We start from the raw sequence: 72,089 nt of genomic DNA, 5'->3' as shown, positions 1-72,089 counted from the left end.
AGATCGAATGAAGCAGCATGACAAGAACCCAGTTGTCATCTATTAAGCCAGACATTAAAATATTTTTGTAAATGTAAAATTATGTCTCTCTTCTGACTTTGTTCTGATTTGGAAATATATTTATTTTCATAAAATGATATTTATGTTAATAAGTAATGCATTTTTATTGCTATTTTAAGGTAAGTTTTTTAACATAGTAATTTTAATTTTTAATATGGTAAATGGTAATGCCTATATCCCCACAAACCAAAGCTCTTTTGGGACCTAAATAACTTATAAGATTATTAAAGGGTCTTGACACCAACATTTTGAGAACTATTGATATACAAGACAGATTGGAGATTATCTCAGAAGGTCTGAAATGGCTTCATGTAGAACATGGAAATTTAGTTGAAACTTAGAAAAAAAGCCAAGGAAAATAAGAGGAAGAAATGAGGAGGGAGAGTATTTAAGGGAAGGCAAACAGGCAGGGAAAATACCCAGAACAGGGTAATGGAGTGTCTTGTGGGAGGAACAGCAATATCCAGTGACACTGGATAACAGAGTATGTAAAGTTACAAAAAAAACTGAAAAAATTAGGCAAGGGGCAACATAAGTTTGGCTTTGAAAGGCAAAGAGAAGTATTTATTAATTGCCGACTATGTGTCAGAAACTGTATTGAATTCTTGGGACAGAAAGGAAAGTAAAAGATAATCGTTGATGTCAAGGATCTCAGAGTTTAATGGGGGATACTGGTAGAGCCACTTAAGTCTATTGAATAGTCAGGTGTAGTGATCAGACTTGCTTTAGCAAGAAAAACTTGGTAGCTAAATAGAGCATGGACTAGAGGGGAAAGATGAGGCAAAGAGGTCAACTAGTAGACTATTATAATAGTCCAGGCATGAGATAAGAAGGACTAGCAGATAAGGAGGCATGTATGAGAGATATGAAGAATCAATAGAACTTGATAACTGATTAGACATGGAGAATGAGAGAAAGTAAGAACTTAAGGGTGATACCTAGAGTATAAACCTAGGTCACTGGGAAGTTGGTGGTATCCATAACAGTAATAGGGAAACTAAGAAGATGGGAGGATTTGAGATGAAAGATAATAAATTTTGAGTTTAAAATATGTTTAAGTTATAGTTATCCAGTTTCATATGTCCAGTAGGCAGTTGAAGATGTGAGTCTGTAATTCAGGGGAGAGTTTAAGGCAAGATTAAGAGACACAAAAAGATTAATAGACACAAAAATAATCATCATAGAGATGATAATTAAATTAAATATGTTTGGAGTCTGGTGTCCTGGATTTGAAGCCTATCTCTGCCACTTAATATTGTTCATGACCCCTCTAGACTTGTGTTTGAGAAACAAAATATGAAAAATCAGCAAGTTGGACGGGATTGGGGATTCTAAATATTTTACATGTCATGGGTACCTTTGGTGGTTTGTTGAATCCTATAGACACATTCTCTGAATCATGTGTTGAAATGCATTTTAAAAATACATGGAATTGCAAAGGAAAGTAATCATATTGAAGTACAGTTACTAAAAAAAAGTTTATGTACTTCAGGTTGAGAATGTCTGGATGAGATAGTATCTCATGCCTCCACATCAAAAGCTATGACAGCATGTTACATTCACCACATTTTATTTAAACATGGAGGAGGGGTTGCTGAGCCAGTCATTTCATCAATGTGACAATCAAAATAATGACTGACATGTAGATAGCATTTAAAAATTTGTAAGGGATATGTCCTTTTATGCTCAAAACAACCCTTGGAGTTCGATGGGACATATTAGCCCAATTTTGTAGATGAGTCTAAAAGTGATTACCCCGTTTGCCCACAGTCATGCAACCTTTCAATATAAAGGACAAGATTTGGACCCAGGTCTTCCTCATGCTAATCCTAGTATTTTATCCCCTTCACTAGGCCACACATGTTCTAACAGAAGAACATGAAACCTGCTTTTTCTGACCCCAAGTCCAATCTTCTTCTCTCCATTGAACCACACTTACATACTATACACACTATATTTGAATGAGCTAGAACCATTGCTTTTGGTGTTATTTTCAAAGTCCCACTTTTGAGGTTGCACAAAATTGTTCATTCCATTTTCTACTTGGAAATATCGTCAAGCTGTGAACAAACAGGAACTCATGCTGAAACTCCTAATGCTGGCAGGAAAACATCGTGTCCCTGAATTGTATTGCATAAAACCAACTCACGTGATTTAAGCCATAATAATGTGAAGAAAAGTTACAAGACCTATCAGTAGCAGTGGTTACTAAACCACTAACAGTGGTTATTAAAGATGAAACCTTTATCAGCTTAGCAGTATGATTCTCTCCAGCCAGCTTATGTGAATTTCAATAAAATGTGCTTGTTTCTACTGTAATGTGTTCTGTGGCTCTCTTTTCCCAGGCAAGTCTCCAGGTTGGCAAGCTCAAACAAATTTTAAAATAGCCCTTTCCATTTATCATGCACACTTACAGTCAGATTGACATCTTCAGAGCCAAGACTACTCAGTAACTTGTGGGTTTTGGCAGAAGGGCTCATTTCATATCAGCTGTTGGAGTTATTTCCCCCACCTCCCACCTATACACAGCTTTCAATTTGCTTTATCCTGACTCCAACTGTTCAGGCACACTGTTCAGGAAGCACTATGAAAGGATGCCAACTGTGGACAGCTCTTCCAAAGGGCAGATCCAAAGGTAGTCACATCTTCTAACATTTGACATCTTACATTAATAAGGATAGAAAGTGCTTTTTGTCTTTAATCTTTCCAGTCTATACTTGGAAGAATAGATAGACTGCAAATGTTTATTTATTTAATATTGATACAACCCTTTTCACTATTTCATATTTTAATTCTTATCAGTGAGTTCATTCTCTACATACTAAAATTATCTTGAGACCAGATCCCATTTCCCTTTATGCTCTTTGTTGCTTCCCCAAAGTCTGATGTCTCCAAGAAATCACAGAGAGGAAGGAAATAGGGCATACAAATTTAAATTGAAATTGAAAGTATGAAGATAAAGAACTCTATAGCATTCTCCTTAAAAAGACAAAAATGCATAATCTACCAAATATTATTTCATCTGGCCTACCTAGAAGAAGTGGGATAGAGTGAATAGATTTCTGGAAGTTGAATCAGGAAGACCTCAGTTCAAATCCCACTTCATTCACTTAATAACTATGTCACCCATGGTATAACACTTAACTCTTCTGAGACTTGGTTTCCTCCTGTGATAAAATAATGGAATTTGCCAGATGCCCAGGGGCCCTACCTGATCGATTTAGTATTGTTTGAATTGGGTGACAATGAGAAACTAAGTACCTCCTTAAGGATGATTGAATGAAGGCCACACCTGACTGGCCTTGAGTAATGTGTTGGTGTACTACTGATGTCAGCAAGAGACCACTCTCAACCAACCAGCTTGAGGGACCTCCCCTTTGGGGGAGGGAGAGAGGAATGAGGAAGTGGATGCTCACTCATAGAAGAACTCTCTTTCTGGTGAGAAGGAACCAGGGTGGTGGCAGATGGAGAATGGGGTTGGGGTGGGGGGTCTCTTCGTCATTCGGACACTGGCTTGGTGGTGAGAGATTTCACATGGGCTGCTAGGAAAGGAAATTGCTTTCTTTCTCTCTGGTTATACTGAATTAGATCTGAGCCAGGATTTCCATGCTATAAGGAATCTGTTCTGAATCTCTCTCTCTTCACTAAAATAATATATATTTTAAAAAATCTTTAAAAGCCTAAACTCTTGCTGGATTTATCAGTGATTTTAGCCAGCTTCCCCCCAAGACTGGGGGGGGGGATGCAGATTAGAACCCAAAATTTAGATTTTAAACAATACACTCCTCTGTAAAAAGGTCACTTCCCCAACTCTAAATCTATGATTCTGTGATCATGTGTTACGAGTCTTACTGGTGATGTGAAATTGGACAAGTCATTTTACCTTTGTGAGCCTCTCTACTCTCACCTGCCAAATTAAATGAAATTGACTTGATATCTGTACTACCTAGTTCACAATGTAGTTGTCAACCCTTCATCACTAAAAGAGTGGTTTATTATTAACACCACACAACCACTGATATTTACAAACCACTTTATGATTTCATAAGATAGCATAGAAATATCAATGGTTATATGGTATATACTCAACTACAGGGATAGAAAGGAAATCTCATCCAGATATTAAACATCTTGTGAACAATCACCACTTTACAGATGAGTAAACAGAATGAAAAAGGGTAAAGAATATTGAATAAGCATTTATATTGGGCCTAAGAAGGGGGCAGCTAGGAGGCACAGTGGATAGAGCATGGGCCGTGGACTCAGGAGGACCTGAGTTCAAATCTGACCTCAGAAACTTGACACTTACTAGCTGTGTGAACCCGGGCAAGTCACTTAATTCCAATTGCCTCACCAAAAAAAAAAAAAAAAAAGTAAAATAAGTATTTTGGGCCTACGATATCCAAGGAACCATGCTAAGTACTTTTAAAAATATTAACTCTTTTAATCTTTATAATAACCCTGCAAGATTGATGTTCTCATTTCTATTTTATGGCTGAAGAAAGTGAGGCAGAGATTAAAGTGATTAGCTAGGGTCACACAACTTATAAATGTCTGAGGCTGGATTTGAATTCAAGTCTTCCTGACACCATGTCCAATATTTTGTCTGTAGCACAGATCTTCTCAAAGACCAATGCACACCTCAATATCTTTCCAGTACAAATACAATCAAGTGTAATAGAACTATAAGAAACCTTGGAAAACATTTAATCCCACAACATCATTTTCTAGAAAAATAAAAACTGTTGCCCTAGAGCCAGATAGAGCCTGTCCTGGAATCTTGCATTTGAATCCTCATTGCCTACACAGTGCCTACTTAGTGGATGAGCACGCGCACACACACACACACACACACACACACACATATACACACACAAACACACACGTGCATGCACATTCATCACCTCAATAAATAGTTGGGGACGGGGAAGGTTGTCTAAAGAGACACAGGTAGGTAATTGGCTATAAAGTGATTTTCTCTAAGTCAAATGCAAATTTAATATTACTTTGATTACAATTTTCTAAGTATGCTCTCAGGAAAATAAAAAGTTACTTGAATAGAAGTTTTTCTATAGACTATATGTCATATCATCACCCGTATTTGAAAGTCCAGGTAATGACTAGGGTGGAGCTACTTTTCACAGGGACCAAATTCTGTGGATACACCATTTCCAAAGCAAGTGTTTTGTATTCTCATATGACCTTGAGAGTTCTTTATTATTATTGAATTATTTCTTTGAGAATTAAATATTCAATATTCACAGAATTGTAAATGCAATTTTCATTATGATATTGAGGTAAATACTGTTTTGTGAGAATATATTTATAGCTTTGGAATGAAAAGTAGTAGTAAATTGACATTTAACTTATAAAAATGTTTGACCAATGTACTATGTCTCCCTGGAGAAGTCACCTCAACTCTACAGGTCTACAGTGGTTAAACAGATTTGGTCATTTAAGGTATTAAGTGGTATCTTTTAGGGCTGTTATTACAATCACATAAGAGGATGATAATTGCTTACCTTTCTGTAACACTTTGCCAAAAGCTTCCCTTATAGTAACCCTGTGAGTAATTGTAGCATTATAAATATTGTTTTAACTAATGAAGAAACTGAAATTCTGAGAGATAAAGGACTTTATTATGGTCACAATTAGAAAGTGACAGTGAACACTCTAAAATAAGTCATTGGCTTTTAAATCCCTCACATCACACTACATCATACATTTGAAAATGTTTTCAATTCTTTGAAAGCTAGGAATTGCTGCTACTGGGGGAGACTGTTGGTGGATCGGTTGAACTCAAAACATTCTATGCTTCAATAGACTTACAGATGATAGGGCATCTTCTGTAAGCATAGCAGCAATGTAGTGAGCCCCAGAGAGTAGACAGGACCATCAAGCTCTCTTAGGAACAGCAAACCAGTTCTGTTCAGAAACAAAGCAGGTCAAAAATTCTGTGCCATCAGCAGTGGAATCAGGCCTATGGACTTCCTCTGCATTCCCAACCTGAGTAAGATGAGTACATCTCATCAAAAACATTAAAATAAAATAATACCTAGAAAATAGTAAATTGCAGCTACTATTCATTGACAACACTAAGCATCAATAGCTAAATATTTTAAAAGAAACTTAACAAGTCAAAGATCAAAGACAATCAGAATGAGAATGTAGATAAAGGGCTGTCCTCAAAGACATGAAGACCTAGGTTCAAATTGCAAGTCTAACACATCCTGCCTTTGTGTTGTGGGACTTATCCCCAAAACCCCCAGACTCTAAGCTAGATTCTAGGTCACAAAGAATGTGTTGACCTGCAGTTGTAGGAGTTTCCTGTTTGGGGATTTCTCTATATCAATAAAATCACAAGTCCCATCCCTAATATTATATTTAAAAACCTGGCCTCCCATTGGCAAACCATCAATTCCCTACTGTTTTAGACATTTGCCTGAGGCTCAGGATGGTAAGTGACTTTCCCTTGGTCACACAGTCTTCAGAAACAAGATCTGAACACAAGTATTTCTCTCTACTAGGTCAGCTTGCCTGTTTTAAGTAGTACATATTAAAAATGATTCAGGTCCTCTGTATGAAGAAGTTGATATTACATGATGTCTCCCTAAATCAAATCTCATTTCATTGGAATTGGATAATGTGAGCTATTTAGGCATTGATTTAAAAAAAATTGGCATTTCTTTTCTCACCAAAGGCTTGGCAAATAATACCTAGGCAGAAAATGCTATAATTTATTGCCAATCAGAAGCTTTGCAAGAGTGTTTGGCTTTTATTTGGCAGGGAGCCAGTTTCTGGAGAACACATTCTTGAGAGTATTAGTTTCTGGTAGGGACTTTAATCTGCACTCCTCAGGAAGTTCAAAATTAGGTCTCTAGGGCTACGTTGAATTTGATGACTTTGCCAAGTTCTCCCTTTGCCAAGATTTTCCACTAGAGGAAATGTGGACAAAGTAAACAGTAATTTGTTTTATTCTATGAAGCATTACCCTCCAATCTCTTGTATGCAGTTACTTTGTAAAACTCAATTACAGTGATGCCTTATTTATCCACGATTGTTGAGAAAGGTGTTCCAAATAAACACACTTTAAACATGGCAGCAGCTTGTCCTTTTAGCTGTCAAAACTATGGGCAAGTACAATGGATTTGTTTGTTTGTTTGTTTGTTTGGTTGGTTGGTTATTTGTGAGGAAATTGGGGTTAAGTGACTTGCCCAGAGTCACATAGCTAGTAAGTGTTAAGTGTCTGAGGCAGGATTTGAACTCAGGTTCTCCTGACTCCAGGGCCAGTGTTCTATCTACTGCACCACCTAGCTGCCCAACTGATTTATTTTTTAAATGTTTTTGGATTTAGCACTTTTCGAAGTATATTATATATTCACCTACCTAATTAAATAGGCTTTATACTGCCTATAAGTGCACCTGTAGTTGGTGGCTCAAGGTCATCATTATGAGCAATTATGATAAGAGTTTCTAAATGGTGTAAGATCATTTAACCTTACTCTCAATGGCACTACATAGTTGTGCTTTTTGAATTCATGTTCTCATTTTAAAATACATTTAATTAACTTGATGTTCTTCTAATTAAAAAAAAACAATATTGATTAAAATACATTTAAAAGTAGTTGTACAATGTGACCAAAATAATTAAGTGTTCTCTACTTCTCCCCTAACATTCTATTCATCAATTCTCATTTGTACTTTTGTAAAAAAGCAGGATATCATAACTAGAGGGATGACCTCAGAGACAGAATGATATGGCTTTAAGGTCAGGCACTAAAGCAACCTGCCTTGATGACTCTGGGCAAATCTCATCTCCTCAGTGCCCCAGACAAACTTCTGAGAACATAAAGTGCAATTCAATTCTGGTCTTCATTGGTAGAAGGAGGTTTTTCAATCACATTTCTCTACACCAATGGACTCACAAGCCAAGCCCATAAACAAATAAAATTTCACTCAAATAATTATAGCCAAGTCAGATCATTAAATACTTTCTATCTATCATAAATATATGAAGGTTGGGGAGGGATGGGAGAGGAAGAGAAAGGGAGAGAAAGTGAGGGGGGAAGACAGAGACGAAGAGAAAATGAGAGAGAGAGAGAAGGGGGAGAGAGGAAGGAAGGAAGAGAAGATAATGGAGAAGGAAGGAAGAAAGAGAAATGGAGTAAGAGTTTCTTTTCTAATTTCTTTTTTTATTATTTAATATATTTTCAAGTTATTTCAGAATTACAGAAGTTCAAAATTAGAAGGGGCCTTGGAAGTCATCTTGTCTAGCCACTATCTGAATGAGATTCCCCTATAAAAACACTGATAAGTAGGGAATTTTTACTTGAAAACCTCCACTCGGGGGATCCTACTATTCCTGAAATAATTCATTATACTTTCTCATTATTAGTAAGGTTTTATTTTTCCTGAAAACACATCTAAATTTTCCCATCTGTCTGTGTCACCCACAACCACCAACACTATCATCATCTTTATCATCACCACCACCAATATCACTAGCACTACTATCTTCTTCATCACCATCATCTTCACTATCTTCAGCAGCAGCATACTTCTCTATACACACACATACACTCGCCCTACCCCACTGCCACATAGAAACATATACACTACTGATACCATGATTAAGTCTTTTGTTCCTAGGAAGTATATTTCAATCTACTCCAAATTGCCAAAATAAAATATCCTACTCTTATCTTTTCTTTGCCTTAATAAAATATAATCTCATCCCCAGAAATTAGTACAATGCTAGGTATAGTAAGCAATTAACAAATTCTTGATTAATTCATTCAGTCCTTGATTCAATCATTTGGGCACTGTGCTTTCAGTAGCTCCTTGTTTTCCTCCCATTCAACATCTGGAAATCCTTTCTTTTTCTATTAAAAAAAAAAACGTACTTACGAACAACAAGTACACTGGACATTTTCATATAACAGTAGAAAAAAAAAGAAGATGGTACATGAAACTTCAAATCTCTATACATAGCTTGCTTACCTTCCTTCCACACCCCATGTCCCTCAGCATATACATTCATATTGAAGCTTTTAAAATTGTTCTGCTTATCTGTGCTTCTTTCTCGATATCTGTCTATTCTCGTCTTGAAATTAAAAAAAAACTCAATTCCTTTATTTCTTTTTCTTCCTCCTTCAATTCTTCCCTTCTTTTTCTTTTTTCTTTTATTTTTTCCCTTCCTTCCTACCTATCTATATGAAATTTAATGTTTTTTTTAGCTAATGACCTATTTGTCTTCTTCTATGGTTAGGTTAATTCACAATTCTACCAACAATGCATTTGTTGTCCTTTCCCCCCCAAGTGTTCTCTTTAATTATTATCATTTTCCTATTTTCATCTTGTAAATCTGTGAATTATGATTTGGATCTGCAAGGTTGCTTTAATTTGGATTGCTCTATTAGTGATTTTGTACACATTTTCATTTGTTTTTTGACAGCTTGGTATTTCATCCTTTGGAAACTATCTGCGTATGTCCTTTTGTCATATTTCAATTGGTTAATGACTCATAAGCTTGAATGATTTCTTTGCATATCTTATAAATAATACCTTTATCACAGAAAGGTACTACAAATACTTTCTCCAAGTTAATTGATTACCTTATAATTTTGTTTTTGTTTTTGGCAGGGAAATGAGGGTTAAGTGACTTGCCCAAGGTCACTCAGCTAGTAAGTGTCAAGTATCTGAGGCTGGATTTGAACTCAGGTCCTCCTGAATCCAGGTCCAGTGCTTCATACATTGTGCCACGTAGCTTCCCCCTTACCTTATAATTTTAATAGTCTTGGGTTTGTGGAACAAATTATATGACCAAAATTGTGCATTATCTTCTCAGATCCTTTATATCTTTTATTTGGTCATGAAATATTTCTATATTCATAGATATGAAAAGTAATGTCTACCTTGCTCTCACAATATGTTTACTATATCACTGTTTATTTGTAAGTTGTATATATGCTTAAATTTATCTTAGAAAGTTTTATGGTATTTATATCTATAACTAATTTTTTGCTGGACTGCTTTCCCTAGAAATTTTGCTTAATAGTGATTCTTTAGAAGAGCATCTAGGGTCTTTAGATTTATTCAACACTATCCTACTATGTTCATTTGCTTATATAAATGAATTCTATATGAAAATATAGTAGGCAAAATAAATTTTTGTTGACTTATCTTGACAATATACGGATCACTGGCCAGATTCACTTCCAGGAAACAGTGAGATGCCCAATTTCTCCAGAGCAAAGAAAAATATAAAGGTTCAGGGAATTGTGTGAAATATGTTCCAAAAATAAAGGGTAAATTTAGGGCATTAAATACTAAACTGAATAATTTGTGTGTGTTTTTGGATCTTGTAAGAGCAAAAAATATGTATTATAATATATGATAATAAATATTTCACAAGCCTATTGTGAGATTTAAATGAAGTTGTAGATCACCTTTGTAAGCTTCAAACCCATAAAAATACAAGACATTATTATTTCTAAATAATGTGACTGAAATAGATTATTTCTATGGTCCCTTCTAGTTTCAGGACTCCAGTATCCGTATCCTTGTACAAATTTTCATCATGTGTATTGACATCGTTTTTTATTTACACATGTTCTCCAAACCTACCAATCTGGTGTTCTACCAAATCAAGGATCTTATAAGTAAAAGTTTTGTTAATTTGATAAACCAATTCAAGTAAAGATGCTGGTCTTCAATGTTTTTTATTTGTTTTGTGTTTGTTTATTTTATTGTTTATTATTTTGTTTTGTTTTTCTTTGTGAGGCAATTTTGGTTATGTGACTTACAGGGTCATACAGCTAGTAAATGTCAAGTGTATGAGGCCAGATTTGAAGCAGAAGAAGGAGAGGGAGATGGAGATCTCATTCTATTTACTCATTAAATATAATTGCTCTTTGAATATCCTCTTCCAACTTTCTTTGTGAAGCCTTTCCTGATCCCTCCCCTCAGTTGATGATGCCTATATCTTCCACCAAAAAGACATTACCTTCCATTTATTTTGTTTAAGCCAAACAATTTATATTTGAATTGTATATACTCAAGATTCTATTGGTAGATGCATGTTGTCTCCTCCAAAAGGAAAAAAAAAAAGCACCTTGAGGGCAAAGGGTTTTTTTTTTTTTATTTTATTTTTTGCTGTCATAGGATAAGAGACATTGGAGGTCAATGGGTTCAACTACTTAAATTTTACAGATGAGGAAACTGAGGGTTAGAAAAATTAAAAGACTTACCCACTGTCACCCAGTTATTAAGTGTTTAAGCTAAAATTTGAGATCAGGTCTTACTGACTTCAAGCTGAGAGCTCCAGTCAATGAGGCACAGTGCCTAAAACATAGTGGTGGATTAATAAATGCCTGTTGATAGACTAATTGACTGATTTCTTGGTTGGAAAAATCCTACCTCATGACCAATTATCCCTTAAAAAATTTACCGTATGTTACAAATGACATAACAGATGAGTCATTAGCATTCCACCTTTAAAAAAAAAAGGTTTCTACACTGTTGCATATACAAATCAAAATTTCCTTTCTGGCCAGGCAAAAACCGGGCATAAAAGATAAGCCACAAAAAGAGGAGACCCACCTTCATATTCTGGTGTCAAAAAAGAGCCTACAAATGAAAGGAGCAAGGGAAATAAGACCAACTTCTCACCTAAAAACTGGGCCACAGAATTGAGCAAGATCTTTCTTGTGCAATGACTCAATAAAAAATGTTCTTTCTCAAAATCACTACTATCTTAAAAATATAGAGCATATAACAGCCATGACTATGATGGGAAATAAAAATAAACATTGGAGGGTAAACTGTTGACTTCAATTTGAACATGAATTCTCTGATCAGCACATATATGAAACTAAAATAATACTTTTAAAGGTAGTTTGGTGTGTGGGGTTTGGGAAAGGGCTGGAAATCAATAGTAGATTTCGACTAACTGAAGATTTATGTGTACATCTCTACCTTAGTTTTGCCAACTGTGAGGCACTGCCAAATATCCTAATTCCAATCATGAATAAGAGTCAGGCTTTAAAAAACTCCTTTAGAAAGTTCCGTTATGATAAAAGTTTTGTGCTTGAAGCATGATACTTGAAGAACATAAAAGTCCCTTCCAGCTCTCAGATTTTGAATGTGATCTCAAAGTCCTGGATATACTTTCGTCTTTTCTTTGCTTTTGCTGTGGGTATTGTTTGTTTTTGGACCTTTGAAGTAGTTCCATCTGTCTCAGGCTTCGAGGAAAATAACTCTGTTTTGCTATTATAGGCAGATAAACTTTATCACTTTATTAACAGAAAAATGCAACTTATCTCCATCTCATCCAACATTGTATATTTTAGGGTTAGTAAAGACTTGAGGGGGGAAGAGATAATTGAAATCCAAGATCACAAAAGGAGCAAAGAGAAATGTAGCAATTCATATATACTTGGGGATAGGGAGAGTTGAGTCCGTGGACTTTAAAGCTGAAATTCAAAGACTGGAAGAGTAATGGCACCTTTGGGCAATCCATGATGAATACTGCAAGAATGCCATGCCATGGGGCCACCTAGGTGGCGCAGTGGATAAAGCATTGGTCCTGCATTCAGAAGGACCTGAGTTCAAATCCAACCTCAGACACTTGACACTTACTAGCTGTGTGACCCTGGGCAAATCACTTAACCCTGATTGTCCCACAAAAAAGAACAAAAAGAATGTCATGCTCTTCTCAGAATCATGTTGTTAAATGCTTCAAAAAATATAGAGTTGACTCAAAGAAAATCAGAGTTTAATCAAGAATTTCTATGCAGCAGCATTGTCAGGGCATCTGTCGGAGGCATTGTTTCTCATTATTTCTGGACAGTCCCTCATTCCTGAGTTAGGGGCTGTTTGGGCATTCCCACTCCCATATCTGAACCTGAATCTGAGGTTTCTAAGGAGTGTTTGGACAAGGAGTAGAAGGGAGCCTGTTTCTCTCAGCTTGTAGCCCACTACATTTCCAGATTCCTTTTGCATGTTGTCTTTCCCCATTAAAATGTAAGCTTCAGGGCAGCTAGATGGTGCAGTGGATAGAGCACTGGCCCTGGAGTCCAGTACCTGAGTTCAAATCCAGCCTCAGACACTTAACACTTACTAGCTGTGTGACCCTGCGCAAGTCACTTAACCCCAATTGCCTCACTTAAAAAAAAAAAGAATGTAAGCTTCTTGAGGACAGGAAACATACATATGCATGTGTATATCTATAATATGAATATGCAAATTTTATATGTGTGTGTGTATATATATATATATATTTAATACCTAAGCACAAGTTTTATTTTTTTAACCTGTTCACATTTCTCCCAATAGAATGCAAGTTTCTTGAGGTCAGGGTATGTTTTTTTTTCCTTTTTAATCTGAGTACCAAGATCCATACAAAGCACTTATTTTTTTTTTTTGGATTGTATTCTTGCTGCCAACAAAGGAAGACAAATGAGTGTGAGAGGAAAGGCAAATTAGGGGGAAAAAGAGTAGAGGAAGCATTCTATAATGGAAATAACTATATTGCATCTGGAGTCAGGATCAAAGAAAAAGAATTAAAATCCAGGCTCTGCCACTCATTATCTGGGTGGCATTAAGGAATCCACCTAATTTTCCTGGGCTTCAGTTTCTTTATCAATAAAAATTGAAAGCTTAAATAGAATGACCTGCAAGGTCCCATCCAACCCTAAATCTATCTTCATAGGAGAAGGCTGGAAGAAAAAGGAAAAAGACAGTTGAAAAGTTGTCAAAGAGGAAACAACAAATGGGCACTGTTAAGGAGTTAGTGTTCAGGGGCAATTAATAGAAAAATGAAGAAGTAGAGATAGATTGTGTATTTGAAAAATAATATAGAAAGCTCATCTGATAAGAAACACAAAGGTATGTCAATTAAGAATCACAGCTGCTGCCTCTGGAAGGACTAAGGACATAAGAAATTGAATCAGTTATCAGGTTCAATTTCCCTTAACAAAAGCAGGACAGGGCATAGTCTATAACTGAGACAGGACAATGATGAATAGAAAGAGAAGAGGGTCACATTTCCTTTGTCATTATAATTTGTTCCCAGTGGATGAAACTTTTAGAAATCTACCTCTTTATCCCATCCCCACCTACTCTCACACATGCCCTTGAGTAAATTTATTGTTTTATTTTCATGGTCATTGCCATATCACTTCCATCCTTCTTTTTCTCCTTTCCTTTTAGTTGCTATCACTTCCAGATCCAATACAAGTCTATATAGGGCTATTAAACAATAATACACTGATCCAGAAAATGGCAGAGAAACATTGGGGCAGAGGAGAATAGGGAGTAGATATGTGGAAGTAGAAGTTTCACCACCCAGAGATTAATCCTAATTAACCTCTCCCTTTTCAAGTGTCTTCTAGTATTATTACAGGAATATAGGATTATAGACATAAACCTAGAAGAGACATCAAAGACCATACAATCCAATCACAATCCCTTCCTTTTTATGATAAGGAAACTGACATATATTAAAATTAAGTGAATTGCTTATCGGCTCATAAGTAGTAACAGTCAGAGAAAGAATTTGAACCTAGGTCCTTAGACTACAGAATCAATGATTTTTGTATTCTCTCTCCCTCTCTCTCTCTCTCTCTCTCTCTCTCTCTCTCTCTCTCTCTCTCTCTCTCTCTCTCTCTCTCTCCCTCAACTATGCATTTAATTTATTATTTCAAGGGTATCTTATTTCATTGCTAAGAGTTCTTCTGCCAATGATAAAGATTGCAAGCATGCTGTGCCTTATTCAATATTTTCCTGAATTACTGTGGGGAAAAATTAATCAGCTAATTGAGCCAATTCTGAGAAAGAAAAGAGAAGAAAGAAGGGAAGGAAAGGGAAGGGAAGACAAGACAAGACAAGACAAGACAAGACAAGACAAGACAAGACAAGACAAGACAAGACAAACAAGACAAGACAAGACAAGACAAGACAAGAGAGGAAAATTGAGGAGAGGGGAGAAAGGAGAAGAGAGGTATTAAGGTCTCTTTGGTGCTATCAAAGGCATGCTTAAAGCATGGATCATGGGTATACAGACTCTATTCAGTGAAAATTGAATGCTTTTCAACAAGAATTATTCTCTAGAATGATTGGATCAGTTGACAACTCTACCAACAGTGTAATAGTGTTTCTCATTTTCTACTTCCACTCCAGCATTTATCATTTTCCTTTTTTGTCATGTTAGCTAATCTGATAGAACTGAGGTGGTACCTTAGAGATTTTTTTTAAATTTTCATTTCACTAATCAATAATGATTTAGAGCACATTTTTGTGTGACTATTAATAGTTTTGACTTCTTCTTTAAACTGCCTGAACATATTCTTTGACCAATCACTAATTATGGAATGACTCTTATTTTTTAAAAATGAATTTGATTCCAATCTCTATGTATTTGAGAAATCAGAGCTTTTTCAGAGAAATTTATTATAATTTTTCTCCAGTTACTTGCTTTCTTTCTATATTGGCTGCATTATTTTCTTTCTGCAAGACTTAAAAAAAATATGTAATAAAAATAATCCATTTCATTTCCATGATACTCTTTATCTCTTGTTTGGTTACATGATATAGATATGATACCCATACCCCTACATTTATCTATAATATAATTCTTTATGTCTACATCATTTACCCATTTTTGATATTATTTTGGTAAATGGTGTGAAATGTTAGTCTATGTCTAGTTTCTTCTAAACTGCTTTCCAGTTTTTACAGCAATTTTGGTCAAATGATCTGTTCTTGCCAGCAAAGCTTATATCTTGGATTTTATCAAACACCAGTTGATTATGGTCATTTGATACTGTATAATCCATCCCACTGATAAACCACTTTTTCTTAGCAAACTCCACATTGGTTTGATGAGTGTCAGTTTTTTATTTTGGTATGGCAATGAGGGATAAGTGACTTGCCCAGGGTCACACAACCAGTAAGTGTCAAGTGTCTGAGGCTAGATTTGAACTTGGGTCTTCTTGACTCCAGGGCCAGTGCTTAATCTACTGTGCCACTAGCTGTCCCCATGATGAGTGCCACTTTGCAATACTGTTTGAATAGTTTATTTTGCATAACCTTAGAAATAATATCTTCAAACATACATGGGGTATACTGTCTTACTCCATTTTAGGAAAAAAATGGAACTTATTTTTTTTTGGGGGGGGGGGATTGTTTATTTTGGAGAAAACTTTGACTTGTTCCTCAGTGGTATTAGATATGCAATTGTAGAATCCTGCAGTATCACTGTTTCAAAACTGCTTTCAGAACAGGCCAGAAGGTAAATGTAAAAAGAGTATCACAACAAAGCTAAATGGAAACTTGGCTACTTAAGGTCATGCGGTCCCTTTGCAGTTGATGCTCTATGGGAAAAGCACTAGTGGAACTCTACGTCAAAATGTCCTTTCTTTCCTTCTTTCCTTCTTTCTTTTTCTTTTCTTTTTCTTTTTTCTGGGGGGACAAAGAGGATTAAATGACTTTCCCAAGGTCACACAGCTTGTGAGTGTCAAGGGTTTGAAGCTGGATTTGAACTCAGGTCCTCCTAAATCCAGGGCCAGTGCTTTCTCCACTGTGCCACCTAGCTGCCCCACGTCCTTTCTTTCAAACAAACACTCATTCAGTTTAAGGGTGATTTGAAAGATGGAGCTGCTAGTGTGTGTGTGTGTGTGTGAGAGAGAGAGAGAGAGAGAGAGAGACAGACAGACAGACAGACAGACAGACTGAGACAGAGAGACAGAGAGAGACAGAGACAGAGATTGAGAGACAGAGAGACAGAAAGATGACAATAATGATGGTGATGAGGATGACAAAAAGATGATAGCTAAGATATATAAGTACACACAAATATACACAGATATATTAAAAAGGTATTTTAAACATTTTCGATATCTGTAGAATTAAAATTCTTGTCGCAAGTTGTTTTTCAGTGCGGGGCGGGGTGAATCTAGTGTTGCAAATAAGGCTCATGCTGAGCTAAATTATTAGGGTTAGGAACAATATGAAGGGGGAAAAATCCCTTGATAGTTTTAAAAAAAAGATTTCCTTTCAAATTCTCTTGTCAGTTGATACATTTTATTTTATTATGCTCTATGAACCATTTAATCTATTTGACTAAATACTTCTAAACTTCAATGGGTTTGTGCTACAAAAATATAGCACTTTTTCTCTAGGTGAAAAATCTGATTCATCGCTGCCTTCTTTGAATGCCCAGGGCTTAATAAAATACCCAGGACATGTTTGTTATTGTTTAGTCATTTTGAGTCATGTGGAACTCTTCATGACTCCATTTGGGATTTTCTTGGCAAAGATATTGAGTGGTTTGCAATTTCCAGAGCATTTTACAGATGAGAAAACTGAGGTTAACCATGTTAAGTGACTTGCCCAGGGTCATACAACTGTCCCAGCATTCTATCTACTGTACCAATTCGCTATGCCTAGGTGCTCAGACATGGTAGGTGCTTAATAACAGCTTCTTGACTTGACTTGACTTGAAAGGCTTGAGCTGTATTGTAGAGAACACTCTTATCTATGTTTGTTCTTGCATTCCTCTCATTTAATTTTTGTTTCCATAATAGGGTGTTAGAGTGATGAAGGGTAGGTGGCAGATTAAATATTATGCTCAGAAGGCAGCAGTGGAAATGTGATTGAATAGTCTAAACTGAGCATTGCAGTGACATCACTCCAGGACATAAATGGCCATGGAGGATTGAGTTCTAAGTTTGAATCAGAGATTTGAAGCTGATAGAGATAAATAAAAGTTCATCTCTTCATTTTTCAAAGGAGGAAACTGAGGTTGAAGGAAGCAATATTAATTACCCAAACTTACAGAGCTAATAAATCACAGAATTAAAATTTGAACATGTTTCAACATCTGATTCCAAATCCAGTATTCTCTGACAATCATTCAGTTCTTATAAGCATGTGTGTAATCTACATGTGTTTCCTACATGAGTGAACTTCTACAGATCTTCTCTGGTTATATTATATTATACCTGCATATGTGTCCTCCATGCAACATGCTATCTCCCACTGCTCATACTCTGATAGTTGAATGGACATATCTTAAAGCAGCCCTACTTATAGGTACCCATGCTGTGGATTGACAAAAACTGTGCCCAATAATTGAATAGAAGAGTAGTTTTGATTACCTTTGAGAAATTAAGCAGTACTTCACTTACCAAAAGCAATGGTTTACCCTTTTTTCATCAAATTATTTAGTACAACAGAAGGGATAGACAACCAGCCGTGGTATCAGTAATGTGTAGGTTCAAATATTGCCTAGGACAAAAACTAGCTTTCTTACCAAAAGTAATTTATTTAACCACTTAATGCCCTTAGGTAATGTTCAAAGATTGTAAATTGAAGTGGAATTGTCAATCAACATTGATAGAGAGAATTCCCACACTAGAAGTTGAATTCACTGGTTTGTGAACCCCTATACTATCCTCCCTACCTACCCCCCCAAAAAAATTTAGTAATATTATGGTTATGGGGGCAGTTATGTAGCACAGTGGATAGAGCACTGGCCCTGGAATCAGGAGGACCTGAGTTCAAACCCGGGCTCAAACACTTAACACTTACTAGCTGTGTGACCTTGGGCAAGTCACTTAACCCTCGTTGCCCAACCAAAAAAAAAATATATATATATATATATATATATATATATATATATATATATATATATATATATCATGGCTATGAATCAATGGATATCACAGAATCTGAAGAATTAAAGAAGTGAGGGGTATCCAAAGGGCAATCAAGAGGTTCATAATGAGTATAAGTACAGTTCAACAATTAACAAGTGGGAAAATATGAGGGGAAAACAATCTTAATAACATCTCAATAGCTTCCCCCAAAAGATAAAAATAAATAAAAAGTTAGATTCCTCAAGTAATAAGATAGAGAGAAATAAGATAGGGAGAGACCCCCCCCACACACACACACACACAGAACCACAGAGGGAAAGAAAGGAAGGCAGGGAGACAGAGAAAAGAAGGTAGAGACACAGAGAGAAAGAGACAAAGGCAGGTGGTGATTGGGCAGATAATTATCAGAATGATTATAATGACAACTGCATAAATAAGGTATCCAAAGAGCAAAACCCAGAAATTGTGGTCTAGAAATCATATTATGTCATGAACTTTATTAAAAATGTGGTGAAAGGGGAAACTATGAGAAAAATGGGGCTGCCAGGAAATAAAGTGGAAAACTTATTTGTGACAAATTATTTTCCAAGCAAACTAAGCTTCTCAAATTTTTACAGAATGAAGCTCTTTTGTATCAGTGCTAACAATAGGAAAATGTGGGAAATTTTGTAGTATCATGTTTTTAAGGAAATCAGACATTCTTGTTGTTATTTTAAAATTTAAGATATGGGAAAAACTGAACTGGATTGAGTGCAATGTTCAAATGGAAAAGCATTATATATCTGAGAAATAAAGACAGAATCAAGAGATTTGGTTCTCAACAAAAACATAAAACTGGATATATTTTAAAGTATAGAACACCCTGTCAAAAATAATAAAGACTATGCACATCTAAGTCTTATTTCCTTTTTGATGAATCTGACAAGTACTAAAATATATCCTAATAACACAATTAGCTGTTGGGAGATTAAAACACAAACTTTGACCAACCTGGAGTGTCCCTCGTCCATCATTGCCAACTGGTGTCTGCTGTTTTAGGATTTTAGCCCTATCCTTCTCCAAGAGCTGCTGAGTGGTTCTTAAATTTCATTAAAACAGAAGACCTGCTGATGCTGTTAGACTTGAATCATGGCCAAAAAAAGAAGAAGCACTTAAGAGACCTGAACGATAATTCTTGTTTGCCATGGCATCCTGTCCTCAGCACTTCAACTCTGTTACTGAAGAAGGGAACAAAGAAAAGGATCCATACTTTTGTTATTTCAATGACAGAGAATTCATCTTCTCTATATTTAGAATTTATCATCTTTGGGCTTACTGATATTCTTCAATCTTTTATTTTCAACTTCAATCAATAAGCATTTATTAAGCAACTACCATGTGCAAAGCACCATGCTAAGTGCTGAGGATACAAAAATTGGCAAAAGACCAAGCTTGCTCAAATGCTTAATACCCGATCACTTGAAATCACCCCTAAATGTCACTGTCAAGCTCATGATTTACTAAATCTAATGATATTAGAAATCTGTAACTTCTCTCCTAACCATCAGTCTTGCATCTTCAATTGTCCACTGGACATCTCAAACTGAATGTCCCTTGTGTTTCTCAAGTTTATTCATCAAAAACTGAGTTCATTATCTTCTCACCAAAATACTTCTGTCTTCCTAACTTCCCTATTTCCATTTAGGACATCCTATTTTCATTTTCCCAGTCATCAGGCTAGAAAACTTGGTGTTATCCTGAACTTCTAACTCTCTCACACACATTCCCCTTACATATATAACCAGTTTGCCAATTCCCATACATTCTATATTCAGAACATCTCTTTTATGTGCTCCCTTCTCTCCTCTGATGTTTCCATTGCCTTGGTATAGACTTTCATGACCTCATGCCTAGGCTACTGTAGTGGCCTTTTGGTTGGTCTCCCTGCCTTAAATCCATTGCCCTCAAGACACATTTCTAGGCACAATGAGAGGTACAGAGGTATTAAAGACTACCTTAAAGGAACTTGCTATCTATAAAAAGAAAGCTTGGATGCGTTTGATTCCATGACAGCTGATGAATCTAGTATCTATTTTCCCCTACTTAGGAATAATTATTTTTAAGTATGATTAAATGCTCATTCAGCTATTCTCTCAAAGCAGGCAGTTTGGCAGTAGCAGACATGGGCCAGTTCTCCTGTAGGCTAAGAGTAAACCCTCATCCTTTGGGGAGTGACCAGTCAGGCTATTTATCCTCTCTGCCTGGAGGGATGCTTTGTAGCACTCTCCAGGATTCAAAAGGAGAGAGATAGAGTTAGTAGGTTCAACAAGATTTCAGTATACTAGGGAGCCTGATAAAGGTACCTTTAAAATATCTTCTGAAGAAAAATAAAAGCAACCTAGTAACTGTAAACTTCCCTTCATTGAATTATACAATGCTACATTTGAATGGATGTTATCAAATGGTTATCTAATCCAACCATGTTTGATCAAGAATCATCTCAATGGCATATATCATGTAAGTGGTTGCTTCAAGACCTCCAGTAAAAGAAAGTCCACTACATTTGGAGGAATCCATTCCACTTTCGGACAGCCCTCCTTGTTAGGAGTCTTGGTATTTGTTGAGAACCAAATCTCTTGATTCTGTCTTTATTTCTCAGATATATAATGCTTTTCCATTTGAACATTGCACTCAATCCAGTTCAGTTTTTCCCATATCCTAAATTTTAAAATAACAACAAGAATGTCTGATTTCCTTAAAAACATGATACTACAAAATTTCCCACATTTTCCTATTGTTAGCACTGATACAAAAGAGCTTCATTCTGTAAAAAGTTGAGAAGCTTAGTTTGCTTGGAAAATAATTTGTCACAAATAAGTTTTCCACTTTATTTCCTGGCAGCCCCATTTTTCTCATAGTTTCCCCTTTCACCACATTTTTAATAAAGTTCATGACATAATATGATTTCTAGACCACAATTTCTGGGTTTTGCTCTTTGGATACCTTATTTATGCAGTTGTCATTATAATCATTCTGATAATTATCTGCCCAATCACCACTGAGACAAGAAAGATTAAGGTGCACCCTCAAATGAAGATGTCAACATCAGAGCCCCTATATCTAAAGCTTCCAAAAAAATATGAAGTGGTCTCAGGTCATAGAGGTGCTCAGAAAGGACTTTGAAGATAAAGTTTGAGAGGTAGAGGAAAAAATGAAAAGAGAAATGAGGGTGATGCAGGAAAGATGTGAGAAAAAAGTCAATAACTTAAAAAGCCAAATTGAAAATCTCAATGATGAAAATAATTGCCTAAAAATTAGGATTGTACAAATGAAAGCCAGTGACTTGATGAGAAACCAAATTAAACCAAAATAAACAAATCCAAATGAATAAAAATAGAGGTCAATGTGAAATATCTTTTTGGAAAAACTGCTGACCTGGAAAATAGAGCCAGGAGAGATAATTTGAAAATTATTGGACTACCTGAAAACCATGATCAAGGAAAGACCTTAGACATCATCTTCCAATAAATTGTCAGGGAAAACCGCCCTGATATTAAAGAAGCAGAAGGTAAAATAGAAATGGAAAGAATCCACTGATCACCTCCTGAAAGAGAGTCCATAAGGAAAACTCCCAGGAATATTATAGCCAAATTCCAGAGCTCCCAGGTTGAAGAGAAAATATTGCGAGCTGCCAAAAGGAAAGAATTCAAGTTCTGTGGAGCCCCCATCAGGATAGCAGAAGATCTAGCAGCTTCTACATGAAAGGACTGGAGGGCATGGAACAGGATATTCTAGAGGGCAAAGGAATTGGGATTACAACCAAGAATCACATATCCAGCAAAACTGCATATAATCTTTCAGAGGAAAAAATGGGACTTCAATGAAAAAGAGGACTTTCAAGTATTCATGATGAAAAGACTTGAACTGAATGGAATATTTGACTTTCAAATACAAGACCCTAGAGAACCATAAAAAATTGGAGTTGGGGGACAAACCAGGGGTTGTGCAGTGGGTGACTGTCTTGTGTCTGAGGCCAGGTTTTGGCTTGGGTCTACCTGGGTCCAGGGTAGATGCTTTGTCCACTGTATCACCTAGCTGCCCCATGATGACATCTTTAGGGTAAAATTGATTAGTGAGAGGAATGCACTGGGGGAGGGGGAAGGGCAGAGGTTGCATGGGGTTAAATCCCACATAAAAGAAACAGGAAAGGGTTTATTGAGTGGGGAGAAGAGATAGGGGAAGAGCAGGGTAGTAAATGAACTTTACACTCATCAGAATAGGTTCAAAGACCTTAATCTCATCAGAGGTGGCTCAAGGAAGGATTAACATACACACTCAATTGGGTGGAATAATTTATATCTAACCCTGCAGGAAAATAGGAGGGGAAGGGGATAAAGAGTGAGGGGGAAAAGAAAGGACTGCAAATTGAGGGAGGGGACAGACAGAAGCAAATCCCTTTTGAAGAGGGATAGGGTGAAAGAAGATAGATAATCAAGTAAATATCTTGGGAAAGGGAATAGGATGGAGGGAAACAGTGAACAACAGTAAACATGAAAAAGAGAAAAGGGGGAAAATTGTAAAAAAATATATTTTTAGCCACTGTTTGTGGTGGCTAACAATCAGAAATCAAAGGGGCAGCTAGGTGGTGCAGTGGATAAAGCACAGGCCCTGGATTCAGGAGTACCTAAGTTCAAATCTGGCCTCAGACACCTGAAACTTACTAACTATGTGACCCTGGAAAAGTCACTTAACCCCCATTGCCCTGCAAACAAAAACAAAAAAACTAAAAAACTAAAAACAGAAAATGACAAACAGAATGATCCCAGAAAAACCTGGAAAGACTCATATGAACTGATGTATAGTGAAGTGAGCAGAAGTGGGAGGACATTGTTCATATCATAGCAGTATTGTTAGATGATCAATTGTGAATGACTTAACTACTTTCAGCAATACAATGTTCCAAGACAATCCCATGGGACTAATGATGAAGCATACTATCCACTCCCATAGAAAGAACTGATACAAAGAGCACTTCTGGATTGTACATATATAACCTATATAAGATAGTTTGCTGTCTTTTGGAGGGGGGAGGAAAGGGAGGGAGGGAGAAAAATTTGGAGCTCTAAATCTTATGAAAAAGAATGTTGAAAACTACCCTTACATGGAACTGGAAAAATAAAATAAATATTTGTTGCATTAAAAAAATCATAGGAGCTTTGTATTCAGAGTCAGAAAGTCTGGATTTGAATATAGACCTGCAATTCACTTCCTGTATAACTTTGGCCAGTTATTGAGCCTTTCTGAGTCTCAGTTTCCAAGTGTTAAAAAAAATAAGAGTATGGATTAAATAATCTTTTATGTACCTTCCAAATATAAATCTAAGATTATGCATCACTTAAATATGATCATGTCACCTGCCTATGCAAGAGCAACCAGTAGTTCCCTATTGCTTTTAAGATCAAATAAAAACTCCATTTTATGTATATATCCCTTCATTACTTAGCTCCAGTCTATTCTTCTAGGGCAGGTGGGGGCACATCAACAAGAGCACAGGGCTTGGAATCAAACAAGTTCATCTCCATGAATTCAAACCAGCGTCAGACACTTGCTAGCTGTGTGACTCCGGACAAGCTACTTAACCTTGCTTGCCTCACTTTCCCCACCTGTCAAATGAACTGGAGAAGGAAATGTCAAATCCCCAGCATCTTTTCTAAGAAAACCCCAAAATGGAGTCATGAAGACTCAGACATGACTGAAGCAACTAAGCAATAATAACTACCTTTCCATACTTAGAAACACATAACTTTATTTCACATATTCTTTGGTGAAGTCAAATAGGTCTACTGGTTTCACTTCATAATTGATATTCTGTCTCCCAACACTATGACTTTGTACATGCTGTATAGAAAGTCTGGACTCACTTGCAACTAAATCTCTTTGACTCTCTAACTTCCATCAATGACAAGCTCAAGGGCTTTGTCACATATGTCATATTGCTCAATCCTCCCCAAAACTGCCTTTGAAATTACTTGGCATTTACTCTGTATTTGTTATGTATCTATTTATAGATTTCCATTAATTAATCACTAAATATTTATTAAATACAAAGCACTGATGATACAAATGAAAAATTAAGATCATCAAAAAATCAAGGTGCCCTCAAAGAATTCACATTCTAAATGCATGACTTTTCTCTAAATAGAATGCAAAGTCCTTGAGACCATGGATTTCTATTTTTGCCTTTCTTTCCAAGTTGTTAATTATAGTTTCTTGAACATAGTCATGATAATTATTTGTTTTTATTGACTGTTTCATCATTAGTTGTTTCTACATAATATTTCACACAACATGCATTGTCAACAGGAAAAAAGAGGACAATAAAATTTGGGGGGCACATAATATTTTAATGAAGTGGAGTTTTTTCCAACATCAATTTAAAATCTTCACGATAAAGGCTCCTCTGAGAAACAGGTATGTGCTGAGTTGTTTCCATCTGTTGTAAAAATCGTTGCTGTTTAACAGTGATCAGGGAAAGTAAAACCAACCTTTGAAATACGACTTCTTGACAATCGCAATAGCAAATTTTAGTTTGGGATGTTTCACCTCTTTGGGCTTCAAGGAAATAAAACCTCAAATTCAATTTATATGTCTTTTAAGGAAAGTTTATTGCCAGCTTCTACAGATACAACAAAAGAGAAATTCTCCTTGTATAACACAAACAGCTAGACGAACAAGTCCTATAAAGTATTACAAGAGTTTCAAACCCAGTTACTCTGCAAACCATGTTGAAATGTGATCCTCTTGGGCTCCATTCTGGTCTTGGATATGCTGCACTGAGTGTCCCAGGCCAGCTTATAAAACCTACCTCACACAGAGCCAAATCTGTGCAATATAACTAATTTTATAAGCTACCTAGTGATATGGACCCTTGAATTACCCAAAAATATAAATGAGTCTAAAAATTTGTGATAAAAAATGTTAAACTCGCAATTAGTATTTTTGGTTTTGGTGATTTTTTTCAAGCAGAGCAACATTTGAAGGTCATTTTTCAGTATCTGCATCCTTTGGACCATCTCCACTAGTTAGACAGTGACAATGTTTGATCTGTCCAAAATTTGGAAAAGAAGTTCTGTAAGTTTTGCTGCATTTTGACATATTCTCCTTTCAATCTCCATCTTCAGTTCTGCTGAAGCAACATCCTTTAGGTTTCAATTACCACTGCAGTACTTTAGAATTGGATTGGTGATGGTTTGGGACCTCAGAAAGACAACGCCATTCCATTTTCACTGAGCCAGCCCTAAAATGTCACATTAGCAATCATCAGCTTTAATTTTCTTTTAATTATAACAGGGACTTTGAAAGATAATGATCAATAAGGCAGAGCCAATTTACAAAAGCTTTTATAGGCTTGCTAAACAATGATAAACATTTACTTACAGAGTCTATTACAAGTAAAATTCCTCCCTTATAGTTACTTGGGGGCAACAAATGAAATCCCTACAAAACAAGGAATCCATTAACTTATAGCTGATTAGGACTAGAGAGGAATATTAGAAGTCCACTAGTTTTAAGTCCAACCCTCCTTTCCATTTCATAGATAAAGAAAACTAAGACCCCTAGTGATCTTTTGCCCAAGGTTCAATAATCGGTAGAATAAATCACATTTCCAAATTTGTAGTCCTGCTTTTACCACCAGTACACTACAATCACTCAGTAGTAGCTCAAAGCAAAGTTGAAGGAAATGATGCCTAGGAAAGGATGTCCTGGACTAGGTGCCATAAAATTAGAATTTTAGTCTTAAATATGCAACTACATGTCTTTGGTGAAGTTGCTAAGTTTCTCCAAAATCAGTATCCTTATCAGTTAAGATAGTTGGACAAGGTGACCTTGTGTGTACCATCCTGTTCTAAAATCCTATGATCTTTTTCATCATGCCATTCTCCTTTTCCCTTCATTTTTTTCTATTTCAAGTTAATTAAATTCAAATCAATTTATTTCAATCAAAAACTTTTAAAGGACTGATCAGTATGGACATCTTGCACCTGAACTGCCACCATAGTGTAGCATTCTTTTACTTGGACCATGGATTCCCACTTCTTGATTAGGAACAACAATCAAACCCATAATAATGGAGGTAGGGCAAGATGATCTGCCACTTTATACCCCACTCAAATCCAAGACTTCTTCAACCAAAGGCCTCTTCCCTGTCCACATCACCCTAGTAAATTTTGTAGCCCACTAAGCAGAATTTCTTGATGGTAGAGATTGTCTCACTTTGGGGTATTTAATCTAGTACACTACTTGGACCATAATAAGTGCTTAATCAATGCTCATTTATTGACTCTGTATCAACCTATGTGACACAGAGTAGTCAAGATGGTGGCATGAGTGTTGAGTCAGAATACCCTGGTTTGAGTCTTGACTATGTGACAAAAGGCACACAACCACATTTCTCTGGTACTTAGTGCTCTCATTGATGAAACCTTTCCTCCTCCATGCCTACAGGAAACTCCTATCTAAAAAGGTACAGAACTCAACATTGTGTCAAGTATATAGTGTCAGTTTCAGTCTATTACACAGAATAAGTTGTTGGCCAAAAAAAAAAAAAAAAGATCTACACAAGGATAATTCACGGAACACCATTCAAAATGATTGGTAGGTCCTTTCCGCAAGCAAGATGAGATGCACTTTATTACATTTAAATATGCTTCAAAGGAGTATTTTTCTTGAAAAATGGCTAAGTCCATTGTATATGAAAGGACAGGAAATCATTAGTCCTAGTAATGGCTTCTCCCATCTGCCCAGGTCTACAAAGCTTTGCTTTCCTGGATGAGCGAACCCTGTGTGCAATTGATCAATACCTGCCTTCCTTATACTCTGCCTCTAGGGGAGTAAGGACTGCTGATGGAGAGTTTTGCAGAAGCAACTGCTGTTGTAACTAGTGGAGTGGGGAAAATCACTTCTGGAGAGATAACAAAATAGATCATTGTGAATTTGACTTCTTTAAGAGGAATGCAGAAAATGAATCCTAAAGGAGAAAATAAAGTGGACCCAAAGGTTCAGCTGTATTTATTGGTCAAATAGGGAAGACTAGATTCTCCACCTTTTCTACCCCTTTGAAAGGGCTTTGCCAAAAATTGAAATCTAAAATCTATGCCCACCATTAGACATATAATTGATATAATTGTGCTAATGGTGATTTGTTCTATTTCCTCTCCCCATGCCACCCATTCATGGTTTAGGACTTTTTAAAATAAATCACAATTATTCATCATGTCAAAGGAAATCTTATAAACACCAAATACATTGTCACTACAGTTAAAGGAAAAACAACAGCAACAACAAAAAATATAATGGTATTGGGTAAAGTTCAGAGGTATATGCAAAGTAGTTGGTTCAATTTGGACATATTGAAATTTTACTCTGTCCCTATATCATTATTTCCTCAAAGTTTTCTATTTCGAAATTCCATCAGGTAAACACATAGTCTTTGAAGGTTAACACTCCCTTACTATGAGAAATAATTTGTGTATTTGTGTATGTGTTATAGATCTAGCAGAGGTAGCAATTTCTGTATATTCCCACTAACAGTGTAATTTACAGGCTTACTTTGTTTTCAATGTGGCGCATGCAGCATGCTTTCTAAAAGATCTCCTGGCTATTTTCAATTAAGGTCAATGTTCTATTGTGGTGTTCAATACAGGGGTTGGTTTGGGCCATGACTAGGGCCATAGGCCACTAACTTCCATTTCTCTCAGAGATAGAGGGAAAATGAATTGTCTTTTACTCATATACTAGATTAGGCAATACTTATATTGCTGATTATTTAGCCTTTCATGCAGTTTCAGTGAAATATTTATTTATGACTGAACTTGGAGCTAAAGGCTTCCTACTAATGGAAATTATGGAAAAGCACTTTGAAAAATCTTAAGCACAATACTAATTTTAAATAATAACTGTAGTTAAAGAAAAAGTGGCAACCATCTGTCAGGCATGTAAACTTCACATTCGCAAGCAAAAATATAATTGTGTCCTGGAAATTATGCTATACTAGCTATACATTTCATTTCATTTCTACTATTGTTTAGGGAAATGAGCCTGATTCTGAATTCAATGCAAGTTTATCAGAAGTAAAGATTATGGGTAGGGAAGGGGGGGAAACATAAAAATAATTTTAAAAATTGGCAAAACTTAAGAAACTAAATGCTCATTCAAGGAAAGATTTCCTGGAGAGGATCACTTCACTCAGTTCTTTTCAAAAAATAATAGCATGACATGAGCTTTAAGCAGATCATTGGATTTTTTATTGTTGTTACAATTGCTTATTGTTTATTATTTTTATTTTTGATCTCTTAATGTTAATGGAAAGAAAAGAAAATATCTGGAGATTTTTGTAAACTCAATGTGCAATAAGAAGTCAATTCAGCTGTATGATATGACAACTAAAATAGAAAATTCTGTCTTATTTGCATCGGGAAATGCTTATTGTCCAGAACAAACAAAGAAGGTGGCAATCACATTGTGCTCATCCCTGAAGAGAAATGATCTAGGAGGTTCCTGACATTTTTCTGTCATGGATCCCTTCTTTGGTAGCCAAGTGAAGCCTATAGACCTATTCTTGGAATCATATTTTAAATGCACAAAAATAGGTAGGATTGAAAAGGAAACATGGGTATATAAAATGCAGCTATTACTTTTTAAATCTGACAGACCTAAGACTAAGAGCCTTCTTCATTTCAAGAAGAAAAATAACAAACAAGAACTCATAGCTAGGAAATTGAACAGGATGGTAAGAAGACCAGAGACCATGTCATAAAAATACAAACTCTAAGAACTAGAGACATTTAGCCTGAAGGAGAGACAATGTGTAATAACATGGTCATGTGAAGTGTCTTTACCAATGAGAAGACCGGCAGCATGGATAAAGAGTTAGACTTGTCCTGGCTATTCCCCAGAAAGCAGAATTAAAATGAATTTGTAGAAGTTGCAAAGAGGCATAGTTGGGTTTATTACAAAATAAAACTTGCCAACACTTTGATAGGTCCAAAAGGGGAATAGGATTCTTTGAAGAGCAGTAGATTTCTTCAACTGAAGTTATTCCAGCAGTGGATGGATGACAAATCAATCAAAAAACATTTATTAAGTGCTTACTTTCTGGAAGTTGTATGTAAAAGGAATTATTGTATAAATAGTCCTTCAGACCCTTATGACTCTATGACTATAATTCTGTGGATTTAAGGAACTTTCCAAAGAGGACAAATTTATGTGTTGGGTGGTCTCTTTAAAAGTGAAGGACTTTTTTTTTCTAGGACTTACATCTCTCGTAGGAGGGTCATGCTAATATGCCCTCAGGTTTACAGACTGGGATCATTGAAAGAAGGAAATGGAGATGAGTGTTTCTGATACCAGTCTTTATGTAAGGGTAAGATAGAAGAAAATAAATGAAGAGTAAAGGAAAGGAAAACCAGCAATAATGATAATAAAAGGCATGGAAGAAAAATAATTAAAGAGTGTAGGACCTTTCTAATATTACAGTATAGAGATTACATTATTAGGGTGATTTTAATGATTCAAACCTCAATCTGGAGCTTCTCCATCTCATTAGATGCATTAAAAAATCATAATATGGGGCAGCTAGATGGCACAGTGGATAGAGCACCGGCCCTGGAGTCGAGTACCTGGGTTCAAATCCGGCCTCAGACACTTAACACTTACTAACTGTGTGACCCTGTGCAAGTCACTTAACCCCAATTGCCTCACTAAAATATATATATATATATATATATATATATATATATATATATATATATAATAACATTATACTTGGGTCTAAAAAAACCTGTATTCAGTACCTGCTTGGCTATTTACTAATAATGTGATTTGTGCAGGTTCCTTGAGCTCTCCCTACTTTTTTTCCTCATGTGTAAGATATACACTCTTCTTAACTCAAGGTTATTGTGAGGATACAATGAGATAATGCAAGTAAGATGCAACTATACTTCTCTACTGCCAAAGAGAAGGAACTTCCATTAATATTGCTGGCCAAGAAGCAATAGTGAGAAGCATTGGGGCAGATCATTGTTCACAGGTGGTATAAATGTTTTTCTTGTGTGTGTGTGTGTGTGTGTGTGTGTGTGTGTGTGTGTGTGTGTGTGTGTGTGTAGGGAGAGGGGTCAATTGAATCAATAAATCAAATCATCCCATTCCAGTAGAGTGACAAGATGCTATGTCCTGATATTTTTGTCAGGTAAGAGCAATCAATCAATCTAAAATATGAACTAGGTATAAATAAGTTTGAAGATTGTCTATTCAATCTATTAATCAGACTAAGTGCAAAACGTCTGCGATCAATTTTTAAGTCCTTGAAAGCCATTGGATGAAAAAAGATTGACCTTGTTGGGGAAATGTACTAGTGTTGGATAATAAACTAAGAAATACCATGGGTTCTATGTTTTTCAAATGATGAGTTTAGAATTCAGAGATTGAAATATCTAGCAGCTTTGGGTATGGGCTTTCCAACCAAGCATCTGTTGTTTGCTGTTGTTTTAAAGTAGGTCCACATACCTTTCACCTGATAGGGTTCAGGCACCAAGACTACTTACTTGCTCTTTTCTTTCCTCTTTCTTTTCACTTTGCTCTGAAACTGAGCAGTCAGGGGGCACCATTAATTGTAATCTGCAGACGTTGGCCTAAGCAAAAGACACATACACACAGAGTAAGCATTAATTGTAGACATTGAGAGCATTACAGAAGTATAAAATGCATAATGTCAATTATTTTAAATTAAATTTCTTCAAATATAAATAAAACCCATGTAGCCAAGAATAGAGGGAATGCAGAAGGTGGGGGGGGGGACAATCTCTCACATAGGATGTTATTGCGTTGGAATATTGCTGTGGTATAGGACAAAGCTTCTTAAATTGTGGATCGTGACCCCATATGGGGTCATGTAACTGAATGTGGGGAGTCACCAAAAACAATTGGCAACAGCAAAATGTTTCACATTTTATATACCTATATAACCAGGAGTCACCAAAAACAATTGGCAACAGCAAAATGTTTCACATTTTATATACCTATATAACCAGGGTTGTGTAAAATTTTTTCAGGTGAAAAATGGTTGTGAGTGGGAAAAGTTTACGAAGCTCTGGTGTAGGAGATGATGAGCTGGTTGACTTGGAAAGGCATGGAAAGACAGACTTGTGAAGGAAGATAGTAGTCACCTTCAGAGAAACAGATGATGAGTGGAAATGAACATAATACAGTCTTACATACATGGGTATGAGTGTATATGTGTATGTGTATAGCAGCCTTCTTGTGGGGGAGGTGAAAATAATAAATAAAAAGTACACAGAATGGGGGCAGCTAGGTGGTGCAGTGGATAAAACACTGACCCTGGATTCAGGAGGACCTGAGTTCAAATTCAGTCTCAGACACTTGATACTTACTAGCTGTGTGACCCTGGGCAAGTCACTTAATCCTCATTGCCCCGCAGAAAAAACAAAACAAAACAAAGTACACAGAAGATAACAAAAGAAAACCAACAAGGAAGCAAAGAATAGCCGGATAGATTTGTAAACAACGTATAGTATTTTTATAGAGTTTTTCTTGAAATGTAAATTTATTGTTTTATATTTAATCCTCTCCTATGTTTTGCTGTATGAGTGGCAACTTTTTTTCTTTTCTCATTTTGTATTTAAGTTTAAAATTCTAAAAATTTTACCAAAAAAGTTGTAGATATGATCAGAGTACAGATAGTAGTGACCTAGGATAAGAGATGAACTTTAAAGTTGGAAGAGATTTTAGAGTCCACAGATAATAGAGTTGGAAGGAACCCTGGTGTCATGTAATCTGGCCAATATATAAACAGAAATCTCTACAAGACCTCCAGTGATGGGGAACCTATAACCTCTTGAGGCATCCCATTCTACTTTTGGACAGGTTGAATGGATAGGGAGATTTTTCTCAGTCATCAAACATTACGTGCCTACTGTATGTCAGCAACATAGTCAGACCTGGGCTTTAAACATTATTTTGGCAGTTGTGTAGATGTACTGAAGGAGAGGCAGGGAGTGATTTGGGGAAGAGAGACATATTAAGAGACCCCTAGTCCAGGTAAGAAACAACAAATGACTGAACTAGGGTGGTGGCCATGTTGGGGAGAATGGGATGCCTATAAGAAATCAGAATAGATTCTACCTGTGGAGGTAGAATTGTAAAAAATGAATTGGATGAAGGGGCAGCTAGATGGCGCAGTGGTTAAAGCACCAGCCTTGAATTCAGGAGTACCTGAGTTCAAATCCGGCCTCAGACACTTGACATTTACTAGCTGTGTGACCCTGGGCAAGTCACTTAACCCCAGTTGCCTGCAAAAAAAAAAAAAAAGAAAAGAAAAAAAAATGAATTGGATGTGGGGGATGTGATAGAGAATGAAGAGCTGAGGGGAAATTAAACCAATTTGACAGAGAGAACTGTGGAACCTGTGACAGAAATAGAAAAGTTCAGAAGAAAGGAGAGTTTTAAAGGAAGAAGTAAAAAAAATCTATTTTAGATATGTTGAGTTGAGGTTCCTGTAACACATCCAGTTCAAAATGTCCAAAAGACAATTGTTAACAAAGAGCTCAGGCGAGAGACCACTCCTGGATCTTGGCATCATCAGCATGGCAATAACTGAACCCATGGGAACTGAGGATATCACATAGAGAGTGGGTGTGAAGAAAAGAGGGCCCAGGGCAGTAGGGCTTGGAGGGTGATTCAGCAAAGGAGGCTGAAGACTGGCTAGATAAATAGAACTAAGAATAGGTTAGAGGTGGGGCAGCTAGGTGGCCCAGTGGATAGAGCACTGGCCCTAGATTCAGAAGGACCTGAGTTCAAATCCGGCCTCAGACACTTGACACTTACTAGCTGTGTGACCCTGGGCAAGTCACTTAACCCCAATTGCCTCACCAAAAAAAAAAAGTAGGTTAGGGGTTATGATTGCATCTTTTTTTTTTTTTCCAGTGAGGCAATTGGGGTTAAGTGACTTGCCCAGGGTCACACAGCTAGTAAGTGTTAAGTGTCTGAGGCCGGATTTGAACTCAGGTACTCCTGACTCCAGGGCTGGTGTTCTATCCACTGCGCCATCTAGCTGCCCCATCATTGCATCTTAATTCATATGCAGTTCAGTGTGTGTGTGTGTGTGTGTGTGTGTGTGTGTGTGTGTGTGTGTGTGTATGATATATGTGGAAAATCACCCACTCTTAGAGATGCAAAGTGGAGCTTTTGGTTTCAATGGGAAAAGGTATGAAGCAGGGCCACAACATTCAAAGATGACATAGTAACCAGGAGGAAATCAGGAACTGAAATCTACCTTGGTACAACTCTCACCCACTGCTCATAGTTCTGCCTTCTGGGGCTAAGCAAAAAAAAGTCTCATCTCTCTCCCAAATGATAGGCTTTCAATTACATGAAAATAGCTGTCATTTCCCCCCTAAATCTTCTCTAGGGTCAGTTTCCTCCCTACAAAATGGAGATAAATACTCATGGTAGAAAATAGCACCTTCCTCAGTGTTGCAACATAAAAGGTGCTTTCTGAACTTGAAAGCATTAGAGAAAAGTTAGCTGTTATCATCATTGTCCCTGTGGCTGCTGCCTAACATCACTGCCCCTTAGGTTGTGACCAAGTCCACCTCACAAACACAGGTGATTGCCTAGAGTATAGGTAACAAGGGTTCTACATTTGGGGCTGCATACAGGCTCCATCACCTGAAGAACAACTGTATGAGCTGGATTTACAGCTTCAACCAGATGCAACTGAACCACAGTACACCTGTGTCCTGGTCTCTACACTGAGGAGAGACCATAAGACTGAGAGTATTCACCATGTTCCACAGATCAAATGGACAATTGAACACACTCTCCTTATTTTCTGTAGAATTATAGTACCTGGAAAGAAATCTGTAGACTTCTTTGAACTTCCAGATTCTGAGGCCCTGGAACAATACTAAAGCTGTGAAAGCTTATTTCAAGAACTATCATTCAAAAAAAGAAAACCAATTCAGGGATCTATTGCTTTCCTCTTGCCTAATTAAAACTAGCAGGGCAGCACAATGGTACAGTGGATAGAGTACCTGGCCTGAAGTCAGGAAAACTCGTCTTCAAATCTGGCCTCAGACACTTATTAGCCATGTGACCCTGGGAAAGTCACTTAACCCTGTTTGCCTCAGTTTCCTCATCTGTAAAATGAGCAGAAGAAGGAAATAGAAAACCACTCAAGTATTTTTGCCAAGAAAACCCCAAATGGGATCATGAAGAGTCAGACATGACTGAACAATATGAAATATCATCTAATCCAGGCCATTTTGGAGGGAATTTACTCTTCTGACTCCCAACAATTCTGGTCCATCCAACGCATTCCTGGGATCTTTACAAATACTAAAGCATAGACAAATACAATTTATTGGGTTCCCCCTCCCACCTAGGTAGTCAAACTCTTTGGCTAGGTCTGGTACTAAACAAGACTTGCCTAGGCTCTCTTTGGTATAGTACCATCATCCTTCCCCTACCCTTTTTTCCTCTCTACCTCTTAATCTCTACCCTAAAAGATCCCATTACCCTATCCTCTCAAGGGCACAGCACTCATTCTTTTACTAACACCCTCCTCTCTGCCTCCAGCTGTGCAGGACACTTTTCAGATCAATTTTACCTGGACACACTCTCCTATACACTCATCTACTTTCTATTCCATACTATCTTCCAGATGCCACACCCTCTTCTTACCAACTCTCCCAGACCCAAATGAAATTAGCCTGTCCTTATCTCCTCTTTTCTAGAGTGTCATCATAAGGGGAAACTGGATAATTTAGTATCTAATTCATCTTCATGAGAACGAGATAGAGTATTGACTACCACTTCCAGGTAATGTGTATTATACCCTAAACAAAATCCCTATTTTGATGTCAAAACAAAGTAAGATTTTCATGGAAGGAATTTGGACCACGTAAATGGGGATAACACCATCATAGATGGCTAGTGGTAGAAATGCTTTGCAACTGTAACAAGCCAGTAACAATAAATTATAGTTATATAGCCCTTTAAGGGTCAACAAGACCATGTGACTTGCCCAAGGTCACACAGCTAACCAGTAAGTGCCTGAGGATGGATTTTAACTCAGATCTTCCTGACTCCAAGCCTGGCTTCTCTGCCACCTACCTGCTTCCTAACTCACCCAAGCTAAAAGCGCAGTAGTCGCTCACAGGATGGACCCCATTATGATCTACACAAGAAGCTTTTGACCTGTTCCACTTTCCTAACCTGGACTTGTTCATCCTCCTTTAGTAGCCTTCTGGCTCTCTGCTCTACAGGGTTTACCACATTGACACCCAATCAGCTTCAGCCCTACTATAGCTCAGAACTCCCAAACTCATGGAATCCATCAGCCTCAACCTCCCCAAGCATCAGGGATTACAAGCATGTACCATCAAACCTGGTAAGAGTGCACCTTTAACAAAGCATTTCAAAAGGAATGTCTTTTGTTTAACCAAGTGTCCTAATTTTCTTCTTTGAAGAAAAAAAATGTGATAGTATTTGTAGTGGCGAGGCGTGCCGCGCCGGGTCGAGCCGTGCCGGGCCGTGCCGGGCTGAACCAAGCCGAACCGAGCCGTGCCGCGCCGGGGCGAGCCGAACCGGGCCGTGTCGCGCTGGGGCGAGCCGGGCCGGGCCGGGGCGGGGCGAGCCCCCCTGCCGGGAAGGCCAGGGGATTATTGTCCCGTGTGTTCTTGGAGACTGTGGCTATCAGCCTTCAACTAAGGGATGGGATCCTTTTTGTATTTTTCCTATGGCTCGGCTCAGCTCGGCTCGACATTTAGGCACATTGCTCCCTGGAAGGGTCTTTCAAGAAGGAACTGGCTTCATTTGCCTTTTTTTTTTTTTTTTATACTTCTTTATCAATCCCAACCTCACTGGACTACATAGCAGCAGAATTCTGAGATAGTTTATAGTGGGGCTTTGTATGGGCCTTGCTGCAACCCCCTCCCCAAGATACCTAGGCTAAGGGCAATACGGTGAATAACAATATAACCAAGGAAGGGCAGGGAAACAAGGTTACAGAATAGAGGCAGGGAAGGGTCAGAAAAGCAAGGTTGTAAAAGGAAAAATAGACATTTCTCAAGACACAGAGACATCATCTTGACTATTATTACCCATACAACCCTCAGGCTGACATAATCTGTCTGCCTATTGCAACTGGTATTGGGTCCAATATTTCATCATGGATCCTGCCCTGTATTTGAAAACTATATCCTTACCAGCCCCACCCCTTTCCCTCTTCCCTCCTCCTCTTCCTCCTTCTTCTTCTCTCTCTACATACACACACACACACACACACACACACACATATATCTGTATACATACACACATATATTTTCATCACCTCAGTACCTGGGATTAGGATGACTTCCTAATTATCCTGGCATATACTTTGCTGGTTGAATTGCTAATAGATATCTTTGGGTGGAAATAAAGTTTCTCTAGGATAGTCAAGTGCCTGTACTAAATTGTGTCCTTACGCCCTTCAAGTTCCAGCTAAAATCCTACCTTCTACAGGAAGTTTTTCCAGATCCCCCTTAATTCTAGAGCTTTCCCTCTATTGGTAATTTTCAATTATTCATATACATAGAAAGAACAGTTATTAACATGTAGCAGTTCCTATCTTTGACCATTGCTTTGGGGGACCCTATGGCTGCTGAGTCTAGGCAGTGACTGTAGAAGGCAGAAGCCCTTTGGGAGAAGAAGAAAGTGGCTCCTACCAATTGATTCTCAATCGGGATTGATAGCTGTATAAGCAGTCTAGGTGACACACCATCACCAAGCCAAATAGGTGAAATAGGAACCCTATTCTCAGGTGGCCCTTTTGGGATCTCTTTTCTCTTTTACAGTTGCCCTAAATTTTTGTTATAACCCCATTTCACCTATATCTTGTCTTTTGAGGAGTGGTAGGAAAGGACACAGTGTGATTTTATCCTGAGATATATACCCTCCTCCCATACTCCAAGGGATGGGCCTGGGTTCCTCTGAGATTATATCCAGAATTTGCGACGACTTCTGCTGTTTTACCAATTCAGAGTTTCCTAGTAAACTCTTCAAGATCATGGGCCTTGTCCTAGCCATCTCTATACCTAGCACCATTTCTAAGACTTTAATGAATGTCTGTTGAATCCATGCATACTGATACCGGCTCTCAGGCCCTAATTAATTTCCTGGGTATCTCATGATTGAGGGGAAAGACACCTGGACTTGGAGTCAGAGGAGCTGGGTTCAAGTCTTGGCTTATTGTCCTTTGAGATTTGCCTAACCTCTCTGAGCATTCATTTCCTCATCTGTAAAATGAGGAGATCATTCTAGATTAGCCCAAGTACCCTTCCATCTCTAAAGCCTGTGATCCTATCAAGTCTAACACAGAACAAACTGGATTGTTACATAATTCTCAACCTACATAGGCAATCCCCAGCCAAATCTTGTCCTTTTGACATGACATACATCTCCTCTCCGCTCATAGAGCCAAAATTCTATTTCAAGCCCTCATCGGGTTTTGCCTGGACTACTGAAACATCCTTCTTTTTTTTTTTTTTTTTTTTTTTTTTTTTTGGCAGGGCAATTGGGGTTAAGTGACTTGCCCAGGTTCACACAGCTAGTAAGTGTTAAGTGTCTGAGGCTGGATTTGAACTCAGGTCCTCCTGAATCCAGGGTCGGTGCTCTATCTACTGCATCACCTAGCTGCCCCAAAATTGAACTCATTATCTTTTCCCCAAAATATCCTTCTTCCTAACTTCCTTATTATTTTCTTTTCTTTACTTTTTTTTTCCTTTGTGGGGCAATGGAGATTAAGTGACTTGCCCAGGGTCACACAGCTAGTAAGTGTCAAGTGTCTGAGGCCAGATTTGAACTCAGGTACTCCTGAATCCAGGGCCAGTGCTTTATCCACTATGCCACCTAGCTGCCCCTAGATTACCTTTCTTTTACTGTATATAGTTTGTAAGTATCTAGTTATTTACACGTCTCCTTTATTAGAATGTAAGCTCTTTGAAGGCCTTTATTTGTAATCACAAGGACTTAGCACAGTGCCTGGCACACAGTAAGACCTTAATAAATGCTTGGTGACTGACTGATTTCTTGAGGTCACTGGGAACAAAGAGGGACAGGCATCAACTTGGATACTATGTTCCATGGAGTAACTTCAGTACTCTGGTGAATTCCAAGAAGTCAGACTTCCTTAGTAGCTTCTGGAACTAAAGGTGACTCACATCGTTAAAAACATTCCTAAGATCAGTAAAGATAGCTTCAAGGTCTTGGCCTTGTTTTTAGCACTTTTCTACTGCCTGGCATCAAGGACTATATTTGTTGTACCAGGCTGGGTCCTAAAGGTACACCGATATTTCAAGAACAAATACTTGTTCTTCAGTATTTGGTCTAGGAGGGACCCTGGAACCTCACTATCCTGATGGGCCACTGCCTTCTCAACCACTGTTTCTGGAAAGTCCTGTTCATCATGCTGCATTTCACTCCTCATTCTCCTGCCTTCTCTTCCACAACGCATCCACTATGATAACCCAAGTACTTTCCCTTCCACTCCACTTCTGGAATCCTGAACTATGACCAATAATTCAATACTATCATAGTTTTTGCATAAGCAGCATCAATCTATTCACCTATAACCCTACTCACCATCCATATTATTTTCGAGACCCAAGTGCCTCTCCCTAGCCATTATTCCCCTATATTTAGGGATAATATTTGTTTTAAAAAATGCTTAGCAGAGTGCTCAGCACATAATATATGTGTACTAATTCTCTTCCCCTCTCCTTCCCTCTTCCCCTTTAGATTAATTGCTCCTTGAAGCCAGGGATTATCTTTGCTCTTGTTATGTTTCCCAGCATTAAAAACATTGCTTGGCAAATAGTAAATGGTTAATTGGTTTTCCATTCATTCAATCATTCATTTATTCTAAAGCCTCTCCAATTCTAGAATTCTGTAATTTCTATGGTTCTGTCTATTTATTGGGTAAGTAAAATGAAGTTGAATACCCATCTGGACCCACCAGTGTAGCTGACAGCTCAGAAAGAGTTATTTATAAAGCTCATCCAAGTTTAAGTATATGAGTCTATGACCAGATTCAGGTTTGACTTAGGATATTAATACAAAAATGAGGAAGTGGTGACTAACAGGTTAATTCTAATTCTTTGCAGAGGAAACAGAAAATACTGAGGCAGCTAGATGGTGCAGTGGATAGAACACTGGCCCTGGAGTCAGGAGTACCTGAGTTCAAATCCAGTCACAGACACTTAATACTTAACTAGCTGTGTGACCCTGGGCAAGTCACTTAACCCCAATTGCCTCACTAAAAAAAAATACTGGAGGAGGAAGAGAGGAGATGACTGATTCTTTTCACCTTAGGTTGACCATTTCCCCCTTTTGTAAATACCTTAATAGTCAGTTGTCAGCTAGTAGTCAAGTCACCTGTGGCTATAAATAAGGTCTGGTGTTAGAGAGAAGCCTCCGTATGTATACCCCTTTAGTTCTACACAACAGAATAACACATTTTTGGTTGCAGTCAGGGACACATGCAGCTGACAAATCCACAAAGCCTCTTTCTTGATGGGGGGCAGAAGGGGGGAATGCCTGCCTTACTTCCAAAGGACCATTCTAGTATTTTAAATAATCCTTTGAAAGACAAAGGAATTTCAAAATGTTTAATATCCCCCATCCCCCAAGGTTATCATTCGGGTTTTTTTTTTTTTTAAATCTGGTCATGTTTTCCTTCCAAGTCTTTCCAATTTATCTTCCTGCTGTTGCTGTAGATAAAACTATTTTTAGTGCACAACTGGTGTGGAGGCCCTATCATAAGCTCTGGTAATTAAAAAAAAGTATTTTCCAAACAAACAAAAAGGCAGTCAGTCACTAGCCACAAGGAGCTTATATTCCATAGGGAAATACAATATGTATTATATAGTTACATAAAAGAAAAAGAAAAATTTCCTGCGCCTCCCTTGGGATTTAGGATTTCAGTATGCTCTACCTCCCTTCCACTTTTTTTTCCCTCTCCCTCTCTGTCCCTAATGGTATATCTTTCTGGACAACTACGTGGTACAGTGGATAAAACACTACCCCTGGATTCAGGAAGACCTGAGTTCAAATCTGGCCTCACACACTTGACACTTACTAGCTGAGTGACCTGGGGCAAGTCACTTAACCCTCATTGCCCCGCCAAAAAAAAATGTATATCTGTCTCTGTTTCTGTCTCTTTTTCTATCTGTCTCTCTTTCTCTTTGTCTGTCTGTCTGTCTCTCTCTCTCTCACACACACACACACACAAACACACACACACACACATTGTAATCAACAGAGTAGAATAAGTCATACACCTTTACCGTGTTTTTTTGTCTCAACTGAAAAAATTGGAACTTCCACTTATCACTGTGCCTTGATCTGCTCATCTTAATCTTGCATATAGTTTAAGGTTGGCATTGATGAGACCCTGAACTTTCACTAGTGTTTCTTCTAGTCAAGCAAGGAAAGCCCCAATCCTGGAGGAATAACCACCTAACCCCTTTCATTTGTGGTACAGCAAGATCCTTGAAGGCAGAGGATGTTTCAAATTTATCTTTGCATGGCCATGCTTTGCATACTTTATCTTTGCACATATAAATGCTGATTGGTTGATTAAGAATAGATTGGACAACATAACAAATTAATTCATAGAGGCAGTGTGGTACAAAGACCCAAACCCGGACCTTCAAGAGGTCTGTATCTATCTCTGACAGACATTACCTGACTGGATTTTTGCAAGTAATTTTTCCAATCTGAGTCTCGGTTTCATCATCTGTTAATGGAAGGTTGCCACCTAAGGACTCTCTCAGCTCTGATGTACAAAGCATTTCTTGAATAGGTTCCAATTTGAAGACAGGGCTCTCCATGCAAAATAGCTTGTCTAACTGTGCTCCAGGGGCTGGATCTCCACTATTAAGGGGCTGCTCTGGAAGGTCAGTCACTGCAGGAAGAATCTGAGCTAAACTCTGAGTAATAATATAAGCAAAGTCTTCAAAGTGCCAGAGAATAGGGAATTAAAAGGATCTCAAACCCACAGAGATTAAAGTAAGTTTGAGTAATTAAGCCTAAAGGAAACTGGCTTTGTGCCCTCTTGGGCTTGCATTATTCAAAGGCAAAAAGAAGATGCCTTGAGAGTACAAATAATATCATGAGAGGGGGGAAAAAAAAGGAATTTAGACTATTGAAGAGCATTATTCTCAAAGAGACCACATTTAGCTCTTTTCAACAACTTAGGTAATCTCTAAATCAAACGTTCTCAACATTTTCTATGCTCTTGTGTGTGTGTGTGTTTGTGTGTGTGTGTGTGTGTGTGTGTGTGTGAGAGAGAGAGAGAGAGAGAGAGAGAGAGAAAGAGAGAGAGAGATCCCTTTAGCAGTATGGTGAAGTTTATAGACCCATGAGAGAATTTTTGTTTCAAATTCATAATTAAAGAAATACTACATTTTAATCAGACACTGGTGAAAATAAATGTCATCTTTTCCTTATCCAAGTTGATAGGCACCCTACAATTTATCCATGAACCCCAGGTCAAGACCACCTGCTTTAAAAATATAAGTTTCACAGCTAGTGGCAATATGTGTATCCAAGACAACAAGCAGGCACCATACTAAGCTCTAGGACTATAAAAACAAGCAAAAAAAAAAAAGTGTCACTGCTCTCAATCAACTTACATTCATCCAAACAGGGAAGGAAAGGAATCTGAAAAAGGGGAAGGGGGTGTACAAAGACATAGACATGGGGGCAAAATCTAGAGAGTTGGGAGTAGGGTGTAGGGAGGCAGCAAAAAGTGAAGAAATGAATAAATTTTACAAAGAACTCACCAACGGGAAGAATGGATTGGAGGGGTACACGAATCTTCCAGAGTGAAAAGCAGCTGGGTATGTCCAGAGAGTCAGGAGGGATGCCTGGAAAGGAGTAGGTAGTTTCATCAGTGAGGATTCCCTATATTAATGAAATCATAAGTGTAAAAACAAAATAAAAATAAAGTGAACAGGAACAACTATTTAGCGAAGTAGATACTATAAGAAGTTATAATTTCCTCAGTGGGTACTATCTCTACCACTATAGATAATGATCTCCTTGAGTTATGAAGGTTATCTTCAGGAATAGCTGAGGTTGAAAAATTCATTAGCCTATAGCCAACACAATGATAAACCTTTCCAAATATAGCCAAGTTGGTTCCCAGACTCCAAGTACATCATTCATCATTGGACCTATACCTGCAGCCTTTATCTTGGAGCCTTCACCTTCCTAGGGGTTTACTCTACTGAAGATCTCTTTACAAAACCCAGGTTAGTTCCTTTCCATGAAATGTTTTTGGAGGTAACAAATGACTACCTCTAAGAAATAGCAAAGGGCCGGTAATCCTAAGAGGGCATCTCTACCAAAAAATATGTTTCCATTTTCTTAAGAATGTTGATCTTACTCTAAAATCCTCTCATTTGGACAGTAAAGAGGCAGGAAGAGTTGAATGCTTCTATTGGCTATTCCAAAGTAAAGTAAGGAAGTGCCATATCTGGATGGAAGAGGTGAAGATGGATTTTATTAAATGTCATCCTCTTGACTCCTCTCTCATCTCCTCAATTCCTGACTCCTCAATTCTCTCGGGCCAACTCCCCTGCACTAGCCACTCTTGTCCCTTCTCCCCATCTCGACTCCTTGGTAAGTCAATTGAACTCTACAATGTCCTCTTCTCTTGAGTTCCTAAGCTCCTTATCTTTTCACTGAGGGTGTCCTGCTAGTATCATCTTCGATGGATTCCCACCATTCAGTGCCTTCACTCCTACACATGTGCTATTGAAGGTAGAGAACATCATCACCAAAATGAATCCTTCTGCCTCCTCAGACAATCCCTCTTGTCATCTCCTCTGGTCATGCCCACTCTAGCACTTTGTTCAATATCTCCCTGTCTGGTCATCTTTCCCTTAATGCCTCAAGTCTCTCCCACATCTTCATTTGATTCTTTTATACCTTGAAAAAGCCATCTACAACAGGTGCTTCCACTTTGTCTCCTCTCACTTAACCCCTTACTATTTGGTTTCCACCGTCCTTCTACCAAAACTAGCTCCTCTAAAGTTACCAAAAGACCTTTTGAATTACCAAATCCAATGGACTTTTTTTTAATCCTGATTATTCTCAACCTCTCTTGATCCTTTAACACTGTTGAAAAACCTCTATGTACAGCACTATCACCTAGTTCTCCTCTGTCCCATGTGACCACTCCTTCTCAGTCTGCTTTTCTGGATCTTCTACCCTTTAAGAGTAGATATTCCTCAGGGTTATGTCCTGGGCCCTCTTCTCCTTCTATATATACTATTTCACTTGCTAATCTCATCAGCTTTTATGGATTTAATTATCATCTCTATGCTCTTAATTCTCATATCTATCCTATCTTTACCTCTGTGTTGATCTCCATTTTTGCATTTGCAACTTCCTTTCAAACATTTCAAACTAGATGTCCAGGAGATATCTTAAACTCAAGCTGCCCCAAACCCAATTAATTCTTCCTCTCTAATTTTCCCTACCTCCTACCTTCCCTATTACTGTGCAAGGCAATACCATCTTTCCAGTGCTCAGGCTTGAAACCTAGGTACCATCTGCAAATGCTCACTATCTTACACACCCCCATATCAAATCCATTTCAAGCCCCATAGATTTAACCTTTGCAATATCTCTTTCCTGCCACTGTCACCACTTTATTATAGGCCCTCATCCTTCACAACAAGATGAGTGCAATAGCCTGCTAGTGATTCTTCCTATCTCAAGTCTCTACACACTCTAATTCACCCTCCATTCAGCCACTGAAGTGATTTTTCTAAAGTACAGTTCTGACCATATCATCTCCCTACTCAAATTCTAGTGACTCCTTAATGTTTTCAAGATCAAATACAAAATCCTCTGCTTGGTTATCAAAACTTCAGGTTTTTAAAATTAATTTTAATGAATCAATCAATCAACTAATTAATTGATTGAGTAATTGATTGATTAATTAATTAATTTGAAGCAGTAAGTCTAACCCCTCTATTGACCTAGATCCACTAAGGTACTATGGTTAACTGATTCCATAGGGGAGGTAGTTGTCAAGATTGATCATTTTACTAGGTCATGTATTTATTGACATTATTCATTTTCATCAAGTTAACTCTCCATTTCCAAATATTTTAACTTGTTCTAGGCCATCTATGGCACTTAATTCCTTAACCAACCAAATCAGCTTACTATTCTCCTTCAGTGGCTTTTCAGATCAATCTCCTTCCAATTAAAATTCAAATGATCAGGCATATTAAGTAACTACTATGTGTTTGGCTCTGTGAACATAGGCAATGGATGGAGATATAAAGATAAAGTTGAATAGTTTTTCTTCCCATGGAGCTTACATTTTGCTAGAGAAAGACAATATGCACACATAACAAACTGAAAAAGTTGACAAAAGATGGAAATATTTGTACATATACTTATGAAAAGAAATTGTGTTAAAATGAAATCACCATTTCTTCATCTTCCTAGTATATTAAAAAACTTTTATTTATTTATGATCATTAAGTTAACAATAAAAAGTATATACCATCTATGTTGGAGAGAGAGAGAGAAGGAGAGAGACACAGAGAGAGACAGAGAGAAGGGGAGGAGGGTTGAACCCAGGTTGTGAAGGGTTTTAATTAATGGATGAATTTTTATTTACCCTTAAGACAGCATGGAGCCTTTAATGTATTTTCTCTGCTAAGGCAGCAAAATTCAAAACCATTTTCACAAAAGAAAACAAATTCTGGAGTAAATAAGCATATGTGATATTCAAGTAAAGATGTTCCATAAGCAAAATGGCATATGGGGCAAGGAATGTCATAGATGTAAAGTTTTCTACCGCAAAAGTCATCTAAGGCCATGAAATTACAAATGTTTCCTTAAAGTATAGGAAGATAAGAAAGGTTATTGAGCTGAGTTTTAGGAAACACAGAGGGGTGGGAGTCAGGAAAATAGAGCAGTGAAAATTGAGATTGAGAATTAGTCAGAATCAAAGAAGAATCAGAATATAATGTTAAGCAAGAGAATGAAGAAGGGAAATTCAAGGAGGTCAGAAATGTGTGAATGAGGGGGGAAGGTCAAAAGGGTAAAAGGCCTGAGAAGCAAAAGTCCATTTGGCTAGGGGAAAGTAGTGCTTATAATTCCGGTACAGTGTTGGCGTTGCTAGTAGGTAGGCAATGAAAGAAAGAACAAATAGGAAATGGAGTCATAGAGCATAATCTTTTCAAGGAGTTTGTGAAGGTCAAGAAAAAGAAAAGGATAGAATTTTAAAGGTATAAAACTTTTATTTTCAAGGAAAAAAGAGAAAAATATTCAGTTTACCTGAGGTGGTTGTTAATAGGATTCAGAATATTTCCTACAATGACTTGCATATTGTACAATATCAAGAAAAAGAGCATTAACTGGGAAACCATGTGGGCTGGTCATCTATTAAGAATGGGAAACAATAGCTGAACAGTACAAGTTGTTTGATTGTGCCCCTGGGATGCACATAAATGGGCTTAGTGGAAGGCCTCCAATATTTTAGGTACACTCTCTAAGATAAAAAAGGTAAGGCAAATCACAAACATGAATCAAATAATAAAAAGCTATTGGAAAGTTTAAATCTCTGTTGGAGATGGGAATGTCCACAACAGTGAGATGAAGAATTTTTTCAAATACCAAAGTGGGAAGGTGTGGGTAAAACTTATGTGTCCTTAAGGGAAGAGGGGAAGGTACCAGCAGGCAAAGAGTTATTAAGCATACAAGAGAAAAATACAACACATGTGGGAACAAATTCCCTAAGCAGATAATGAGGGATAAGATGCAAAATTAGAGTGTGGTTGGATTTAGACAGAAGGAATGAATCCTATTTAGGATTTTATTTTTTTTATGTGAAGATAAATGGAAAAATAGAGCTATTCTAGGGGTAAAAAAAATGGGAGGTAAGGAAGTTTAAGGCAAGGTGGCTTGAGCTTGGTGAAATGAAAAGTAAGAATCACTTGGAAGCCACTGTGTGCCAGATTTAGGGCTTACAAGAGCTTTCACACCTTGGAAATTGGCAAGCACTACAAATCAGGGCTTTATTTTTTTCTTGATTGTCTTGAATTAGAAATTAATGGAGAAAAAGTAAATAATGAAGATATAACTTAAATAATCTTTTTTTTTCCCTTTTGGAAAGCTGATTGTTAAATATTCACCAGCACATTCCTCTTTTTACATGAAGGAAAAGGGATAGTGAGAGACAAGGTCTAGAGGACCTAATGTAAGGATTAGTCCAGGGAGCTGATTTTCAGCCAATAAAAAGACTGCTGAGTACTGTTGAGGTGTCAAGTTGGAGGTAGCCAAGGATATTCCATTTGTGGTATTTTCTCCAGCAAGATCTGGTGTGCTGACCACAAAAGTGGAGAAAGGAAATAGCAGGAAGAGGTAGTTTAATTTTGGATACCATAGATTCATATGTACTAGAAGATCAACAATACACAGGATATTTTAGAGGGCAGCACTGAAGTAGTCCTCCGTGCTGTTCATGAAGATGAAAGAATTGCATTTTGTGCAGTAAAGGAATAATGGCTAAAATGATGTAGAATGATTGATAAGAATGAAGAGAGGAAATATGATGGAAAATAAATAAATGTGAGAGAAAGTAGAAGGATAAGGGAGGGGATTCTGACTGTGGAGAAGGAATTTATGGTTATGGATCTAGTTTGAACAGTGCCCCGTGATAATGAAATGTAGGATGTAACTAAGTCTGAGGGTGATGGGGAATGTAGGAGCTATTCTGATGAATGTGCACAACACTGGGAAGAAGGAAATAAATGGTATTGGAAAAAAAAAAAACATTGGTCAGATATATTCTGACCATATTACTATCCTCTTTAAGAAGTTTCAAGGGTTCCTATTGTCTCTCAGGCAAAATACAGTCTCATCCATTTGGCCTTTTAAATTCTTAACAATCTGGATCCAGAGTATTTTTGAAGGATGATTGCATATTACTCTCTGTCATGCTTCAGCTAAACAAGCCTATTTGATCTAGGCAACATGCCATCTACCACCTCCATGCCTCTTGGGAAAAAAGTTCCACCTTATTCAACACACACATACACACTTATGTATATGTATATGAATATATATATATATATATATATATACATATATATATATATATATATATACATATATATGTGCATGGATACATGAATATGTAGCTATATGTGTGTGAATGTGTGTATATATATATATATATATATATATATGTACCGATATTTATTTATATATCTCCTGTATTCATGTGTCTGTTAATATGATATAAAATAAATCTGTATGATGAAAAATATAAGTTCACTAATGGAAGGTCCTCTCAGGCCCTCCTTCTCACTGTGTTTCTGTTTCTGTCTGTCTGTCTGTGTCTCTTAGCTCAACCCTCAGCATCAGTAGGTACTTAATAAATGTATTGATGGATGAAAATAAGAGCCACTCATTTCAATAGATTAATCTGGTTTATCTGGACTGGAAAGCAGCAATTTCCTAATAAGGAAATGGAAAGGAAAAGCTTATCCTGGATGATTTTTTAAAAGACTGATGACAGTTTTCTAGACACATGGAACAAAAGGTGAACATAGAATTTAGGAAACAGAATCCAAAAAGTTCTGTTGAGGAGAAAACCATTTTAGCATGAGGAGACAGAATGTCAATAAAGGAGCCTGCTTGCATTCATCAAAAATCACTCCAGTCGCCAATGTTCTTCATTCATTCTATAAGATGCTACCTCATGTTAACAGAAATGATAGCATCAACATCCCATTTGATTGATTCATTGCTAAATGGTGGGAGGGAGCCAGGGAATATTCCAAGCTTTTTCTGCCACATTTGACAGGACCAGATGAGGTAAGATAGGTGAAGTCCTTTGCAAACCTTACAGAATTATCTAAATGTGGGTGATGATAATGATAGTGATGTTGACTTTGACCTTGGTGATGATGATATTTAAAATCAATTAGTATTAGTAAAACAAAATGGCTACCGTTTTATATACTATAACCACAAATGCAGAGTATAGTAATATTAAGAATAAGAATTAGAGCAAAAAGGTAGAACAAAAACCATGCATTTTTCTAGCACTTTCAGTATTTAGTAAACACTTTAAGTGTATTATTTTATTTGAACTTCACAAAGTCTCTGGAAGATAAGTGCCATTGTTTTACTCATTTTATGAATGAAGAAACTGAGGCTGAGAGATGTACCGTGATTGGTCAGGGTAACACAGATAGAAAGGGAATGAGAATGGATTCAAACTCATTTCTTCCTTCCAAGTTCATTACTTTATCCATTTTGCCAACTAAGTAAAACTCTCACAATGGGCACTACAAAGGGGGAAACAGGTAGTATGTGTAACCAAAATTGAGCACCAAGCCAGATAGTCCTGTATAAATGGTAGTAGGTGTCAGACCTGAGATGCTCTCACTCATACTCCTGATACTAAGGTGTTTGCCAAAGGGGCAGCATTTATGAATATGTAAGAGATTTATGCTTAGCAGCAATGAACTGCAAATAAGCAATTAATGTGCTAAAATTCTTAAAATACAGTTTGTTTGCTTAAGTAAGTTAAATATGCCTCCTGAAAATGTGTTTATACTAAGTATTAATTGGCTTGCCAACCCTTTCTTCATGGATAGTGAAGAGATAAACTTTAGCCCAGCCCCAATGGGATGATTATAATTACAAATTAATCCAGTCTAAATGAAAGGTTTGGCTGCATTGGATCCTTTTTCAATCAATAAAGCATTGGGATTTTGCCTCCAGGCTTATAGCACACTAGCACCATCGCCACCTACAGGTATAAGAAAAGACCAAAAAAGAAAATTTTAAAAGTGCAAAGCTTAGTCTGCTTAGCTGTAGAAAGATCCTCATTACCATCTATATGCACCAGCTACCATGTGAACATGTAAAGCTATCTAAGCTATGAACACGAACATCTAAAATGACTATGTGTCTTAAAACATTAATGATTAAGGGCAATAGAAATAAAATAAATAAATAAAATAAAAACCACATGTTTAATATATACATTTATATTATGTATATAGATGTGTGTATTATACAGATATATGTATTATATATGATATATCATATAAATCTTAAGCATTTATGAGCTCCATATGGAATTAAATTCTCAAATGTTACAATGGTGAAATCTCTATATTGTCTTAATTTCCTGTAAGAAAATGACAAGATAGTAACATCATTGTTTACCACTACAACTGTCTTTCTCATCTTGTTAGTTCAGCAGCTGTTAAAATACAGTATCTTCCTTTACCTAGTACTCTGATCTAGACCTCTCCCTCTAATGCACTTATAGTGTTCTGTAATGTAGCTGTCTGTATGAATTTTATAGCCAGTCAACAGCATTCCAAAAGCCATTTATTAAGTACTTACTAAAAGCTAGATATTACAATAAGCACTGGGGATGCAAAGAAAGGCAAAAATCGGGTCCTTATCCTTAAGGAACTCATATTCCTTAGGGAAGACAACATGAAAAACCAATTGTTCCTACAGAGTACAAACCATGTCAATGGAAGATAATCACGGACCAAAACCACAGACTAGTGCAAAAGACTGACTTTGAATTGTCTTGAAAAAATCCAGGATAGCTAGGAAGTATGAGTGAGGAGGAAGATTGCTTAAAACATGGGATATAGCCTGAAAAAAAAGCAGAGAGCTGTGAGATGAAGTGGGGTATGTAAGAAACATCAAAGAGGCCAGGGTGGCTGAATCAGATAATGTACTAAAGAGAGTAAAGTATAAGCAGAGGGAAAAGGTAGTAAGGAGCCACACTGCAAAGGACTTTAAAGTTTAAACAGAGGAATTTCGAGTTGATTTCACAGGCAATGGGGAGCCACTGGAGTTTACTGAGTACGGGAATGAGATGTTCATACCTGCACTTTCAAAAAATTGATTATGTTACTGAGTAGAGGATGGAGTGGAGAGGGGAATCACTTGAGGCAGGGTGACCAAAGAGACTGTTACAATAGTTAAGAAATGAGGCCATGAAGTCCTATGTGGGGATAGTTGTTTTGTGAGTGGAAAGAATGGGGGATATTGAGAGATCAGAACATTGAAATGATAAAACTTGGCCCAGATTGAATATGTATCGTGAATGCCTACAAAGTGTCACACATAAGGCCTAGGTTGTGAGCCTGAGTGCCTAGAAGGAGAATTGTGCAATTGACAATAATAAGGGACCTCAGGAAGGGGGTTCATTTGGGGCAAAGACAATGAGTTCTATTGGCCATGCTGAGTTCAAGATGTCTATAGGACATCTACTTTGAGTGTTTTCCTCACAACTAACCTAGGAAATATAGAGTGCAAATATTAATTTTATCACTTTAAAGATGAGTATACTGAGAGGCTTTGAGAATTTAAATGACTTGTCTAGGGACACATATACCTGTTGAAAATTTTAGACAAGGTGTGCACCCAGACTTTATGACTCAAAGGCCAGTCCTTTCAATTAAATCCTAAACTTCTAAAAGCCAAAGACTTGACTTATCTAAGCTTTGCACTTCACTCCTATGCTTAGCATAATACTCTGTAGATAGTGGACAATTTCTTAAGCATCCGCTATCTCCAGAGTATTATGCTAAGCATAGGAGTGAGGTATGCTGAGGCTTTGAGAATTTAAATGATTTGTCTAGGGACACATAGCTATTGAATATCTTAGACAAGGCTTGCACCCAGACCTTATGACTCATAGGAATATGATACAATAATAAACAATAACACTCAGAAGACCAGATTTGTCTATTAAACAGTAATTTCTCAACCCTTGTCTATGCTAGTCCTCTCACAAGAATGGGGATGTATATGTGATTACTATAATGACTAATCGTGATGGCTACTATAACTAATGAATATTCGTGATCACAGTCTGACTTTAAAAATTATATAAATCTCTGTTTTAACATTGTATGAACTTTTTGTGATTGATATATTCAAAGTTACTTATGGTCTGCTTACCCTTTTCATTTATCAACTTCATGCAATCCCTAATATCTTCAGGCTATCTACACTTATTCTCATCCCTGGTTCTAAGTTGTTACCTGGGATGTATTAAATGTGAGTCTTTATTTACCTGAACCAGAGCAAATGAGGAAACTAGAATGACAATAAGGCAGATGAAATGTGGCCTGAAATGAACTTGTATAAGTGAATATGCCCAATAAAAATGGATTTACTGTAAGGTTTTGTCTTACATTTTGTCTCTGTACCTTAAAACTCCAAATCTGACTAACTCAATGTATTTAAATACAGATTCCTAAATAACTCTTTACAAGAAATATGAGTGATGCAAGCAGAAGCCACCAAAAAGGAAGAGAAAATTATTCAAGTTCAAATGTTATAGCATATTGAGTGCTGAAAAGTATAATCTGGAATGTAATATGGACATATGGGAGGGAACACTTTGAGCTACAACCTGCAGAGAAGCATCAGAGCTAATAATAATAGTAACAAGAATTACAATAGCGAGGGATACCTATCAAAGAACAGAATGAAAATTTACACAAGTCTGGTATCAGCCCTTTCATTCTGACTCATGCATGAATAGCAGACATATCTGCAGCACCGCCATTTTAATTTAAACACCTAATATGTAATTAGAAAGCATTACCAAGGGGATATTGTTTTCTGAAATGTCTCCACAGACTTCAGAGAATGAACAACATGTCCAAGTATGCAAATGACAATATGTTAGTATGTCAAGGATCCATGATTTAGTCAGTATTGGGACCCCCCTCCATCAACACAGATGGCAACCCCTCTATGCCTCATTAAACAGTTTTTGTGAGCTGTGGTGGCCAAAAAATTCATCATCCATTGGCCAATGTGACGATGAGTTGTTCCTTATTTAGCTAAGTTGGTCCTCGAAGAAATCGGCCATAGTTTGGAGCCTTGCCAGCTTGGCCTATGACGGCCCAAGACTGTCTCCTTTTCATGGTGAAGCCCAAGAGAAACTCTTTGTGAATTAACTCATTGGTGTGTTCTGAATTCACCCTAGAATCAAAAATGACTTGTAAACAAATATTCAGTTAATGAAATTCACTGTTATTGTAAATATTACTTGATTTTTAAACTCTCTCTTGCTACAGAAACATCAACTTCATAAACATTTTGAGCATATGGGTATGGATATATTGAGGAGTGTAAGGGGTGAATGCATTTCACTCATGGATATGATTGAAGCAGTATAGTGAATTCCCAAGGCACAATTCCCTCTACCTTTGCAGTTCAGAACCTACTTTCCAACTAATTGTTTTAGGAAGACCTCAGGGCACTGAGAGGTTATAGTTTCTGTTCTCCTAAATTCCTAAAGGAAGGACATCCTTGTACTATTCAAATGCAAGAAGCACAGTTGCTTTTCAGTATAAAGGACTGGATAAAATGTTTCATCTGCAGTTATTCAGACCTAGGTTGAAGTATCCTCACCTCAGACACCTACTGGTTTTATATATGGGCAACTCATTTAACCTAATTTAGCTATAATTATCACATGATCAAAATGGGGGAAAGATAGTTGTAGGACCTACCTCTTAGGGTTGTTTTGAGGATCAAAAGGCAATGAATAGGGACAGCTAGGTTGTGCAGTGGATAGAGCACCAGCCCTGGAGTCAGGAGTACCTGAGTTCAAATCCAGCCTCAGACACTTAATGCTTACTAGCTGTGTGACCCTGGGCAAGTCACTTGACCCCAATTGCCTCACTAAAAAAAAAAGGCAATGAATATAGACATTCTGAAGTAAGCTTTAAAGCATCATAAAACACCAGTTATTATTATAATAGTCATTATCTGAATGTTTTCTATTTTTTCATCCTGTGCTATACTCTCGTATATTGTGAAAACATGAATGTTAATATGAATATATGTATCACCTGGATTTGATGGCAGTACCTTATAATCCAAAAATATTTTTTATGAATCCCTGGATTACTAGGATTAATAGGAGTAAAATATCCTTTAACTGAACTCCAAATTGAACCTAGATACCCAGCAGATAAAAGACCCTACCTAGTGATTTCTTTTCCCTCAGGACAGTAAGTCCCTATCTTATGGTAACATCTGGGTGTCCTCATCCTTGCCAAACCCTTTTTTAGGGGGGAATCCCGTAATCTTATCATGATGCTTTTGTATTTCCTTCATACGTGTTATAACTGAAATTGTTAAACTGCCTTTGCTTCTGTATAATAGTCTTGAAACTGACGGTGCCATGTAATCAGTGGACAAAAAAATCAACACATATATACCTTCAGAAATGGGGAGTCTCTGAGCTCTCTTTTTAGGAGGGGATTCTCCACATGATCATGTGTTATAGATTTCTTCTTGGGACAAAATATTAAATTGATATTTTGTTTTTTCTGTCTCTGATCTGTTCTATAGGAGGGTAGGTATGGATATCCTGTTCTCTGATCTGGTTTTGGTAGGAGATGTTATAAGATTTAATTTCTCTGATCTATTTATTAATTTTGTAGGAGAAAATGAAGATTATTTCTCTGATCTGTTTGTAGGAGATAGGCAGATATAAAAACTATACTTTAATATTCAACATAATGTATGCTAAATTTGAAATCTTGTCAAATTGGTGCCTATATTAGGCACCTAGATTATACTTAAAATAATGCTGTTTGGGAAGATATAAATAGAAAATAGTGTCCACCCTTAGAAAATTCCAATAGAAATATGAAGACCCCTCAGGTGCTTTCATTTCTGAGACACAATTTTCCATTCATTAAGGAAGCATTCAATAATAAATTACACACACATTATGTATGTATATATATACATTATATATATGTATGTACATAATATATGTGTGTGTATGTGTATATATATATATATATATATATATATATATATATATATATATATATAATTTAGGGCCAACTTAAAAGTAAAATGTCCATATTCTCATGTAGTTTCATTCCTTCTCAACTTTCATTTGTCACTCATTCCAGATTTTTCATGAGGTAGTTGAAATCACTGAGACACCCAGTGATAAAACAAAATAAATGGAAAAAGTGAGAGGTAGGGATAAAGAGAGAAACAGAAGGATAAAAAGAGAAGGGGAAGGAAAAAAGAGCAAAAAGGAATGAGAGAGGGAGAGGGAGAGGCATTATGGTACAACAGAAAATGGATTTACAGCCAGAGTTCCTGGGCTTAATTTAAAATTCTACCACTCATAACTATGTGACCTTGGGCAAGTCACTTAACCATATTGGAGATCAGTTCCTCAACAGAAAAAATGAGTGTTTTGAAATAGATATCCTCTCAAGTACCTTCTATATTTAAATTTTTGATCTTATGATTTGGGGAGTTAAAAAAATACCATTTGCACTATATTTCTTGCAAGTTATATTTTCAAAAGCTTATGAAACAGGAGATGAGTTCATCTCTTAGAAACATATTGCCAAGAAATTAAATATATTTCTATGAAAAAGTACTTTTGATGCAAAGAATATAGTATCTCATTTGTCTTAGATCATATTGATTGGAGGGATGTCAAATGAACTGAGATTTTATAGTCAGGATGAAGCTCTAGGTATTTTTGACAGTCTGCATCCAGGTATATTGAAGTCAAGTTGCCAAAACCAGAACAAGGAACAAGATGAGACATTTCTGTACTTTTGTGGCCAAATAAATGCTGGAAGAAACTTCCTTTGGTTAGCCTTGATTCTGTGGTTTTGATATATGGTTGCATAGGTAAGTGTTACACACAAGAACATTTTTAAATAATAGATTTGGAGTGGTTAGCCAAAACTATTAGATCCCTATGACCATAAGAGCAAAAAACAAAGAAAAATAATGAAAAAGAGGTGCTTTAAACATTATTGTGGGGACTCTACTTCTAGAAAATGTCAGTCATCAAACAATGAGCACTACTGTGTGCTAGGCACTGTGCTAAGCACTGAGGGTACAAAGAAAAGCAAAGGCAATTCTGCATCTTAAGGAGCTCAGTCTAAAGAGAGAAATAACATCAAACATGGTACAGACAAACTTTACACAAGGTAAATTGGGGAAAATTTCATAGGGAAAAAATAGCATTGAGGGAATTATCAAAGGTTTCTTCCAGAAACTGGCATTTTAGCTAGAACTTAAAGGATAAAAGAGCATTCCACGTATGGGGGACAGCAAGTGAAAATGTCTGGAGTAGGGAGATAAATTGTTTTATGCTAGGAAAAGTAAGGAGAACAGTGTCAATGAATCATAGGCTTTTCCAGTTAACTTCAATTTCCATCAGTTGCTCTGCTTGCTTAATATCATGTGTGCCCTCTCCTGACTGCCCCTTCAGTGGGTACTTTACTTTGCCTTATATCTTCCTTCTATGTACTGTCTTCCCTCATAGGATTATAAGCTCTTTTGGGCTATCTGTCTTTCTTTTTCTTATTGTATACCAAATATTGACCACAGTATCTGGTACATAGTTGGTGCTTAATAAGTGTTTATTGCCTATTGACTGTTATGTGTCAGCTAGGTGGTACAGCGAATAAAGCACCAAGCCTGAAGTCAGGAAGCCCCGACTTCAGATTCTATACTCAGACATTTATTGGCTTGCAATACCCTGGACAAGTCACTTAACTTCTGTTTACCTCAGTTTCCTCATATGTAAAATGGAGTGAATATAATGGCATAACAATAATCCCCAGGGTTGTTGTGAAGATTAAATGAGATAATAATTGTAAAGTGCTTGGCACATAGTAAGTGATCTATACATTTTAGCTATGATTATAACCATTTTATTATTATTATTATTATTATTATTATTATTATTATTATTATTATTATTATTGACAATGCATAAAGGGAAGCTGAAAACATGGGAAGTGGGGAGAGGTGAATGTACCCAGTGGGGGCAGTGTCCTAAACGTTGAAAAGTCAGCTCTGTATCATGGAAAAGAATGAAGACATAGCTGGCCTGGATACCCTCTTTTAAATGAAGTTTCTAGAAGGATGCAGCCAATGAAAAGGAGAAACCTCAGAGGAGAAAGTTAGTCACAATGGGTAATGTTTCCCAGATGGAGTGAGTTTCCCAAACAAAAGGGTTTCTGGGGAATTATAGAGAAAGTCCTAGAGGATAGTCAGGGGTATTATAAAATTTAAAATGGTTAATACTTCTCTGACAAAGGTTATTGAACACTTGACTCCTATGCCTAACATAAAATTATTTTTAAAACTCAGTGTTTCTACTCCACTTGGAAAGTTCCTTTGAAGACTTTCCAAAAGCACAACAATACAAAGTCATGCATATTACAAAGACAGTTTCTTTCCCCCCTCTAAAATATTGATCCAATTCTAGAAAAACGAACACACTCTTGAAATGTTAAAATTTTTGGAAGAGAACTTATGACAATAGCTAATGGCTAGCGTTTTTCTTAGTGCTTTAAGGTTTGTAATGTGGTTTACACATATCCCATTTCACATCATCTCATATAAATTGCTCATTATGAAATATGGGTAGATATTCTTCTTCTTTCTTTACAGATGAGAAAACCAAGGCAGATAATAGTAAATGATTTCTATAAATTCACAAGACTGGTAAGTGTTGGAGAATTTTAATTCAGGTCTTCCTGATTCCAATTCAGCACAACTAACTACAACTCTCAGCTGCCTACAAATTGTTCCAAGAGACATTCTATTTAAGGCAACATGGTGTAGTGGTAAGGCTTGAAGACAGGAGGGAGCTAGATGCAAATCCTACCCAAGACTCTTACATGTGTAACCATGGACAATAATTTTACCTGATCTTTAAATCAAAAAGCAATGGGAAATACCTTATTGGAGTGTTGTGAGGATAGAATAAGATCATATATGGGAACCACTTTGCAAACCTTTATGCTCCATATTTGTTGTAGTTGTTTAGCCATTTCAGTCATGTCCAATTCTTTATGACCCCATTTGGGAATTTCTTGGCAAAAAATACTGAAATATCTTACCATTGCCTTCTCCAGATCATTTTACAGATGACAAAACTTAGGAAAAAAAAGGTTACCTGACTTGCCCAGGGTGATACAGATAGTAAGTGTTTGAAGACAGATTTGAATGCAGGAAGATGAGTCTTCCTGATTCCAGGTCTGGTGGTCTATACACTGCACCAACTAGCTGCCCTTAAGCTCCATACAAATATTAGGTATCATTTTTAAAGCTAAGAAACTTAATATTGATGTGCTTCTATAAGCAGTGATAAAAATAGAGGTTTTAAATTCAGAAGACCTGGGTTCAAATTCTAGCCCCACTACTTTTTTTCTTTTAATGTGTGACCTTGGGTAAATCACTTCACTACTCCAAAATTCAGTTTCCTCATTTAAAATGAAGGGTTTAGACTTGAGGACATCTAAGGTCATTTCCATAAACTTATGTTCCTAAGAGATCTCAACAGGTGATGTTTCAAATCTTTTCTTTAATCAACCAATCTTTGGATTTTTAGTCCAGATTTCTGAATTCTGTTGGTTTCAATGAAGTAGACAGGCACTTATTAAATCATGGAAAATAATTGAATTTTCCCTAGAAAAGGAATACATATAGTTCTAATAGAGATCAAAGAAAAGTTCATATAATTCAATATTAGTCTTCAACCACCCAGAGTTAGCCTTTTTGTAAGAAACCAGAGCTGGTTTCCCTCAAAGACAATTTCTACTCCTACTATATCGTTAATGGAAGTACATGAAACCTGAGTTATGCAGTACTGCCAGGTACAAGGCTAAGGAATGACAGATTTTATGAATAGGATAGGCAAGTGTCCCAGCTGTTTGGAGTCTGGGAGTTAGCCATAAAATCTTTAACAACAGAGAGTCTAATCTAATCCCTTTTAATGTTTATGGTTAAAATTTTAGCAGATATATTTTCATCTGGGCTTCTGAAAACAGGGAGAAAACAGTTTCAAGGCTCTATTAGCATTATTTGCTGTTTTTCATAGCATTGACATTTGGTGGGGTATTTTGTTTATTACAAAGCTACCTTTTAATGTCCATTTATACTGTGGTCATCTATCACCTTAAACGTTTCTAGTCTTCTTTTCCTTCCAAGTTTTTCTTCCTAGATTTAGTTCATGGATCTCACCTTTGGCTTGTTTCAGATTAAAACCAGCAGACCTTGCTTCTAAACACTTATTTAAATGCAGGTTCTGGGCCATCAACCCTCTCCCTCCTAGTCACCATGAACATTCCCAGCTTTCCAGTAAATCTTATAACTTGAATCTTTTAATATGAGAATATCTTTGAGATAATCAATTTTACTTCATTTATTAAAATTAATTACTGGCTCTTTAAAATAAATTATGAGCCATCAGTATTCTCTGAGATATTGGGGGAGGGGCAGGGAAATGAGGGCTATGTGACTTGCCCAGGGTCACACAGCTAGTAAGTGTCAAGTGTCTGAGGTCAAATTTGAAATCAGGTCCTCCTGAATTCAGGGCCGGTGCTTTATCCACTGTGTCTCCTACCTGCCCCCTCTCTGAGATATTTTAATTAACTTTCTTGTCCTCTTCCTATCATCATCTCAAGTGCTAGTCTCCTCTGCTTTTCTTTCTCTTTTCAAATATATCTACCATTGTTTTCTTTCAGTCTTCAGAAATTTTCCCCTGTTACTCTAGCATATAAATTGTACCTTGACTGGTATTTAAAGGCATTCACAGTGCTACTCCAATCCATCTTTTCAGACTGCTGGCACATTGATCTCTCACATGTAACCTGTTTTCTAGCCAGATTTGCCTACCCAATGTTTTCCATATATGAGTCAACCTCTTACTTCTTTGTCTCTGCATAGGCTGTGTCCAAATGTCTATAATTCACCCCCTTTGTCATTTAGAACTAGAAGATGATTTTAGTCTCTTCTGAGCCCAGTTCAAATCTTTCTGATCCTTCCAATGTGCCCTTCCCCTTTACCTGATATTTATTCTTTAAATATTTTGTATTCCTTTATCTATGTTAATGGTTCCTTTTAGGACAATGTAAGTTCCATGAAGGCAGAAATCATTTCACCTTTGTCTTTGTAACTAGAGGACCTAGCATGGTGTATGGCCCCCAGGATAGAGGTGGGTCCTGAGCCTTTCATTACATTAGCATCAGAAATATCCAGGTGAAGAAACTACCCCTACTCATGCATGACAGCATATAGTAGGGAAACAAGAAATGTTTCTCAAATTTAAATTTTAAAAATGAAATGAAAAGCATTGAATTTTCCAGGATATTTTTATTTCTCTCTGAACAATTAATTCCTATTTCTACCTTCACACCACAACTCTGCTCTTCTGAAAAGCTTCTCTGAGCTCCTTTAAAGCAGTGGTCGGGTGACAGGATTGACAGAGATAATGAGTCTACTTATCTCTTTATTGCAAAATAAAACCTTGCAATACAGTTTTAAATAGACTCTATTTGTCGATCTTATTGCCAGTTAAGAGTCACTAGCTTGCTGGTCTGGAGGCTAATAATTGTCACAGATCTTTTGTAACAGTTGCTTTGTATGTATCCTTATATCCTGACTCAGGGAAGAGTCTTTTATTTCACTGTCTTAAAACCTGTGAAAAATCTGGTTAGATGGATGTTGATATCCCTGTCCATGCCTACACAGAAGGTCACAGAGCTATGCAGAAGGGATACTCTCTTTTTTTTCCTCCCTCTTTGCCTCCCCATTATGTAGAAATGCACCTCTAGTTACTATTCTGAATTTTTTCTTGCTGAAAGTCAGTCTAGGTACAAAGGATCATTAGATTTTCCTAAAAATTTTCATGGCCCCATTCCAAAGAAACCCAAAAGCAAAACAAAATGTACACACCAGGTTAGGTTAGGAGTTCAAAATAGAAGATTACAATAAAAGATGAAGGAAAAATGACCCTGGAATCATCCAGGAACCAGGTATCAGTTAGGGAAAGAAAGACTGATGGTAATTAATGCTCTAGCATTATGGTCCCCTGATGGCTTTAGCTGGTTCATTGAAAGAATGAGAATTTAGAACTGGAATTGTCCTTAAACAGCATCATAATACATACTCATTGTTTGGATTGAAACATTTAAAGTCCAGTGAGGGAAAATGACTAAAGTGAGAGTCAATACCAGTTTAGTGATAGAAAATGGACTATTCATTCATTCTTGCATTCTTTTGCAGACTATCTGACTTTGAGGGTCCTTATCCCAACTCCTACAAAAGTGAAAAGTCAGGTCTCCAGAATTTTGCTTTAGCAAGAGTTTAGACTTTTAATTACTTATTAAAATGCATCAGAAGTTGGTGAGGAGAGAGAGAGAGGTAAAAGTCAAACTTCCTCTATCTCTAAGAGAGCCCAGAATCTCTGCTCTCACCAAAGCGCAGTCCCTGCAAAAAAAAAAAGGCCCCTCCTCAGGGGCTTATCCCAGAACCCTACTGTGAAACAGGAAACAGGGCCATACACACACACACACACACACACACACACACAGCTCAAAGCTAATTGGCTGGTAACACTGATTGACAGCTACCCACAGATGGCAGACTACTTCCCGATGCTGAAGTCACATGTTTTCTTTTCAGGCCAGAGCTTCCCTGTGTGTAATTTAAAATTCTAAATGTGGGTCCTAATCTGTTCCCCCAGTTGTGGGGAAAACTGACTCAAATCACTGATAAAATTAGTTTAGCTTTTTAAGGGTTTATTGAAAGATAGAGAAAGATTGAGAACAGAATTCCTACAGCCTGGCAAATCTATCTTTCCTTAATTTTCCTGTGAAGTCCTCTGGAGTCTCTCCTCCACCACAGTGAAGTCAGGAACCAAAAGAGACAGAAATCTCTGGGCAGGCTCCCCTTCCTCCTCTTCTTTCTTGTCCCCTCCCAGAAATGGGAGGTTCTTCAAGCTGGTTGGTTGACTGGGCTGGAAGTTCAATGTTTTTTTTAGCTTCTGAGAACCATGCTTTCTTAAGTACTCTCAAGTACCAGCCAGATGTGCTTAGAATCTAGTCAACTAGTAATCTGGTCAAATCAGCCAGTAATCCAATCAGGTGGGCTCCTGAGTATCTGACAAATATTATCTATCACATTCCATTATCTTGACACCTGCAATATCTTTCTCAGCATGTTGATAGTGTTCTAATTCTCTCACCTAAGAATGCCAGATATAAAGATCACATATATACAACAAAAGATCAAACATATGAAAATAACCTTATTAACAGAGTTATTTTTCCTTTTTCTTTCTTCTTCTTCTTCTTCTTCTTCTTCTTCTTCTCCTTCTCCTTCTCCTTCTCCTTCTCATTCTTCTTTTTCTTCTTCTTCTTCTTCTTTTTTGGTGAGGCAATTGGGGTTAAGTGACTTGCCCAGGGTCAAACAGTTAGTAAGTGTTAAGTGTTTGAGGTTGGATTTGAACTCAGGTTCTCCTGAATCCAGGGCTGGTGCTTTATCCACTGAGCCACCTAACTGCCCCCCCCCTCCTTTTTTCCAATAGGGAAAACAACTGCAAATAATCTGGGTGCTTTGCAATTGGAAAATGATGGAACAAATAGAAATTTATGGAGGTAATGGAATATTATTGTTGTATTTTTTCCCTGGTTAACTATCATACTTTTCACAGTGTCTGTTCCAAACTTTCTCTTCTCTCTTTGTGTGACTGACATCATTATTTTTTTTTTCCTCAACAGAAGGCCTCACTGTAAATTGTTGGGTTTCTGTTATTGTTGTTGTTGTTGTTGTTTGTGTGTGTGTGAGGCAATTGTTGTTAAGTGACTTGCCCAGGGTCACACAGCTAGTAAGTATTAAGTGTCCAAGGCCAGATTTAAACTCATGTCCTCCTGACTCCAGACCCATTAAAATTGAGGTCATATCTCATGAGGTCCCTTTCTTCCATGCTTCAACACCACAATTGACATGAGACCCCAGATGATCCTCCTTTCTAACAATAAAGTAACCCTTCTCTTTGCTAAAACCAGTCCCTTTGTGTCTCATGATGCCCAAATCCTCTGAGATCTTACCTCTTTGATCAACTCCCTACTCTCCCTCATTTGCAGTGTTCCCTTGGTTATTAGCTCCTTGTCAGCTATCTATATCTGTATAAGAATACCCATGGCTAATCAGGGCAGGTAGGTATTGGATAGGGCACTGGCCCTGAAGTTGGAAGAACCTAAGTTCATATCTCACCTCAGACACTTAGTAGCTGTGTGACCCAGAGAAAGTCACTTAACCCCAACAACCAAAAATTGGCTGATTGAGGTCTTTCTACATCTTTACTTATCCACTTACATTTTCTGAACTGGGGCTTCTTAATATGTGAGTTAAATTTAACTTTTTTTCATTAAAAAGCTTATAAAATTCTAGGTTGTGTTCCAATGTCTACATTTTATTGAAAACATCGTATTGTGTATTTATCTTATTATAAAGGATGTGTCAAAGGGAGATTATTTAGACATGATTTTAAAACATCTTGAAATTTGCCCCAGAAGAATACACAAGTGGACAATTAGTCTTGCACAATAATTTAAAAATGATTCTTCATGTGTATTATGAGGTATATGGGAAATTTTTCATTCAAATTAAACATCCCCTTTTTGGGGAACTTGGAAGAGGGAGAAGTTGAGGACTCTGTGAGTTAGGGAACAAGTGTGTACTAGGTAGATGACTCAACCAACAGTGACTTCTAATTGACTAATGATTGATAGATGTTTTAAGAACATACTGATGAGCACAGATCCAATAGTTAGATGTTAGGAGGCAAATGGGAATCCTGTTAAAGTAGACATCATTCCTTAGGTTTGGAAATGGTGGATAAAAACAGTTCATGACTTTCAAAGGTTGTTTTAGAAAACCAAGGACCTTACAAAGTGACAGTTCAAACTCATAAATTAGTTATTAACTAACATTACTGCAGATTAGTAAATTTTAGAGCTGATCCAAGTCTTTTCTGATCAGTACTTTTAAATAAAATTATGATTGCCTATGATTTTGCATATTAAGGATTATTCCTTTGCCTTTGATTAAAGTCATAAGAAAATCACACAGACACACACAAACAAAGTAATAGAGAAAAATTAACAGGACAAATAACCCAGAAAATATATCCTACATAGTTCATTTATATAGATATTACTAAGCATATGATATAATGTACTCCTGCACCTTGCTGCTTGCTGCCCAATGCTTACCACAATCCCTTATTATTCAGGCTAGTATTTCCATCTTTCTTGTGGGCTAAGAGGACATGGTAAATGAAAGAATGCAAAGACATGGAGGAAAAGCATCCACAAACTCATTTCAGGAACACTTGATTTGGAACAGAGAGCATATCTGTCTTGAGTTTGGCTTTATCTGACCCAAATCAATTTTTTTTCCTTTGCTAATACAAATCAGCAGAAAAATATAGACCTCTAGAATAATTCCAAAGAGTAGGGCTTGCTGCCTCGAATTCAGAAACAGGGTCACTCATTTGTTACTCTCTGTAAAAATGTTCATGCTTTTTTATGTATTAAGCAGCTCAGAATTCGAGCAAATTGTTACTTCCATGGAAACGGGGTCAATATAGAGAGGGAGAAATGTGTTATTATTATAGATTGGGTCTCATCCAGTTTTTCCATCTAAGCATAGAGAATGAATGCTGCAGTTTACAATTTATAGGATGTCATTTGCAAATGTCATTTGTACACCTTTCCAATGCTTTAAATATACTTATATGTGTACCTTTTTTTCAAAATGTGATATAATCTCCTTAAAGAATGAGACAGTTTCACTTTTTTCATATCTCCAATGTTAATTATACAGCATTACACATAGTAGGTCTATAACAAAAGTTTGATTAACTTTACAGAAGTTACTAAAGATAGAAGAGTTGTGATGTGCTTTGAAAGAGGGAGGTCTACTTCACATATTGATAATTTTCCTATTCAAAGAAAGTTCAGAATATTTTATTTATTTATTTGCCATTGTTCCATGTGGTAACATAAATGTTATATATTGATTTGAGAGAAAATTTGATGTCATTAGTAACATTTATTTTGTGTTGTTTAAACACAATAGGCAAGAAGATGATGGGGAAAGTAATTTTCAAATAATTAAAAGTACATCATGCAGAAAAATGTGACAACTTCAAGCAATGGGGTAGAAATTTCAAGCACAAGCCTTCTAAGTCTTAGATTAAGTAATTCAAATCTGATTTTATTAGTAATCTTAATATGATGATAGAGATGTATTCAACTATATAAACATGGTTTTATGGAATGTAAAGTCAAAAAGTTCAAGCTATGATATTGAAAAAGAGAAGTTTTCTTCATGCAAAGACAGAAAATTACCAGGTTTTAAATATGCCTTTCCTGTATTATATAACATTCTAATTAGAAAATTGTATAATTAATTTAAAATTTAGATCTTTGTTTTTATTGTGCTGTTTCTGATTTTAAAAGTTCCTATGTTAGACAGGAGTCAAAATTTGGGAAGTTCCACTGATTTTTCTTCTGGAGTTGGTGGCCATTGTAATTTTGAGACGTGAAATTTTAGTAGACGTGTCCATAGGGTAAACCTATTGCTCTTTCCATTAACTCAGCACCATTTTGTACAGATGATGATTCATTTTTACCATATTCTACTTCTATTTCTTGAGTAGGGGAAAGGATATACATGGGGAATCTGAAACTGATTTAGTTATTGCTTAGAATCTTCTTATGGCCTAGTATAGTACTCAGAAAATATTAAGCATTTAAAAAGCTGTTGCCGAATTGGACTTAATTCATGTGGAATGGGATGTCAGGTTGTTGTTTTTTGTTTGTCTATTTGTTTTCCAGGTTTTCCCCTTACACCTGTGATATCATTAATAATGGCAATGCCAAGTGAGTAAATTCCCTTTACTAAAGGAGAGTTTGAACTATTCTGCAACTTCTAGGCATAGACAATTGCCCAGGGGCACTTAGAGGCTCAGCACCTTGCCCAGGGTCACACAGTCGTATATGTCAGAGGCCAACCTTCCACCTAGGTCTCTCTAACTATGAATTTACCTCTCTAGCCACTGCACCTTGCCATCCCTCATTAGGTAGGTCTATGCACTGGAAATATAAGTGGAAGAAATTGGGAAGGGGAACAGTTAAGGGAAAATAATGAAGGGAAAAACAGCAACACCTAGAAAACACACATAAGCTTTAAAAGTGTTGGCCAATTTTGTTTGTGTAATGCACTGATGAAATCAAATTCCTAACTTCATCCTTAGCAATAAAAAGAGAAAGTAGCACTTTAAATTGTTCTCATATTTTCTCAACTTAACTGCATATCTCAGTAAGACTATATCTCTTTCTCTTGTAACCATTCAGGCAATGATGAGCATAGGCAAATGCCTCCAGAAACTGAATGAGGCCCTGCATAAACAGTAAGTTTGAACAAGGTTATGTGAATATATCACTCTGGTGACAAATATACATACATATATGCATATATATACAAAGTTATATAATGCATATATCTATGTATATGCATATATGTGTATGTATGTATGTGATTTTACCAGTTAAAAACATTGTTTAAAATAGAATATTTACATAAGTCTAGGTAAATAAAATTATTATGTTATTATGGTAATTACATAACAATTTATTAAAAACAAGATCAAAGAGTTGAAGGTGATGTTAGAGTTCTTTTATCCCCAAATCTTCATTTTACTGAAGAGGAAGCTGAGGTCAAGAGAGCTAATATGATCACAAGATAATAAGCAGCAGTCAGGATTTGAACCCACTTCCTGCAATTCCAAAGTCTCTTTCAAGACTGGATCCAATATCATTTTTGTGATTCTTAAAATGATTTGCCAACTTTATACTTGCAGAACTATAAACATACTTGACACTCCTGTGAGCAATTTGATGAATTCTGAAGTTTCCAGAGATAACAAAGCTTTGCAACATGAAATTGACACAGCTCTCTCTGTTCACATTGATCATTTAAGGCCATTGATTGAGGATCATCTTATTTGTCTTGGCCCCTCTATATAAAATTTTAGTTGAGGTGACAATGGCAATGAAATAGGGAGAAATAAGAAGACGGCACAAATATCTTTCTACCCAAAAATCAGTTGCCTAGTTGCAATGAGTTTTCTTGGATTCTGTGTTTTCCAGGAGAATTTATTTGGCATTTCACTGTTTGACATTAACTACAATTCCTCTTTTGGATACTGTTATTTCTAATTGAATGTGTCAGTTCTCAAAGTTAAAATGACAGTTAAGGATTCTGCTTCCTAACAATTAAGCATTAAATAAAACAACTTCAAAAACCTGGGGGTATGTATAAGCTTAGACATTTCAGCATTTGTTTGGGGATAAAGGAAGCTTAGGGCATGCATGCCAATACCAGTTCATAACTTGTCATTGCTAGAAGAGTAGTGATTGTGTTAGCAGTGCTAGCAGTAGCAATAGTAGTAACTGATATTTACATAATCTTGTAAAGTTTGCAAAGAACTCTATATGAATGCTGTTACAGGTATACAGTTGGCCCCTCAGGTATCACTCCAACATTCTTCAAATTCAAACAAAAATTAGAAAGACAAAAGATCCTTGCAAGGCAGTACCATATTCAAGACAGTCTTTATAAAATCAAGGCTATTTCTCTACTCCCTCAGTGACAGGACTGCTACAATCTACATGAGGAGATGCAGAGAAGTGAGCACAATCACCAACCTTAGAATTCATAGAAACAAGGAACAAAAAAGAAACAAAGAAGAAAGAAAAGAAGCAGAAACACAATGTGAAGTACTAGGAAGGAATGGGTGCCTCTGGATGTTGTTTGTCCTTCATTCTCAAAGAGGACTGTTGTCCCTCACTCTGATGTCATGACTTGCAGTGAATTGGATTTAAGTGAAGGAGGGCTGTGCAAAGTCACCAGCCTCCCTCTCTCCTATAGAGCCATCTGGGTCCAGTGGAAAGATATACATCAGGACCACTGGAGGTGGCCCTGGATGTTTAAGGCAATTGGGATTAAGAGACTTGCCCAGGGTCACACAGCTGATAAGAGTCAAAGGTGATATTTGAACTCAGGTCCTCTCTACTTCAGGGCACTGTTCTATCCACTTCACCACCTAGCTGCTCCACCTCTGGATAGCTACATAATCAATGATAAGTAGTAATCTTTCCAAGTCACAGTTACTCATCTGTAAAATTTAGAAAGCTGTACTTGTACTTCCTATGTTCTACAGCCATTGGGGGAAAGAAATCTAAGCAGAGGCTAAATAATGACTTGGAGAATATGTTGTAGAGGACATTTCATGGGAGAATGGGTTGAAGAAGCCAGAAGTGTATACATCAGAAAAGACAGCAGGGTTATAATCAGAAAGCCTGGGTTCTTCAATCCCAGATCCATTGTTTGCTACCTACTTGGCATTGTCTTAACCTATTTGACCCTCAGTTTCTTTATCTGTAACATAAAAGGATTTAATCATAGGACTTCTGAGGTTCTTTCTAGCTCTAAACCTATGAGTCTGAATAGTCACTGAATTTTCTTCTAAATGTAAATATTTTGAGATTACTTTCTAACCCTCTTAAGTGTATCAGTTACTTAATATTTCAACAATACAGGTACTTTCTCCAACAATACAGATCATACCTCAGAGAATCATATTTTTAGAGGAAGAAAGAACTTTGAAGACCATCTAAATTGAGAGATATTGCTTACATGTGAACACATTGATTTTTTATTATTATGTAGAGAAGAAGCCAAAAGACTAAGATTTCTCTTCTCTCAAACCCTAGGTAACCCTAACCCTCACACAGGTTCAGATTATTGAATAATTGATTTCTATAAATGAGGAGAGTCATATATGTAATTGTGCTTTGAACCTTAAATTATACTTAAATTATGATCATTGTGTTACTACATGTATGAATGTGTCTATATTATATTTGTGTGTATACAGATATTGAGAACTGACATTTTTAAAAAAAATTATGTGAAATAAGTGGTCTCTATATTGACTTTGACTTTAAACCAAATACATTATCTTTTCCCCAAACCCTCCTCTCTTTCTAACTCTCCTACTACTGTTGATGTACTACTACCTACCTTCTCACCTAGAATCAAAACGTATTTGTCATCCTCTACTCTTCACTTCTCTAACCCCCCACCATGTCCTCCCTGTTGCCAATAATCTCTCGGATATGACTTCTTCTCTCCTCAGCCACTGCAATCAGCCTAGTGAGGCTCTCATTACCTCATTCCTGGACTACTGGCATCCTTGCATCAAAATTCCCCACACTACATCCACTCACTTATCCAAGTGATTTTCCTAAAGATCACATCACACCATGTCACCTCCTATTCAATAAACTTCAATGGCCTCCCATTACTTCTAGGGTAAAACTGAAAATCCTCCTTGACTTTTAATGATTTTCTCTTCTTACTTTCCTAGTGCTCTTAAACTGCATTCCTTTCAGTATGTTCTATGATCCATGGATACTGGTTTCCTTTCTGTTCCTGTCCAAAGACACTTGATCTCCTAATTTCACGCATTATCAATGGCCTCTCTCCATGTCTGGAATTCTCCCCCTGCTTGTGTCTTCTTCATGGATTCACTGGATTCTCTGGATTCCTACTAGTCTCAGCTAAAATTTTACCTTCTCTAAACAGCCTTTCTTGCCCATTCTCAATGCTAATGCCTTTTCTCTGAGATTATCTCCAATTTGTTTTGCATGTATATTATTTGTAGATAGTTGTTTTCATGTTGTCTCCCCCATTAGACAGGGGACTCTTTGTGGCTAGAAGCTATTTTTGCCCTTCATTATGTGCCCAGAACCTACAGGGAAAAAATGGGGTGTTATCATTATACTGATTTACTTACCAGTGGATAAGGAGCTGGTCTTTGAGACAGGAAGTTTTGAATTCAAATCTAGTTTCACACAATTATCAGCTATGTGAGCTTTGGAAAATCATTTAACCTCAGTAGGACTCATTTTCCTCAAGTATAAAACAGTATAATAATGGCACCCCCCTCCAACAGTTATTTTGAGGAATAAGATTAGATAATATTTGGGAAGTAGTGGGTGCCTAATAAATGCTAACTGATTTAATTTGATTTGATGTTCCTTTGCATCCTAAACATATTTTATCATTTGTAGAGTGAGAATTTCAAAGTAACTAGAATATAATATCTAGATGAATTTAATAATGCTTTAATAAGTATATGGATTAAATATCTATTATTAAATACTCATTAAACTTTATTTTTGAATCTTAAGTGTTAGAAACTGAACTATCATAACCTTATGTAATTCTAAAAAAAATTATGTCTTTCTGAATCATCCTGCTTTTAGTATTCCAAATGTCAAATAAAGGCAGATGAGAAAGATTTTTAGAAATAACAGCAATAATAAATCTAGAAGTCCTCAGAATTATCCTGACCAATGGATGAGAGATATAGTTAGGTTTTCAAGGCCATTTAGGAAAGAAAGAGATAACTTGAAATTGGATTTTAATTAGAAGAAAGTAAAGTTTATTGTTTTAGAAGAGGAAGAACAAATGTGTTTGAGGGTAGAAAGATAATAGAGTTGGGGGAGAGAGGAAAAATATTGCAGTAAGACACAGGCGAATGAGAAAGGATTTAGGATGTGTGAGAGCAACACATGGTACTGAGTTATGAAGAAAGGGTTAATATGGTGTTCAGTCTACCTTCTACAGAAAGGAAATACATAATATATCATAGAAGTATTTCTGTTTTTTAAAAAAAAAGTAAAATGGGACAGCAGAATCTGTGGGATGGAAGGAGATAACTTGTAATTCTGAACACATTTTTCAACATTTCCAGATAACTGAAGTTTGTCTTTAGCGTGATAAAGTGTTGTTTAGTGTATAGAGGGCTCACTGGTTCTGGAATCAAGAAGATGGAGATTCAAGATCTGCCTCAGGCACTTACTAGTTGTGTGAGTGTAGGCAATCAATTGATCCCTCAGTGATCCTAAGCAGCTCTCTAAAAAGACTCTTTATAGATGAATCACCCACCTGCATTGGGCAGGCTAGTTCCCACATTATGTATCAAATCATGGATAAGATAAGAAATCTGGTTAAAAAAATGTTAGCAGTCACGAATGAAGTTTGGACCTGCCAGAACTAAATGTTATCCTTAGATTAGGTTAACTATCTTCAAAAAGAGAACAGAATAACCCTATTCTTGTCATTTACAAAGTCAGAATTCACTCCCTGAATCTCAAAATTAGAAAGCCATCAGATTCCCCCAAGCAAAAAAATATTTTTAAAACGGGTTCTACAATGGATTTTGACTATGCCCCCTACAATATCCTACAATACCAGAGGCTGCCTTGATCAACTGTTCCAAGTAAAAAGCCATTTTAGGGATTTTATGTCAGCTGATCAGATCAAGTCCCTTCCTTTAGAGGGAAAAGGTGGGCTAAGTAGATAGACTACAATGAATGACGAATCCATCATTGTAGCAAGTGAAGTGAAGAATTCTACCATCCCCAAATTTCTCTTCATCTGATATACACATAATTAATGTATTAAAAGGTACCTGAGATATGCTAAGCTTCTATCAATGCATAAGTCAGAAGTCCAAAATCCCTTTGTATGTGTTTTAAAACTGCATAATCCCTAACATCTTTGGGCCATCCAAGGTCAAACTATTCCGGAGTAGAACCAAATGCCTTAGAGAAGTACTGTGTGTGGCAGTTTGCATGTTTTTTTTTTTCTCCCCAGAGCCAAACCAAAATTAGAATCCAAGATTGTCAGTTAGCTGGAACCACATGTATCCTTAAAACATTCTTGTGTAAGTATTCACTTGTAGCATATATGCTACTGGTAAACCATATATTTATTTTAAATTGAATATGATTTTGTCTCTGTAACCTGATATCTCAAAATCAGCTTGCAAAAGCTCCAGGGTATTCCTCACCCTGAACTTTGTGAAAGGGAGTAGAGGAGCTATGTAATGATGTTTTAGATACCAAGCTATAACCTAAGTAACTTAGTTAACAAAATCAGGGCCATCAGTCTCCCAATGAAATGAATGGATCAAAACTGTCCACATGAGGTCAATCACACAGTTTTCAATTAAGGAAGAATCTCCTGGTGATTTGTGTTATTCCCAGATGGAATGGAAGCTTCATGAGATAATGATTTCAACACTGAGTCAAGTGAAATTGCTGAAGCACAGTCTTGCCAAGGAACCCTTATTGCTATCTTGTACAGTCTTTATACAATGACAATTTTCTGACTATGAAATTTCAACTACTATTCAAATGTTATTCCCAGGTGATGTTACTCCGAGGTGAGAAGACTCTACCAAAGTAATCCCCCCGCCCCGGGAATGGAAATATTTGTCTCCATGCACATTAATAAGCA

The sequence above is a fragment of the Dromiciops gliroides genome, chromosome 3 (assembly GCF_019393635.1).
Source record: "Dromiciops gliroides isolate mDroGli1 chromosome 3, mDroGli1.pri, whole genome shotgun sequence".
NCBI classification, from domain to species: Eukaryota; Metazoa; Chordata; class Mammalia; order Microbiotheria; family Microbiotheriidae; genus Dromiciops; species Dromiciops gliroides.
The sequence above is the reverse complement of the archived record's forward strand: the minus strand, read 5'-3'. Positions refer to the sequence as shown.